Raw genomic sequence first — 72,089 nt, forward strand, 5'->3', positions numbered from 1 at the left:
ACCAAACCCAGCAGACCGAAAGTATTCTTCATTTGTGATCTGGTTCAAAAGTGACAACTTGAAGAAAAAATATGGTAAAAAGGACACCATGTATCTTCTTATCGTTTGGCTACAAGCCTGTGTGGATGCATAGTTGTCTTGTTTGTTCTAAGAGTGCATATTACAAGTGTCTTAAGATTTTACAGCATAATTCAGAGTTGTACAGGACTACATCATAGTTTTTTTTACACCTGGTAAGAGGCCATCCACTACCCTCTGGCCCCCGCTTCTCACTTCCTTTACAACTTCACGCCAGTCTCTGAGCTTCTCTCCCTCACTTCCTTCTTTGGCTCTCTGAATGGACATCCTCCCCACTCATTGTCCTGGCCACTCCCTAGAACAGGATTAGGCAACATTTATCACTTTGGGTGCCAGTCGCTGAACATTGCAAGCCAAAAAAAAATTAGGAGTGCTGCCACAATTAATAATTTGTAGTCTGTAGACTGCAAGCATAACTGTGTTTTTTAGTCTTGGAAACTCTCACAACAATAACTTCAAAGCAGATAGAGAACTCTCACACTGGGGTAATCCAGTCTGGAAAATCACGGGTTGAAAATCAGTGAGAAACCCCAATATGCAGAATAGTACTACACCGCACAAGATGCTGCTGTGTTCTGTTAGGAAGGATGAAGATCAGGAGAGAAGGAGGAAAGGAAGATGGGAGTCGCGTGCCACTCAAAGTGTTGTCGAGTGCCATCTGGTGACACGGGTGTCCACACCTGCCTTAGACCTTGTCTCCTCCAAACTCCAACCATGGCACTTGAAAATAACTTGGTTCCTACAAAAATTTTCTCACAACACCGAACAGCACACTACCAACTTTAAGGGCCTACTGCCTGCTAACCATCAGAGACCTTCTGTCCCTTTAACTGCAAGGACCTAAAAGGCAGCCACCCTGCTACACTTGCGGGAGCCTATCGCTCCCCTCACCCAGAGGCCTGTGCCTCTCTACACTGAAGGGCCTCGTGTCCTGCTACGCTCAAAGGGCCTCGTGCCCTGCTCAACTCTAGGGCCTCGTGCCCTCCTTACAGCTCAGAGCCTGGTGCCCTCCCTACAGCTCAGGGCCTTGTGCCCTCCTAACAGCTCATCAGGGCCTTGTTCCCTCCTAACAGCTCATCAGGGCATTGTGCCCAATAAACCCCTACTGTGGCCGTCCTATCTGCTGCACAGGCCTAGTGCCTGGAACATGCCCCCAGGCCTTGTGCCCAGAAAAAGATGAAGATTTATGCTTAGCTGCTCCGCGCAGGTAACTCCACTTACAACGCCATCTTCGGGTCTTCCAGACCCTATAGCCGCCAGCGCCTCTATTCCCGCTCGGTGCTCCCGCAGTCTTCTTGGCGGGGGCACTCTTAGCCCTTACAAGGGCTCCCCGCCGTTTCCACCGGCATCTCTGGAGCTGAACGTTCCTTGGCATCCTCTTCTTCTGCCTCCGCCGATGGTCTACCAATATGTTGCGGCTTATAAAACCGCGGGCGTGCAGACATCATTGGTCATCGCTGCGAGCCCTGATTGGCTACTGGCGGCGCCAAAAGTTTGAATGGTCCGAGGCAAGCCAGGATTGACTCGCCTATCCGGCCACTGATTGGCCAGCAGCGGGAAGTGAGCCCCGATTGGCTCACTTGCCCGCTGCCGCCGGAACCTGTAGGAAGAGAGGAATACTCACTGCTGGAACGATGAGTAGCTACTTTCTTCACCCTCTTCCCAGGCACCACTCCACATGGATTTGTAAGTTTTAGATTATTATCATTATTATTATTATCTTTTATTTGTTAGGCGCCACAAGGTATCCGTAGCGCCGTACACAGTACAAACAGTGGACTATACAGGGTGAAACAGTACAGAACAATAAACAAAAATACCAATACTTCAGAAGCTCCACACAGGCTAATACAATAAGCATGGAGTAGAAGAACAGGTGAGGAGACAGGAGGGAAGACGGCCCTGCTCATGTGAGCTTACATCCTAAGGGAGGTTGGACAGAACAGGCACAAGGGGAGCCAAAAGAGAGACGGGAGAGCGAGTGGAGGAGGAGAGGTGGTTAAGTGGATGGTTGGTAGGCTTTACGGAAGAGGTGAGTTTTCAGTGCACGTTTGAAGGAGCACAGAGTAGGAGAGAGACGGATGGAACGAGGGAGGTCATTCCAGTGAAGGGGGGCTGCCCGGGAAAAGTCCTGGATTCTGGAGTGGGAAGAGGTGATGAGAGTGGAGGAGAGGCGGCGATCATTGGCTGAGCGCAGGGAGCGGGCAGGAGTGTGAATAGAGAGGAGGTTAGAGATGTAGATGCGACCAAGTCTGCATACAAAGGTATCCTTATGCATTTTTTAGGTGTGCATGCGCAGTTCAGAAATGCTTATTTTAATAGCAAAAAACAGACATACAGACATACATACATACAACTACACATGAGCCCCATAGTGTGCATTAGAATAAAACCCTACTCAGAAATAAAGTGTAATTAAGCAACTAAATACATGAATGGCAGTACTACTACAGTACTTCTTGTTAGTGGGCCAAACGCATGCCTCTGATTTCATAGCATGGGGTAAATGTATGAAGCTCCGGGTTCTTCAACACCCGCGATTTCGGCGTTTTCAGCGCTTAAATTTAAAGCGGCGCTGCCTTATAAAGGGAAGTTTCCCTCTACAAGGCAGCGCCACTTTAAATTTAAGCGCTGAAAACGCCGAAATCGCGGGTGTTGAAGAACCCGGAGCTTCATACATTTACCCTCGTAAGTGCAGTTTAGAAATTGTTCTTATATGTTTTACATACCCTAAAATATTCTAGCAAATGAGTGGTACTTTATCCTGTCTGTGACTCAAATACCCTCATTGCAGGATATATAAAGAAGGCTTGTGTATAGTTCTGGAAATGAAATAATCATTGATGTACTAAGGATTGGACATGTTTCAAGCAGTCTGTTATTCCCAGTTACCTCTGAGCAACACTGGCAGCAAAAGAGAAGTTGTCACTACTAGGGAAACAAAGCTACATTTATGCATCTCTCTTTCAGCTAAGTCAGCCCACTCCCCCTGACCCAGTACGTCTCTCCGGCCCCTTTACTAGTACTGTACCTCATTCTAAGCACATTAGCGCAGGCACTGATCTATCAAGAGGTCTACGGGACGTGCAGGAATTTTGCAGAAGGAACAGGTAATTTCTGCAGTTTTAAATGCTTTATCAAAACATAAGATGTGTACGTATGTATCTCAGTATATTCACATATACTGGTCATAGAGTTATATCAGGATCATTTGTACAATATGAACTCATGATACTTAGAAGTGTCACCACAATATAGCAGTTAAAGGGAAAGTGATAAAGCACTTGGCAGAGGGATCACTGATCCAGTGGGTGGAAATCAAGCACTGGAAAGCATGATGATAGGAGAGTGCTCACCCGTCTTACCTGCAATACTGACATGTTACCAGATTCTTGTACCTGTAGGTTCCTTCGATGTGCAGGAAAGTGATTGATGATACGGTGATAGAAATGCCTTATTAATATCAAATTAACTCAGCTAAATATTTGTTATAAATGATTGATGAGTAATGGTCTCAAATAATATAATCAAAGAGATACAACTAAGAACACTATCACAACTCTAACATTAAAAAAAAAATGTACAACCAACTAGATGCTGAGTAGTTAGATGAAGAGGGTCACATATACATTATGTCATTGTTGCCTACTCTTCTGGAATCTCCAGGACACTTTCATTAAGGGAAATCTCCCACATTCCAAGGAGAACAGGCAATTATACAAGAAGGGCTCTTACTGGCCTGAAAGGTGGACAAGGATGTGCTGTGATGATGCAATTTGTGTCTTCAAGCTTTACCCACTTAATCATGCTCCTGCTCACTTCAGTGAACACTGAAATGCTTTACCCCCCTTACTCCATAGCATGAATGGTGTAATCAAGTGTCGCCCAGCTCTTCTTTTCATATCTTCCCTCCACATCTCCTGGATGCGTTACATGTTATACAACGATATCTATGAACGTTGTCAGGGGAGATGTGGGCCACAATAACAAAGCCCAGGTGGGCTGAAGGCGTGGGCTAGGACAGGGGGTTAGAGGAACATCCTGAGGTGGACTCCCATTGAATGCCTTGGGCTGGCAATTCAGCTTGCTGGGTAATATTGGATGATGCCTGAGTCCGTCTGTGCACAGGACCAATATTGTGACAGAGAATGATGCCGCCGCGACCATTATTACACAACTGGCTGAAGCCGGCCCAAGGCATTCAATGGGAGTCTTTCTGGCATTAGCATGCTACTGTGGGCGGGGATCTTGTGGTTGAACCCTGACCCCCGCACCAGAGGCATCTGGACTAAGAAGAGAGAAGACAGAAAAAAAGAAGACAGGAGAGAGAAAAAAAGAGATTACATCAACTTGTATTTAGGTAAGCGCATGTATTTTATATGTTTTTACAAATATACTATTATATCTATTATTTTACAATAAATAGCCTTTCAGATGTAGAATATTTAAAATATATATAACTTTTAAGAAACAACGTTTTATATCTTTTATAAACATATTTATATTCATAAACTTTATTTTCATTTAGTGCTTGTTATACAGAAGCTCACCAGAGTTACATCGCTTCTGTCACTTAAACTGCTGTTTTCAAGCCTTCCACTTTATGGAGACGTTTTCTGGGGACAAGAGCCAGTCAGTGGGAGATTTAAAAACAGTGGTTCAAGTAGAAAGAGTAGTTTGTAGTAGGTTAGCTACTGTGGTGCCCATATAATTAAGTATTTTTTTTTAAATAAATATAAATAATACAAGAATAAAATATTTTTAAAGGCTTCTTTTCTGGTAATGCCATTTGAGGATGGTTTTACCAGAACTGGGAGTACCGACCTTAATACTTGAAAAACATGTTCAACAGGCTCTACCGATGGGGGTTATCGCCAGTGATGATCCCATTACTGGAGCACTGTCAGCTGGACAGTCCTATCAGTAGGGCCGAAACAAAACAGTTCAAACTTCTTAGAAATTGTAATTGTGTTGATCCAGAGAAAGACAGAAGAAAAGCTCCCAGTGTAACCATTTCTTTCCTGATCAAAAAATGGCAACAGGGCACATTCAGTGGATCAATCACCCCCACAATGTCCATTATGGATTAAAGCTACAAAAAGGCATCCATTACATTAATGAATTTAATGCATGTGCCTCATATGGTGAGGGATTCCACATCTACACCACCCTTACAGTAAAGAACCCTTTCCTATGCTAATGATGTGATGTTACAGAACATAATAATACTTGAAGGTATTATTGAGTTCTAAAATGAATCAAACTCATTTGATAGTCTATATTTTCCAATAAACCTCTCTGGCTACGTGTAATGTTGCTTGTAATACATAGCAGGAGGTACACACCCAAATAGAACATTACAAAATCATTGTTTCTATTATATTTTAAAGCTGCCCTACCACCTAGTAAAATGTGGTAGTGCAAGACTCTCTAACCCTCCCCTTATACAGAGCCCCGTAGGCTGCTAGCTTTTGGCTAGTGCTGTGAGAAAACTGGAAGAGCCCCAGGAGGAAAGGGGGGGGGGGAGGGGGGGAGGCGGGAGGGGAGGCGGGAGGGGAGGCGGGAGGGGAGGCGGGAGGGGAGCCCTACCCTACCAAATTTTAATAGGTGCAGCTTTCAGTGATGTTTATTTTTAATTATGGAAATGTAGAAAGGAATTATTATAATTTAATATCTTTTTATAATCTTATAATGTATTTGTATAAATTGCTAACTGTAGCTAATATTAACTTGAAAACACACATAAAAGTAAACTTTAAAAAATAAGACAATTGGAAATCTCTAAAATGTTTCTCACTGCTCCTCTCTTGGTACACACTGGCTCAATATTTTAAATGACATGTTTTGGAATATAGTAAAGCATATACTGGTATTCAAGGCACTTGATGTATTTTCCATTACAATGTGTCCACTTGGAGCAGTGTACCATTGGAGTTTATGATTGATATTTCCTCCCACTGTGGCCAAGTATTGCACTTCCTACTTATAACAATACGTCCATCTGTAGAGAGAAACTAGGTTCTCTGTTCTGGACTTGGAACACAATAATCAGGGCATAAACATAGGTTAAGTGACGTTCAAAAAAAAAAACCACAATATTTTCTTATCCTATGTAAGTAACTGTGCCTGAAGGAGAGAGCTATCTATGTAATACTTTTTATGTGAATATAGGAACATAAAGTGCATCTTTGAATGCCAATGTGTTGCTGACGTACTTTACATACACATCATTTATTAGCAGTGCCCCAGTGGTACATGTAGTTCAGCACACAATGTACACACATCACTATGCTGGAGTAAGCACAGATCCTCACATCCACAATAAATGTAATGCCCAGCTTCCTGATCATTTTATAATGTTTACATTGGTTTATCTTCCAATATTATTATATGGAAAGTGGGTGGGAGGAATGTAATTGTTTTCCCTTATCATCAACAACATTTATTTATATAGCGCCAGCCGATTCCGTAGCGCTTTACAATTGGGAACAAACAGTAATAAATCAATACTGGGTAATACATACAGAGAGGTAAGAGGGCCCTGCTTGCAAGCTTACAATCTATGGGACAATGGTTTGATACACAAGGGTAAGTGCTACATCATGTTTTCCATCACAGAAATGTCTAGGAAAGCTTCTTGACATCTAATAGTTGAGCCATACATTAGGAATAACGTCCTTTACTACAGCAACATGAAACTGGTTATTAATCTTTTACAATAACAATTTTTAATAATTTAATAATGTTTGCCATCTTATTCCAAAAATGCCAAATAAAAAGACCAGACCATACATGTGTGGTATCCCCCAGAGTATTACACACATGTTGTCTTTGCCAAACCCCACTTTCTTCTGGCCCTGCCAGGGCCTTCTTTTCCATTGGGCACGATGGGCAGCTGCGCGGGGACCCCACGGGCAAGGGGGCCCCATAGGCATGGCTCTTAATGAGAATAAATAATCCTGCAAAAGAAAAAAACCTGCAAAAAAAACCTACAAGGGTCACTGAGCAAGTACATCTATCTATCTCTATATCTATATCTGTATACATCTATATATCTGTATCTATATCTAGCGGCCCTGGTGCACTGCTTTGCCCGGGGGCCCATAATGTTGTTAAGATGGCCCTGGGGCCTGCATATGAAAAGCCTGAGAAAAGCTGGGTCTCAACTTGTTGCTTGGGTTTTGCAAACACCATATTTGTCACATGAAATACCTTGTTGTCACATATCTCCTTGGTAAAAACAGGGGTGGACCTAGATTTTTTTTTTTAGGGGGTGCTATTTTACATAGCCACACCCTCCTTCTTTGATTGGTTGGTCCCAGCTGCCCCTGCCTTATTGTTCCCGATGATCAGACATCACAGCAGCAATTTTAAGGTTTCACGATTGCTGCTGGGGGGGGGGGGGGGGGGTTGATCGCCCCCTCTTGATCCAGCAGTGGGTAACAGGGTGGCATCCCTTAATGGAAAATTCCAGTTTAAGGGACTGTTTTTAGGTTTTAAGTGGCCAATTCAATTGTAAAAATAAAAAATCACCACGTAGTGTCGTAGAACGACTGCGAGACTCTACACGGTTTTGGTGAAACATCTGCTCACTTTTACTTGCGCCTCATAGTAAAAGTGAGCATTACTATTTACCGTATAAACTGTAAAAATGGGCTTTGTCTTTAATAAAGTATCGTATTAAAAAAAGTGCTGGGAATCATCGGTTCTACGGAACCGTTGCATAGTAAATATACCCTGTAGAGTGGAAATTACAGAGCAGGAGATATTGTCATTATCTCAAGAGCTCTACTGCTAGAGGTCTATCTCACTGTGGCATTTACAATGGATTGTAGTTTAACTAGACAGGTGAGGGAAAGGCCAGAAAGGAGAGAAGGTAAGTAGTCAAGAAGGGAGATAATGACAAAATGGATAAGGAGTTTTAGTAATGTCTAAAGTAAGAAAGGTGTTTATCATTCCAATGATTGAAGGAGGATTTTCCTTGCGGGTAAAACTTTTCAGGTACTAATTAAAGGTGAGAAGATATTGATACCAACTATCCAGCCTCAAGAATCTTTGTATATTATATGTGTCCCTTATTAAATGTATTTGCTGCCAATCCTAGGTAGAAAGTTAGTGCACTTAGCACTATGCACTCGCCATCAGCGACTGTAATATAAATTAAACATTGGCCACCAATGAATAAGGTATATATTACACACTGGCCATCCACGACTGGACTATATGTTATACACTCACTATGTATGACTGGTCACTGATGATTGGGCTACATATTATACACTGAGCAACATGTACTGGGCAATATATTATGATATTATTATATTACAAACTGACCAGGAGTGACTGAACTCTGTTATATATTGGCCAAGAGGTGGGGGCTGGGTTTTATATTATGCTTTAGTCATATCATCATCATCAGCTATTTATTTATTTATATATAATTCCGCAGCGCTGTACAGAGAACTCATTCACATGAGTCCCTGCCCCATTGGAGCTTACAGTCTAAATTCCCTAACACACACACCCAGACCGAGAGAGACTAAGGGCAATTTAATAGCAGCCAATTAACCTACCAGTATGGTTTTGGAGTGTGGGAGGAAACCGGAGTTAAATGCAATGATGCTATATTTTATCCACTGACCACCAGAGACTCAGCAATATATTATATTATAAACTAGTCACCAGAACGGTGGTAGAACTACAGGGGATACAGCAGCTAATGGGCCCAGAGGTGAGGGGAGGTCCATAGCCACCGCACACCATGCAACAATGATAGATATTAATGGTGGGTGCAGACATTAACAGTGGGTGCAAGCAGTTCAGCCATTACCTGCACCCAGTGGCGGATCCAGGGGGGGGCGATCGGGGCAATCGACCCCCCTAGCAGACACTTGCTGCCGACGGGCTGCACAGTATGTGCAGGTCCGTCCAGCCGTGACAGGCAGGGACAGTATGCTGCCCGGCTGCTCTGATTGTGTTTAAAACACAATCAGAGCAGCCGGGCAGCACACTGTCCCTGCCTGTCACGGCTGGACGGACCTGCACATAGTGTGCAGCCGTTGGCAGCCTAACATGTTAGAAAGGAGGCGGGGCCTAAATCGCCTTCCCCCCCCCCCAAATCTCCCCGGGTACAACAGTTTTCTAGATCCGCCCCTGCCTGCACCTACTATTATCCAAAAGCATGTGCGGTGAAGCCCAAACAGGTGGACTTAATGTGTAACGCCTGCGGGAAACAATAACACGCATGTGACCATACCTGATTGATCATGATGCAACCATTGAGGGTTCCTCAAAAGAGCTCCAGGTGGGAGTGTATCAATTGTACTTGATGTCTTGTACCAATTGTCCTTGCAGTGATTCCTCAAATTTGGATCTTCCTATCTTGTAACCTCGATCAACAACACCCTGCAAGAAATAAGCATAAAACAGACAAGGACAAAGACAGGGACCACGCACATAAAATCTCTGCTTGATTACTGTGTACGCTCTCCCTTTCAGCGGCTGTGGGGGCAAACTGAACAAACACCTCACTACACCCTACTCACAGAAATACACAATAGAGTGGATAGTGGAGAACAGTAGTACACAGTAAACAATAATAGTGAGACAATGCAAACATTTACACAATACAAGCACACAATAGGGAGCATCCCTGGCCTTCCTTTAATGGGGGCCTGACCACAGGGCGCAGGAACACAGGGAGAATTACAGGTCTAAGTGACCACTACAAAATGGCTGGCATGACTTTTGGTGGCAAATGGGATCCAAGATGGTGACGATAAGCCAGGCTTGGTCTCTCGAACTGGAGCTGATCTCCTACTGCATGTAGTTCTACAATTGTCCCCCAGGCCTAGTGCCTGAATTATAATGTGGCCACAGGCTGTGCCCGAATAAAATGCAGAGCAGTCCTACAGCCTTAAATTACTGTGCCCCAAAATGTATTATTTACTTGACAGGCTATGAACCTATCCTACTGTGGCCACAGGCTTCTAAGTCTGATTAAATGTGTCCCAAAGATAATATAATGGGGCCTACAAGTAACTAATGGGACCCCCGGGCCTTATGCCAGACTACCTGCCCTAAGGATCTAGAGCCTGAAAATGTGCCTATGAGCTTTGTGCCTGACATTGGTAACAGTGACACTGGTACAAAGTATGTGAAACATACTTACCTGCTCCGTGCAGGACCCAGGTCTTTTCTCCGCCGCTTCCTCCTGTTCGGGGCTTCACTCGATTGAAGAGGCTCCATTCTCTTCAATCCTCGCCAGACAAGTCCTCTTGACTGAAGAGGTTCTCTCCTCTTCGCGCTACTGTCTCTCTCTTTTTGTCTTCTCTCTTGAGCCTCCTGCAATGGTCTGACCAGATCAGTGCATGGGGCAGGGTTTAGTGACCTGGCGAGCCATGTGCGGCTTGTCTCGGCACAAAATTCAAATGGCCGACAGATTCGTTGTCACCAATGCCAGGATGCACTGTGATCCGGTAAGGCTGTCTCCACCACTGGGAACCTCTCGACAACCACAGACCCACTTCCCAATAAAAAAACATGTGCTGACCACAGGCTGGGCTTTATATTATCTATTGGTCACCAGGGATTAATCTTTATATTATACACCCCCAGATACTAGGCACAATATTATTATATTAAATACTAAATTATATTTTATAAATTGGCTAAGAGGTCTGGGCTATGTATTGTACTCTGGAGACAATGTACAATGTGCTATATATATTATACACTTTCACCAGGGACTGACTGTAGGGTACTAGATAACATGGTTTGTACTTCATACATTTCAACTAGGGACTTAGCTATTTATTAATATTTTATACACTGACCGCCTAGAGCTATGATAGATATTACACACTAACAGCCAGGAACTGCCCTTCATAATATTATACATATGCCACCATGACTGTGCTATATACTAAACACTGGCTATCGGGACTGAGCTACATGTTAGACACCGAAAATCATGGACTGGGCTATAAATGATAAACTTGTCAGTAGGGACTATAGTATATATTGGCCACCAAAGACTGTGCTACATATTTTAAACAGCCCATTGGGGAATGGGTATATGTTATACAGTACATTGGCAAGGTATATGTTTTGGCCACCTGGCCAAAAGGTTATTTACCATATATTACACAAAGGTAACTTGAGACTGGGCCATATATATAGTATACATTAGCCACCAGGGACTGGACTATATTAGTATTATATTATACACTGACTACCTAGGAATAGGCTATATAATATACAATGCCACCAGGGACTGGGTTATATATAATATATTTGCCAACTAAAACTGTGCTATACATTATACACCATTATACACATTATTGACCACAAGAGACTGAATAATATAAGAATATATTATTATATTACACACTGGCCGCCAAAAATTGTGCTATATAGTATACACTGTCCACCACTCAATGGGCTGTAAATTATACACTGGCCTCCTGGAATTGCCCTACAATGTATTTGCTACTCAACAGAGACAGTGCAAAATGTTTTTATATTAGAATTTGGCCACCTAGGACTATGCTATATTTTATACACTGATCACTGGTGACTGTTATATATTAAATACTGGCAATCTGGGACTGGGTAATATATTATTATATTAAACAGTGACCACCAGGGCTTGGACTATTTTTTGTACATAGGCTATATATTATATACTGTTATATTATTCAGTTCTTGGGCTATATGTTATACACTGGTCACCTTGGACGGTGTTGTATGTTCTACACAGGTCACCAGACATTTGCCAATATATTTATATATTGTACACTGGGGACCATGAACTGGGCTATATATTATACATTGGCCACCATAGACTGTGCTGTGCATTACTGACAATCATTGACTGTATATTATACACTGGTCAGCAGGAAAAAAGCAATACATTATTATCTAACACAGGGGACATCAATAAATGGGCTATACAGTATACATTGGCTACCTGGGATTGTGCTATATATTAAGCACTGGTCACAAAACACTGGTAAATATTTTTATATATAAATACAGGGCATCAGAAACTGGGCGTTATGTTATACATTGGCCATCCTTCACTGTACTATATTACAAACTGTCCATCAGAGAAAGTGCTGTATTATATACACTAGTTTTTAGGCACTGAGCTATATTCTATACACTTGCCACCAGGTAATGAGCTACAGGGGCAGGCTGGGCAGGGGGCAATTTGCCCCCCGGGCCGGTCCTATTGTTGGCTACCTTGGGCACTGGGCCGCCTACATTTTTTTTCCTTTAAAATGTTCCTATATGGCTGCTGAGTTGAATCTTGCCCCTCTCCCCTCCAGGCTAAAATTTGCTAGCCCTCCCCTGATGAGCTATATATTATTCACTGGCAACCGGGGCTGGGCTATATACTGTATTATACACTGACTAGTGTATAACACTATGTATAGTTATGGATTGCACTATATATTATACACAGGCCACAAGGGAACTGGGCAATATATCTTTATATTATAAACTGGCTACCAGGGACTGAACTATATATTATTTATTAGCCACAGATGACCAGACTATCTATTATCACTTCTCATCCATCCCTAGTAGCTCAATTTTTGGGTTCCAAGAATCTAGAATGTCCCACCAAACATGGGATTCTTAAAAGCTAGTTTGTCCATTAAAAAATTTGTATTCAGGTTTTTGCTTGAGACTGTAAGTCTGAAGAATAAAACCTACACAGAACAGTATTTCATATAAGGGAGTCCTATATCACTCCATTTACAAATCTCAGCATGTTCTATTTTATTAAACAGATTTTCCCTGTGCTTGTGTCATCATACGGAGCTCCAACTGCTTTCACTCTCCAGGTTTGCTTATATTGGCCCATTTGCCAGTTTTATTTTTCACTGATCACTCTGTGGTCAAATCATAAAAACGAAAAGAGTTTGTGGCGCCAAGTAGCCTATCCACTATTAGACCACTGGTTTTCTCTGGACTCGGACAGAAAAAGAATCCTGTATTGCAACTTGTAACTAATGCTACATTTTAATGTTATTTTTTGGAGGTTTTAAGCAAATGTGAAATTTAAGCGATCATTCTCACTAGGGTCTTATGTGTCAGTACATTCAGAAGATGAATATGGAGCTTTTTCTGAAGCCCAGCAAGGTACAGCAAAAGGTCTAAAATATCTTTTTGTTAAAGGGAGTGTTTCTCCACGCAGCTTTATACATTCTCCAAAGAGATAAGACAAATATGTTTATGTCACGTGATAATTCCCCTGATTGTTGTGGTATTTATGCCAATGTAATGCTGCCATGCAATATTAATTATAAAGCAGCATTAGAACATCTTGCATGAATGATGAATGTATATTATATTTAACTTCAAAGAGGACCAATTGAGGTTTTATTGTAATTGTCTATGGAGGGTATTTACAAAGCGTACCTGATGCACTAATTAAATGACCTCCTATGGCTTTAATTATTTGCTGTGTTAGTGATGTTCTTCATATGTAGAAAGTATCATATCCATCCCTTCCCTCGTGTATGGCATTATAATTTACAATTGACTGGTATTTATTTATAAAACTGGTGCAAAGAGCAATGTTATACTAATAAAAGTTGTATCTGATTGGCTACGATGGGCAGCAGAATATATGTTCATAACCCCCTGTAAACTGCATAAGTGAAGCAACAACTTCAGTGTATATAAGGAACATTTGTGCATGATTTGGAATATTATAACACTTGCCGTTTACTGCTATTAGTATAACATACACAAGGGTGTATACCATACTACATATCCATTCTCTACAGCCATCACATTGTGGACTTACCTCCTAACGCAGGTCACGCAGTTCCTTCTCTTTGGGCTTGCCCTGTTCTGAAGCGTCAGCATGTTCGTCCAGCTGTTATAGTTTGGCCTAATGATTGTTGGGAGTACCATTACTGAGTCCCAGTAGAATTATTATTATCATTATTATTATTCATTTTTATTTATAGGGCGCCACTAGGTGTCCGTAGCGCCGTACAGGGACAAACAATTACAATACGAGGTAAGACAGCACAGTACAGAAAACAATAAGCACTGTAACTCAGTAAGCTCGAAGCACAGCTAGAGAGGGGGGGGAGAGGGAAGATCCCCATACGCTGGAGCCCAAGAGGGAGGGCGCGGATGACAGGAAGACCCCCAGAGGGGTGAGGAGAGAAGCGAGAGGGGTCGGAAGGCAGAGGGTCCTCGAGGAGGAGGGCTAGGTAGCTGGAGAGCAGAGTTAGAAGTGGTGGAAACAGGACGAGAGATGAATCCATAAAGTTACTTTTCTGCCTACCCTACTGAATGCTACTAAATTTGCAGAAAATATTACCAACAAGGTGCCCTGTGGAGGTAAAATGATACTTAATGTGGAGTCATCTGCTGCTCCGTAAATAAGTGGTACCATAAATCAGATCTGCAACATATTCAAAATGTTTGACGATCTCTCCTTGCCATCAGCCAGAAACATGCAAACATCCATTTGCACTTTGACAGTGTTCATGGCCCTAAAGAGCTTCACAAAGCAATAAATAGACATTGGGAGACAAGATTCAGAGCAGTGGGTTACAGTAAAGTGGTTGGCACACTGAAGATTCAGAGGCAGTAGTCAGGGGCTAGCCTATTTTATAGGGGAGGATATAATCATTTGGGGATTGTCAGACTGAAGAGTCAATACTAAAACAGTTCCGCAGGGCAGATGTCTGAGCACTTAGGAAAGGCAGCAGAGATCTCAAACAAAGCAGTAGGTGTCAGGAACCCCTCCAGCCAGTACAACAAAACCCGGAATCTGTTCTGAAAGTCTGGTGTTCACTGGAGCCCCTAGTGGAAGGGACAGACTTGGCTGCAGACAGACAGAGGGTCGAGAGATGTGTACTGACTGGGGAGAACCCAGGGATATTGTGAAATAGCATACAGCGGTGGTGAAGTCCAGGCAAAAGGTCAGGGCTGGCGGCAAACAACAAATCCAGGAAACAGGCAGAGATTGAGGTCACAGGCAATACAGCAGAGTACAGTACACGGTCCAAGGTCATACACAGCAAGATCAATCCAAAGGCAGAGAAGGGGAACTGAGCAGGTAAGTATGCACAGAGCAGGAACTATAACCAGCAGTGAGGTCCAGTTCTCACTGCCTTAAATACTATAATAGACAAATCAGAAAGGAGGAGGACAGGGCTGACAATGAGCCTCAGGAGGCTGCTAATTAATTACTAGCTGGGAACTAGCATAGGTAATAACATAACCAGGAAGCATGTATAAAAATATAAATGAACCAGTTTAAATAATATGAGAGCTCCCCCTGGAGTTGGAGGATGTCACTACACCCTCCTGCATCTATGCAACAAGGATAATCCCAAAGAATAAAACCAGAGCATAGAAATAGAGCACACGCCCGGCTGCTAGATCACGCCAGGATGTGGCGTACCACCGCGGCTCGTGACAGTAGGTTTATCCTCAGGCCTGAAGGCCAGGACAGAAGGTTTATCCTGAGGACTGTAAGGCAGGGCAAAAAGTTTATATTTAGGCCCCAGAGGCCACACAGAAGGTTTATCCTCAGGCCAATGACAAAGTCAGACATCTCAGTAAACTTAGACAGTGCAGTCGTCTCAGACACCTCAGGACAGGAGGCAGCAACTGGAATAGATGCAAATGGTGGCATCCTCAAGACAGTATCCCTCTACAGCTGGTTGGATTGACAAAACCCTTTCTGAAGCAGAATCCAGGGTAATTTTTTCCAGAGAAAAAGGCCAGCCATGGAGTGCAGTATAAGCAGCTCCTTCTACAATGCATTCCTCTTCTGTAAGGCAGGGATGTGGACCATCTACAGGTCCTAATACTTCAGAATCTGGTACTTCGTCCCTGTGATGGGGAGCAGGGTTCATTAATGGAACTACAGCGCTACTGTACAGTGTTCCATGTGACTCCTAGCAACCATCTATAAGCCAGGCATTGTCAACAGGTGAAGTATTTGCCGGGTAGGAAGCAGCACCTGGACTGGGACTGATAAGTACAGCAGCTGAATTATCTTTTATCAGATCAGGCAACAAAGTAAGCCGGGAGCAAAGCTGGATCATATCAAGCTGCAGGGCCTGCAATAAGGATTAATTTGAATAAGCAGGGACAGATGTGGCTCCAGCAAGGTCCATGTTAGTGGGTTAGATCATTCTCTCACCAAAACATATACCATTTTGTATCTTTAATGTAGGGTAAACAGGAACCAGGTATGCAATGTAAACAGTCACAGGTACATAAATAATGATAAATGAGTCCAAAGAATGGTTGTCATTGGCTGGAGGCCAAGCTGGACAAGATAGCAGGAAAAATACAGTTGTCCAGGCTAAACAATGGCAGGTCTGAAGATCCACTGGTACAGCGGTCACTGGAGTAAAGGATTACATACAGGACTACGCTGGGAATACTTGCAAATATGCCAAACAGGAAACATGGCTGGAAAAGCAGACTTGCACACAATGCATAGACCAAACAACAAGCCCAGGTCAGGCATAATGGAATTCCTTAACATTGGAGTTTGGCCAAAGTTCATGTTTCCAGAATGACAGTCAGAGGGTACAACAGAAGATCTCTGAGACTGCAGTGCAATAACAAACTATGATTTAGCAGAACTGCAATGCAAAAGACCCCTATTTAAATGGCAGCAATCAGGCCTCATCAGGGGTAGCTATAGAGTAGTGAAAACCAGGAATACCTACTGAGCATGCTCATGGACTCACCAATGTTATTAGAAAGTGAATGCCCCAGGAAAGGCAGAATGCAATGTTTTTAAAAAGTATACAAGCACTTTAAATGGCACATTCTACTAAATAGGTGGATACCGTAGTGTGATCACTTTATCTACCTCTGCTGTATGCTTATATTCTGTATCTGTCATTTTTCACTTTATTGATGCTAATATACTGTAATTAAAACGGTGAATGTTGTCTTCACTTTGCAGCAGAGAGGTACTTTGGGTCCTATTAGAAGAGAAATACTACCTACTTAAAATCATAATTATCATTCGTATTATGCTCCTCTATTGTTGCACAGCGGCCTACTCAAGGATTTAAGCAGAGACTCCAGAGAATAAGAAATAATACATCGGTCAGTTGTCTCGCTAGCCGGCATGACTGATGATAATCATATTCTGTTTAAGTCTTTGTTCTTAACACATTCTCTCTCATTACATTTTGACTGCAAGTGTCCTCTGCTTTTGTGCAGAAGAGCTGAATGTAATTACGTTCAGTGGATATAGATGAAGTACTAAAATGCAGTCTGCATATAATGTAAACTACAACACATGAAGTTGCCCATTTACTAATACCTTACTGTGAAAAACTAGGTCAGTTCAATATCCTTCCCTATTCCCTGGTCAAATCTGACGTGTTTAGTGCTATACAAGAGAGAATAAGAGTTTGAGGGTTCGCAGCAGCTACAAGTATCAGAGTTCTAAATGTCTTACAGTGGGACACAATAGTCAGGTCAGAGCACAATTCTTTTGAAGAGTTAGTACCACTATATTGCCGAATTCCTCTGGCTGATTAAATCTAGATTAAATTATAGGGGGAGGCATTACTTGAAAGTTATGCATAAATCAGTAAACCTGTCTGTGATGGGGACAACTCATTCATATAGTTATGAAGAGTTTTAAATACTTCCTTATCCAGAATCAATATCAGCATGTTTTTAGACCTTATCATGCTAAATAAAACAAGGATTCTCCCATATCTAAGAGTAATTTTGTATTATTATTTAAAGCCAAGCACCCAGATTTACTAAAACTTCTAAAAAGGAACAGCGGAGGCATTGCCTAGAACAACCAGATTTAGCCATCATATAAATTGACCCCGCTAGAGGGGATGATTTCTGAATGAGGAAAACACTGGCCCTGCAACACAATGAATGATGCACAAATCCATTTATCTCCCCACGTATTGTGTACATTTCACCAACATTACACATTTAGACACTCCCTGGCTATCACTTGCACCTATATTTGTGGGATTGCAAAGTATGCTGGAAATGCACATGGTGACAAATATCACAGTCCATCATACTCCCACTTTAACACCACCATCATTATATAGCTCAGTACAAGGGCACCTACCACTTACTCAGGGTTCCTCCAGGCTAGCCCAGTCTCTTTACATCCCTGGGCTTGGTGGCTTTGAATGTGCAAAGGGCCCCTACAAGTTTAAAAACAAGTTTAAAAACAAGGCTGTCTGTTGGACGTACTGTACAGCTTACATCACAGTTCTTATAATGAATGGGCTCCAGGCCATCTCTTGATAAAGTTCATTCCTTTACTGAACATCTCCAGCACATACTTAGCAGGTGCAAATAAATAAAGGATAGTGTTCCACAGATGTTGATACACATGCAGAATTGATACATCACTTGAGTGTCCTTGACTGCCCGAAAATGTACTCAATGGGGCAGATTCAATTAGCTGCCAGTAAAAATTAGCATGTATTACTAACAGGAAAATAACGCACAGACGTATCATGCAAGAACCTTGCAGCTAACTGAATCTGCCCCAATAACAGTAGCAGTGCTGCCATGTAAATGTAATTATTTGAATAAATGATTTATGCCCATCCATTTTAAAGTATACTTGTTACCAACTTAAAGTCGTGGAAGCCATTGTTGGGGATGAACCAATATTCAATGCAAGTTCCTTGTATTGTGAAAATGAATGAGCAACATTGTGCCCTACTGCAGCCTCCAGTATTTTGCAAAGAAGACTATATACATTTGCAAACAAACATTATCACTTGGTAATTGGCAAATACTGTCATAAAAGGGGATTAAAACCATTTGCACAATTTTTGTCCAATGGTGTTTCATTCAGATATGTATGGGTTAGAATGATGCCTGACTACTGAGTACATTCTGTACACAGATGTAATATATGATGCACTCTTGCTGCTATCCAGCCCACTTGCCAATACAAACTGTGCCGTTATCATGAACCAAACGTTGGTTTTAAAATTAATTCTTAGATCTATTGTTTTGTATATCATTGTTTCTAAGACTAGAATCATGCTGGTGTGGTTATTTTTATCTTGATCATGCTGCATATAATTCTTTAACATCAGTACTGAATAAACATGTGTTAATACCACTGGCACATAGATGATTCACCCTCTCTTGTTCCTTATTGAAATTAACCACTGGTTACACAGTAGTTTAGGATTCATGTAGCTCTACTAAAATGCAGTATTGCATCTGTAGAAAACAAATACTATTGTTTAGCATGGAACGGAGAAATCTTAAAGAGTTTCTTTAGAACCATAAACCATATGCTGTACTGTGATGCTATGACAGTTTAAATGGTAAGCATGTGGGTTATGCTATTATTATGTATTATTATTGCTTCGAGATGGCAGTGTCTTTGGGCAGTGCATCTTGGATGGGGGGAGTAGGGTGAAGATGGTCTTATCTAGATGTTCTTTGCTGGAGGTGGGCTAGATGTCTTGTATGGCATCCACGTGCACAAACAAGTTGCAGAATGAGATATTTAAATGACCTTCAGGAGGTGGAAAGTGAATATTAAGAAGGGTTTTTACTGGCGTATTGGGAGGTCAAAGAGTCTCTTTCCCCAACAATAGGTTATGCTCTTAACCACATCCTTGACGGCAGAGGAGACCACGTGTCAGTCTGTACTTTCAGGGGGACACATTTTGTAACTTCAAGGGTCAAAAGGTTCAAATACCGAGTTAATCAAATCATTAAAATGTAATTGATAATTATTTACGTGACATATAATGAACACAGATCCAATGTTCTCTCACGGTCATAACTTATTAAATACGTAACTGAGGCTCAAATGAGCAATATTTTAGAAACATAACTGAAAAGTTGAAGGGCATGAAGGGATGGTCTTAAAGTGGTAATAGGAAGAATTGAAAATTTGAATTGTTCTTTGTGCATTTCCACCTTGGCCTGCAATCCAACTGTCACACAAATTGTTTACACAGAGGCACGTTCTAAACTAGGAAGGGTGTGTGTACCTTGGTGGTCATATAAGTGCATATGCCAAAATGAAACGCCCTGTGCATCTGTACATTTTGCAGTTAGTAGATGAGCCTTTAGAGTACACATCTTTCTCCATACCACTTAATTATGCCTCTTTAGGAATAATAGTCTTTCTTTCCATGGCGACACACACATGCACATTTCTGTAAATATTTTACAATCAAAGGCTTCTGACATTAGATCGCACTGATTACACATCCTAATGAGTACATGTACATTGGCATCTCTTACCACTAATCACGTGACCTGCTGTGTCCAATGGCCTGGGCCATTCTGCAATTTATTTTGAGCTCCTCATTGATTAGGCAGCATGTTTCCCAGAAGAAGTGCCAAATGCCACTAATATATACACTTGGGTTCCCACCAAAGGACCAAAGACGTACTAAAATGTTAAATAACTTCTCAGTAAATTTGTCCTGTTATGTGTGTTTTTGTGTGTTTGCAGCTCTAGTGCAAAGACTGATGTGGATCATTACAACTCTCTGATTGTACAGCCCTGGATATAATATAGTTTACAACAGCAACAACAATAATAATAACTGTCCCTATCTTCCAGGGATGGTCCCATGTTTTACAGATTCATCCCTGGAACTTTTTCTCTGTAAGAGTGTCCCTGTTTTCTGTTTAGGTCCAACTAGTCACTGCAGACCCTCTTTTTCTGGATATTAGATGCAGGTCTCATTATCTATTGTTATCCTCATACTATTTATTAAATATCATCATTTAAAAATTTTAAAAAAACATTATAACCACATTTATGTTATACAGCCCATTGGAGTGCAAGTTTAAACACACCTGCTTAGCAGTCCATTGATTTACCTGAACAACAAATCTTTCATGAGTACTGAACAGCTCACACATATTACTACTAATGATTTGGTTACATACTTAATGGTAACGTTTGGATTAAATGAGTTGTATTGTTGGACAATACTTACAGTTCATAGCCAGGTCAGTTATACAAATTATCCTTGACTCCTCTCTCTCCTTTGCTCCTCACATTCTCTCTCTCGCCAAATCCTGCCGCTTCCAGCTGCGGAATATCGCACGCATTCGGCCCTTCCTCTCCCAAGATGCCACTAAGGCTCTTGTCCACGCTCTTATCATCTCCCGCTTGGACTACTGCAACCTCCTCCTTACCGGTCTCCCCCGCACTCATCTCGCTCCCCTTCGCTCTGTACTTAATGCAGCCGCTCGGCTCATTTTCCTTTCTCGCCGCTCCTCTTCTGTCTCCCCCTATACCAATCCCTTCACTGGCTCCCCTTCCCCTAAAGAATAGTGTTCAAGCTCCTCACACTTACTTTCAAGGCCCTCTCCAACTCCACTGCTCCCTACATCTCCAACCTTATTTCCATCCACGCTCCATCCCGCCCTCTGCGTTCGGCTAATGACCGTCGCCTCACCTCCCCCCTGGTTACCTCCTCCCATGCTCGCATCCAAGACTTCTCCCGCGCTGCCCCCCTTCACTGGAACCAGCTCCCCCGCTCCATCAGAACATCCCCCAACTTGTCCAGCTTCAAACGGGCCTTAAAAACCCACCTCTTCCTCAAAGCCTTCCAGTCCCCCACCTAACCGACCTCCTTCCAGCCTCCCACCTACCGCCCTCCCTATCCTGCCCTCCTCCTGCCTCCCTCCTCTTAATTCTCCTCTCCCCCCTCTCCCTCTCTGCGTTCTCCCCCTTTCCTCCTCCCACCCTTGTGTCTCTGTCCGTCCTACCCTTCCCTTAGATTGTACGCTCCTTTGAGCAGGGCCTCCTCTCCTCCTGTTCTCCTCCACCTTAACTCTGCTCTACAGCTCCTTGTCTCCTCCGTGAGGTCCTCCTGCCCTTCTGCCCCTCTAGCTTCTCCGCTAAGGGCTCTCACCCTTCATCTAGCTGTACTTTGAGCTTCTGAGTTACTGTGCTTTTTGTTAACTGTACCGTGCTGTCTCACCCTGTATCGCGTTTCTGTATGTCCCTGTACGGCGCCACGGATACCTAGTGGCGCCTTATAAAAAAAATTAATAATAATAATAATTAATAATCAGTTATTCATCATTGCACATAGCACAGACAATCCTGCATTATCTCTTTTAGCCAGCAGATGGTGCTGCAAAGCCTTTTATGGATAGGGCTGTGTGTTTTGAAGCTGTTTAAATAATTGTTACAATTACAAACAAAACATACACTGACAGGGAATCTAAGTAACTAAGAATTCCTGGATAAAGAATTTCCCTGACAATATCCTGGAGTGTCACAGGCTCTAAGCATAGAAGATGTATAAACCTGAGTTTTCAAAGTGTGATTTTTATATATGCTGTGTACTTTGTATCATTTAATTGATACAATAATAACATATACAGCTTTGATGTGCAAGCAGAGCTACATTTGACACTTTGTTACTGTTATACTGCCATGGCTTATTTTATACTTTGTGGGTCTGATTCTATAAGGCGCGTATCTGCTGATTTTGAGCATACTGTATGCAAAATCACTCTGCACGAGCCCAGAACTGGACCATCCGCCAGTAAACGCAGCCATGTCTGCTCCGCCTCGTACGCAAAGAACACTTACTACGCTTTCAGGGAGGAAACGGGGCGGGGGAAGGGATGTTCGCTAGTAGTCAATATACAGTAAGGGTGTGCCAAAGTAAAGCGCCCGCAGCCACCTCCGCATCAAGCTTTGGGCATCGCAAAGTTACTTGTTTTTCTGCTGTATCTCTTGCTCCAGCTACAGGGCTAGTCTAAAGCTGGGTACACACTACTGAAATTTCGACCAACTTTTTATTCCGAGCGATTTTACATGCGATCGATGTTCCGATCGCTCGGTCCATGGACTGCATACATACTAGCCTTGTTTAGGACGATAAAGGGAAGAGCGGATGTCCCTTTAGCGACTTTTTACAGCCATGTTGTCCTGAGCAATGACTGTATTTTCATACTCACTGTTGTGGATCGGTCGGAAGTTTATACACACTACACAGCGGAAACGAGATTGTAACAAAAATATTAAACGGTACGACCAACCAAATGAGGTGACAATCGTCCATTTGGTTGGTGGACGTTCGACCATCGTGTCACTGCACACACTGACCCGACTTTTGAACGAGCGGTCGTATGTCGGCTGTTTGAGCCGATTATTGGACGAAAACAGTGTAGTATGTACCCAGCTTTAGTCCTGATCAATAGTAATAATCAAGACTTAGGGCTAGATTTACTAAGCTTCGGGTTTGAAAAAGTGGGGATGTTGCCTATAGCTACCAATCATATTCTTGCTGTCATTTTGTAGAAAGTACTAAATAAATGAAAGCTAGAATCTGATTGGTTGCTATAGGCAACATCCCCACTTTTTCAAACCCGCAGCTTAGTAAATCTAGCCTTTAGACTTGATCAGTAGTAATGACACACATTATGCGTGCCATAACGTGTGTGCAAAAAGGAGTAAAAATTAATTTTTTGTCCAGTAGATATTGAGAACAGCCTAATAAATATACTTAATGAGGCAAGATACATTTTTTTTTTTTTACTGAAAAAGTTTTTTTCATTAAGTTTTTGCAAGGATTTCAATGAATACAAAAAAGAAGGGAAATAAACTTATTTAAAAAAAAAAAAAACAACAGTTTAATTTTTTTTTTTTTTACCAATAGTGCCTATAATACAGGTGACATTATTCATTTATTTTTTATGTGTGTTCTTTTGCAAATTTATATTCCAAAGAGCAGAGCGGACCTACACCCAAATTTATGTGCGTTTTAAGATAAACGCAGGGTGCGCTCAGTATACGTGCCTTGATTAAGCAGGCCCTGTGTTTGTATAAATAACTAGAACACGTGTATTCTCAGACCACTTACCATTTATTCATTTTTCAGGTGGAAAACCTCCACAGTTGTATTTGCCTTTGGTAAATATGAAGGTTGTCCAGGTTGCTGTGCTGCTGTTTACTGTGTGGGGAATAGGTGCTACTCCAACTGGCCGCCTCTCCTGTTACAAAAAGATTTTAAAGGACCGGAACTGTCACAACATCCCAGAAGGAGTGGAGAATCTTTGGCCCCTGAATGGAAACCTCCAGGACCACTTCTGGGAAGGGGCAGGGTGTGAGATGGTCTGTTACTGCAACTTTAATGAACTACTCTGCTGCCCGAAGTAAGAATTGTCACATCTTGCATACATGTGCATTGCTTTATGTTTTATATGTTTGTTTTCTTTCTTCACTGTTGTTTAACTTGTGTTTCAGGAACTGTGTGATCACTCATACACTTGTTTCCACAGCTTATTCTAACATGTATAACGAGCCACGCCAGCCCTGGAGCAAGATCTGATTCATTACATTTCAGATGTAATGATCCTGTTCTATGGCGCACTGTTCTATAATATACAAATAAATATCATATGACAATTCAATACATTCTCATTGGAAACTCAATAGCCCATATTCATTTATCTTTATTGCAAATACGAAGGAAAATGTATAAATAAATAATAATTATTAATAATAATTAATAATATATATTAATAATATTATAATAATAATTAAATAATAAGCATAGGCTGTCAATAGAAGGTATGACTTTTTTTCTAAACTTAAAAATAATATATAATATAGCCAACAGTTAACAAAGTAAACATTCGGTGAAAGTAATTTTAGAATACCTGCACTCTCGGATTAAACACTTTTCACAGGCAGTTGACATCAATCATGTATTATTAATCAGTTATTTGTTTTCCTATATTTGTAATCCTATCTATATTTTATAACATCACTGAATATATACATTTTCTAAACAGTGCTAGATCATGTGACACATAGGTGGCAGGCTGACAAAAACTTATACTTGACAACTTTTCCTCGTTGGCTTCAGGGAGATCCCAGGGGAGGTGGGCGCGCGGGGGCGGGGTTTGACGAATTGTATCATTTTGGTCCTGCCCCCTTAATGATTGTCACAATTTTGGCCAATTACAGCGGGGGGAGGGGCTAAGATGACACGATATTTGAGTCATTAAGCCCCGCCCCACCACTTATCTATTGCAGGCTTTTACAGTTAAATAAATAATTTATCCACACAGGTTGGCTCCTCTAGTAAAGGACATCTATCATGATGACTGAAAATGTTTCAATGCCTTTTAATAGTTATATTTTTGTGAAATGTCAAAATCTAGTATAGATATAATAATAAGGGGTGCCTGACTGACTTCTAAAGAAGAAAAACCTATAGAGTCACATTTCTCTTTCATGTCAGATTTCCTTTTCGTATAGGGCAGAGTAAGTTATCAATGTTACACAAACTGTCAGATAAGTTGTCCTGCCTATGATATGTAATGTGTCTGTAAATCATTAGTGTCTGGAACAGAGACTTACAGCAGATAGGTCTCATGGAGTGCGGCCAGGCTAGGCTACAGCGAACACCAATGTGTATTTCAGGAGTAGGAACCAATTGTCTGCAGCATAGTGGAAAGTTTGAATACAAAGAATTTGTCTATTCCCTCCACACTGTTATGTCATTAAATTCAGAAGTCGTGAATCCCGTTCCCTAGTATTTATCCATCACGTATTTTCTAATTGTCCTAATAAACATATAACAGAATTCCTGACTTGAGTGACTAGGGAGGGTACTGATGATAAGCTATATTAGATACTATGTCCAATACAAGAAAGAAAGTCATCCCCTTGCTGACCACTCTGGATAATTATTGATTATCGGCTGACAAACAATTTTTGTTTTAAAAAAAAAAAAACAACAAGTCAAACATTTTGGAACATAGATAAATGGTATAGATCAGTGTTTCCTATCGCCAACCCTCATGCACCTCCAACAGCTCAGGTTATCTGTCTGTGGAAGCAGGTGGGATAATTACTGACCCAGCCGAGCCACATGTGCCGGATTAAGGAAATCCTGAAAACATGAGCTGTTGGGGGTGCGTCAGGACTGGAGGTAAGAAACACTGATATAGAAGGAAATGAAAATAATTGTGAATTAAAATATGGTGGGGTAACACTACACTCGTGTTAATCTTTATTGCTGCACTTCTTCCTTCTGTGTTCTTATTAAAAACAGAGATAACTGTAAGGAGCTGCAATCACCCTTCCATGGAACTTGTGCTGCTGCTCCATCCGTCTCGCTTCCAATCTGTGCTCCTTCAAACGGGCACTCAAAACTCACCTGTTCCTGAAAGCCTACCAACCATCCACTTAACCCCTCATCCACTCTGCTTGTTCTCTCTCCTCTCCTCTGGTCCCTTTTTCTCCATTGCATCACTGCCTCCCTTCGTGCCTGTTTTGTCCACCCTCCCTTTGGATGTAAGCTCCTATGAGCAGGGCCCCTCTCCCCTCCTGTCTTCATACTGACTCTTCTGCTCCGCCCTCACTCCATGTGTCTGCCCGGAGTTTCCGAAGCATTGGTACTTAGTGTTTATTGTTCTGTGATGTTTTACCCTGTGTGGTCTACTGTTCGTATTATGTAAGGCGCTGCGAAAACCCTGTGGCGCCCAACAAATAAATGATAATAATAATAATAGGCTATTATCGTATGTTTCAAACAGCTGTATTGTAGACAGACCTGGACAATACAAATACAAATCAGGATATTGGCCACAAATTGATATCATATGGTACCATATGGGATAAAAAATGCACTGCCATTGTGAAATCCAATCCGTAGATGTTGATAATTAATGATGCACTATTACTTTGGAGATCAATCGAGAAAAAAGGTAGATAGCCTGTATCAATGTTCCGATTCGAATCCACCATTAGGTGCAGTGAGCACCAATATAAATCATGTTAGTATTTAGGGGTTATCGATGTTCCTTTCTTCAAAGGGCTCAATCAAGAAGCCAAATAGGGAGGTAGCCTATAACCATGTCTCAAATGGGAGATACACCATTAGGTGCAATGAGTACCGAAAAGATTACTGCTGATATTTTGATGTTACCGGTATTCACTTTTCCTAAGTGCTAAGTCGGTAAAAACTGTAGGTAATCTGTATCAATGTCCAAATTTGGAATAGATGTAATAGGCACCAATAAAATACATGCATGGATACTTAGCTTCGCTTTGCGAATTCGTGGATTCCAAACTTCCAACGTGAGTCCTGTTCCAAAAGCTCCGGTAAGGTATAGACGGCAGCCAAAATAAAATGTTCTCAGGAATGATCCAAAATCAACCCAAAGTTGTAGGCTGGCCAGCACCTGGTAGATTGTTCAATAGGTATCAATCTTTATTCTAATACCAATTGTATACTTGGATTTGTTAACTCTCTATAACAATTTTATATTGTTTGCGTAATCGGATCTTTTCAATGTGAATTTATGTCTAGACATGCCTGAGGCCCTGGTCTGCCTGTGTAGTGGGAGGAGCCACCAACTTGATATAGACACTACCGCTTCTGCAGCTATGGAAGGGGCCCCAAGACATTGCTGTACAGGGGCTCCAAAAATTCTCTTGGAGGCCCTGTACCCCATGTACCCTCATGATGGCGACCATGGGGAATGTAGCACCCCGAGGTCCACCGAGATAATATCACGCATGACGTACTTAGACACAAAGTGTTCCTGGAAAATATTTTAAAATTATGGCAGCCATGCTATACTTTAATGGCTTTAAGAGTTATTATACTACGTACCGGTTATATGAGTTATTATACACAAGTCACAACAGTTAGTTGTTACAAAAGAAAATTTTCTTTAGAGTGGGTCAATTGGGTACTGAGCCTAACCAAAAATGGCTGCCGCTAATGTATAATAATTGTTATAACAAGATTTTAACTATTGACTTCAAAAGAACAATGTTCAGAAACATATTTAAATCATGAAGCCTTTCATACTTTATTACACGTGTGTTCTCTTTTAAGTATGTTGGTTCTGTAATGTAGTCTTGGGGGCATATTGAATTGTTGGCGGAAACGCCAAAAATCTCGTTCTCCGCTCTCTTACTGTTATTACGGTAGTTTTCTCGCTGGATTTCAGCTCGCAGCTCCCTGAGTCGCGAGCTGAAATCCAGCTTACTATTACCGTAATAACTGTAATAGTTTTAACGCCGCTGGGATTCGGAACAATTGAATACGCCCCTTAATGTTTTAAATTAAGAAAGTAAATGCACAGTCTGCAGAAATGTATCTGTGGGAAGCCTGGTGGAGCTGGCACAGAGGTTTAGTAGAGGCTCCTTCTTTCCCATATCCCAGCAGTCACAGAGAGGCTATTTGGCTGTGAGAGCACAACTGAAGTGCTATTATACTGTCACAATGATGCTTCTGTTCCTTTCCCCTAAAGCATCAGCTTGTGAAGACGCTCAGAGAGCAGCCGGCCTGTATTAACGTGCTATGTTCTGTGTCCTCAAGTGCTAGAATGCTGCATTCATAAGCTTCAACTTCAATAGCTTTCCAATAATAAATCACATCCACAACACATTACAGCAATATCATCAACATCTACAAAACATATACTTAATGTGTGCTGTCTTGTTTTTCTTTTGTAGAGATATTTTCTTTGGTCCGAAGATTTCCTTTGTGATTCCTTGTAATTCCCACTGAAAGACAAAGCTACATTGTACCACATTAAGAAAATGGCTGACACAGAAAATGTGAAGTTTTCTAAGATAAATAACTTTGTTACTTATTGTCACCACCCCCTGTACCTTCTTCCAGTGGAATGATCCATCTGTCTTCTCAATATTTTACCACACCATGAAGAACGACCAAAGTATTTTGTTCCGCTTTTATCTATGCCAATAGCCCGGACGCACCATAAAATGCATAATTAAGGCTAAGATCACAAGGCTGGGTACACACTACGGGTATTTCACCCGATTATCGTGCCAATCACATGATAAGTGACTGTTAGATCCAATATCACATTAGTGTGTACGCTCCTGCGATCATATTTATCATACCAAAGCATATCATATCGTTTCATTTGATCTTATAAACTGACTAAACATCTCTATAAATGATGGAACGATATCAGGCAAATTCTGCAATGTGTATGCACTCATAGCCAGCAGTGTCCATAGATCTCCATGGAGTGTGCAGAGTCACAATCTTTACAGCCGATGGTTATGACAGATGAAGAGCACAGATCTGATGGTAAATCTTGTAAAACATGTATAGTGTGTACACATGAATCGGCTGCTGATCGAGACTTTCAGTCGTTTGTAAAATCATGAAAGATATCGCGAGAATTTTTCTGTAGTGTGTACCCAGCCCTAGAATAGAGCCGCTATAATTCTTAGGAATTCCATCCCCTAGAAAATAAAACACATTGTAAAGTCTTGTTTGTGCTGTAGGTGAAGAGAGTAGGTTATCTGCATTCCATAGGATAAGGGATGTCAAACCCCCCAGTACTATTGTGAGAGGTGAACAGTTAAGACTGCTCATTAACTTGAGATTCTAAAGACAGTGTGAAGCTGCTCTGCATGAACAAGACACACTGTGTAGCAAACTGGCACAAACTAACAAAAGTATATTAAGACATTGCCATAGAATGGTATATATGCTAAATAATTCTTCAACATGTTTCTTAGAAACCAAATATTAAATCATGAAATTATCTTAAAGGACAGCTAAGCTTAAAATAAATGTGGCTCTGTAATAAAGAGCTATAATAAATATATGTTTCAGATACTAATTAGAACACTGGCATATGTCCTGTACATAAGACTTTTCTTGAAGGATGCTGCAACTTTGGCCCACTCACATGATGCCATAATTCCCTCTACCCTCCAGTCCACTACAGTGATTGGACTTTATACAAGGAATGTTGAGATCCTTTAAAGGGTCAGAAAACCTGAAAAAAACGATTTGATTTACAAAAGAAGCCAATAATACATTCACAGATGTGTGTAAGGGGGCAGAACACGGCATCAAACATAGCAAATTATGGGGTGCACCCAGCGATGCCACTCCGTCCTCCAGATGCCCGATTGGGACTAACCTGCATATTTCCCGACCATGGTCTTATCTGTGTGGAGTTTGTATGTTCTCCCCGTGTTTGCGTGGGTTTCCTCCGGGTGCTCCAGTTTCCTCCCACACTCCAAAAACATACTGGTAGGTTAATTGGCTGCTAACTAATTGACCCTAGTCTGTGTGTGTGTGTGTGTGTGTGTGTGTGTGTGTGTGTGTGTGTCTGTGTGTGTATGTTAGGGAATTTAGACTGTAAGCCCCAATGGGGAAGGGACTGATGTGAGTGAGTTCTCTGTACAGCGCTACGGAATTAGTGGTGCTATATAAATAAATGGTAATGATGATGGTGATGATGATATGCACGCATGCTCTCAGAAGATGCCCTGCTCTCTTTCCACTTCAGGAGATTGATCCGGCATTGATCCAGGCAACCGTCACCTTCGGGACCCATCGCTGTTCCACCCTAGTGGTAGTAGGAATGCCGCAACTGGAGATATTTCACATTGTATTCAGATGTGCTGTGTGGCCAAGAACAATCTAGTGTTATACATTATCAGCCATTTCAGTGGCACTGGCTGCATTTCCCTTCAATGGGATTACTGAACAGGAAGTCTACAGCATGTAAAAAAATATCCCCCTAACACAATCTCCAATATCTTCAGTTCTGATTATCTCTTGAAACATTTACATAGATAGCTGAGCACATTCTATAATAAGGCTGGGTACACATTACAGGGTTTTCAGACGATTATCGGGCCAATCAAATGATAAAGGACCAGTCGGCCCGATATCACAACGATTATCCTTCCAAAGCTCATCGTATCATGTCATTTGATTTTTTAAAAACGATAATAAAAATCTGTTGTTCCAATTCTGCAGTGTGCATGCGCTCAGGACCGGCAGTGTCCATAGATCTCTATGGAGTGTGCAGAGTTATGATCTTTTCAGCCGATGGTTATGACAGATGAAGAGCACAGATCTGAAGGTGAATTGTGTAAAACGTGTTTAGTGTGTGCACATGAATCGGCTGCTGATCGGGACTTTATTTTTTTCTGTCATTGGTAAAATCGTTAAAGATGTCGCATCGGGAGAAATTTTCTGTAGTGTGTAACCGGCCTAAGGCAACTTGTATATTATGCTGAATGGTGCTTTAAAATTTACACTACAGACGACTAAACTATAATCTGTAGCTTGTAATCAGCAAGATGCTGCCTGTTAACATCACAATAACCCAGGCAAACTGCATTGTATCACTGTATTGCTGCCACATTGTTTTCTCCACACACTTCATGTTAATGTTTTGGTATTGTGTGTGATATATATTTATGTACAATAAATGTTCATTTAGCAGGAGACATTGTATGGTCCATTCACCAGTAGTCTTAACAGTGAAACGTATTGGTTAAGTCCACATCTGGGGCACCAATGACCTCTGCTGGTAATACATGTAAGTGGTTTTTAGTCTCATGGCTGACAATTGAGATTGGTAATCATATTTAGCATAAACAGAATGTTTACAGAAATGACCAATCACACACATATTTGGATGTGGAATACTTAAAACAATCTCTGATGATCACAGAATACAAACACTGATCTCTCACCAAGGACAACTGGCCAGAATCTGATTAATATTCTCAATTATTACTTTTTCAAATTTGATCATTTTTGCCACCTTAGACTAGAAACAACATTTTAATGACTTGTTCAAAAATATATAGTACTAACAGATGCATATACAGTCAGGTTTACTTAATAACGTTTCATTTTACAATAATACGTGTGTTGGCTAAATATTCAGAAAATAGACTCCAGTCTAGACCTGTTGTGCTTCACCCAAATGATCTTTTGTCTGGATGTTTTCCACAACACTATGATATATTCTAAATTCTCTTTTGATAAGAAACGGAAATATTTATGTGGCTGAAATATTTTCTATGAATTTAAGCTGTTTCTTATTCAGGTATATATAAAGTAAAGCAATCTGCAGGCATTTCACATTCTGAATTCATCAGAAGTATAAGGACCAAAATGATAGCGTTACATATCAGTGTATATAGGCAATTAATCGTTTAAATGTTTTTTTCCATATAATTTTACAAATATAAAAGAAATGAAAGCAGGAACTTGAACAGGGGAGGGCTGGCAAACTGTAGTCCAGGGGTAGTCCAGGGGGGAGGACTTGACTCAGGGGCAGCCTATTTTTAAATACAGGTGGCCCAGTAACCCAGCCCAAGGTAGCCCACTATGGGACCGTCCCAGCCTGATGCCCCCCTGCCCCCAGCCCAACCTGATCTTGAATCACATATATACATTTTATTATCATGCTTCAGTTATAAAGTGTGTATGTGAGATTTATGTATAATTAATTGGATTTTGCTATAAAAACTAAGTAGGTGCAGCAACCCAGTAACCCAGCCCAAGGTAGCCCACTATTGGACTGTCCCAGCCTGATGCACCCCTGCCCCCAGCCTAGCCTGATCTTGAATCACATATATACATTTTATTATCACGCTTCAGTTATAAAGTGTGTATGTGAGATTTATGTATAATTAATTGGATTTTGCTATAAAAACTCAGTAGGTGCAGCATAGCTCTTAAACCGAGGATCAAGCACAGTCGCCAAAATGTAGTGATCCGATTTCAAGATTTTGATAACTCTTGGATCCTGGCAAAGCAAATAAAGTACTTGATCTACAAGTCCGACATACTTAGCGTAATTGCTTTGTTTGCTCTCCTCCTTCAGTTTCTCAAACTGCTTTTTCAAAAGTCTAATTAAGGGAATCACTTGACTCAAGCTATCAGTGTCTGAACTCACTTCACAGGTAACTACATCGAATGGTTTCAGCACCTTGCACAACACAAAGTATTCTCCACTGCGCTTGACTAAAATACATCCCACCTCCTTTCCCAAATATAATGGCTTGTGGAGTAAGCGTAGATGGCTTTTCGCTGTTCCTCCATCTGCAGACACATATAAAGGGTGGAATTCCACCTTGTCACCACCTTATGCTTCAGTTGGTGGCAGGGCAAATTAAAGTGCTTTTGCAGCTGCTGCAATCTCCTACATGCTGTTGCCGCATGCCGGAAATGTCCAGATATTTTACGGGCCACAGACAGCATCTCCTGCATGTCCCTGTCATCTTTTAAAAAGCTCTGCACCACCACGTTTACTGTGTGAGCAAAACAGAGAATGTGATGGCATTTACCCAGCTGTAATGCTCTCACAATATTGGTGGCGTTATCAGAAATGAGTTTTTTCATGTAGCACGGAATTACTTGATAGCTTATTTGTACACTGAAATTTAAAGTTTGATATTTGAGTGCTACATGAAAAAAACAGACAGTATTTAACTTATGTGCAAAATAGAAAACTAATTTGCACCCCTTGCATTGTAACATGGTTTTGTCCAGGAGACTACTTACTTAATTTTTTACTTAACTTTCCTTGATGAATCAGGCCCTTTGTGTGTAACCTATATAACACCGTACAATTTGACTGCAAAGTCAGAAGAAAAGCTTGCCAGGCCTAGTATTTGTATTTTTCAGCAATGACAATTAGATATGGAGCAATGGAGCTCTTCTCTTTGTGTGTAACCTATAACCTATGTAACCTATATAACACCATACAATTTGACTGTACAATTACACCAAGACTGCCAGCACTAGTATTTGTATTTTTCAGCAATGAGAATTAGCAATGGGCTCTCCTCTTTGTGTGTTACCTATATAACACAATAGAATGTGACTGCAGAATCACACCAAGCCTGTCAGCACTAGTATTTGTATTTTTCAGCAATGAGATTTAGCAATGGAGCTCTCCTGAATGCCACTGTAGACTTTGCTGAACACTGCTACCCCCTCCTCTTTCAACTCCATCTATGTTGTGCCCAACTGCTCTACAGACTGTGCTACCCCTTCTGTGCCCCTCTTTCAAATGGTGCTAGATCGCCGTGGAGGGCAGTATTCATAGATTTCAAAACTCGCGAGATCTGACGATGTAACGATTACGTTTTGCCTCGTTTTCGATTCCGAAAAAGTGCAAAAATACCGAGCCGACTAGGCTCGGTACTCGGATATGCTAAGTTCAGGTGTATTCGGTTCTCGGGGAACCGAGCCTGAGCATCTCTAATCTAAATTGGATTATGGGATTGGATTAATTTTATTTTGCATAAAAAAGACTGTGGGGTTGATTTATTAAGGCACGTAATATGAATACAAATTAATTCGGTCATAAAGACATCTGTATTCACCTAGGGGGGGATCTGAAGAAATGTCTCTTGGTAAATACGGGTCTAGGTGCGCTCTGTTCTGACAGACAATACACTGCAGGATACGTCCAATACATATGTGGAATATAAAGTCCCAGGAGAACACACAGAGAAAAAAACCAATTCAATTATTGTCACTTGTTAATAGTATAGTATAGAAAAACATTAAAAAAAGATTTTATTTTCACCCTCCCCCCCATAAAATACACTTAACATGATGTTATTACTGTACATAAAATGCATTTTTACAGTTGCTCCCGATTGCAAACATGTTCTAGCTGTATACACGACTGTTATCACTATCACTCTGCTCTTACACCCGACCTGTAGCTGGTGCAAGTGATACAACAGAAGAACACGTACCTTAGAGATGCTCAGAGCTTGAATCGGACGCTGCTTTGTGCGCTCGAGCTTGGCACATCCTTACTGTACATTGACTATGTGCATACGCCCTTTCACCTCTCTGTTCCGCCCATGAAATCATAGACTGTCATGAATATCCTTTGCACTCAAACATGAAATGGATGTTTTTGCATTCACTGGCATAGTTAGTTTCTGGGCATTGGCAGAGCGATTTTACACAAAATGCGACACGTATCGCCATCTAGGTTCCTTAATGAACCAGGCCCTGCATGTCATCCCTATAGTTATAACACCATGGCCCCTCTACACCCTGGAACCCTACCTGAACAAACTTCATGGAGTTCCCAGAGTGGACTCATTCTGCATAGCACGTACAGTCAGCTCCAGCAGTTCAGTGCAGAAATAAGAGGCCAGGTTCCAGGATGGACTGCAGGTGGGGACAGTGGAGAGGTGCTGGGTGTAAGTTATTGTCTACTACATTGATTTTGTGCTGCAGTCCCACCAAAGCTGTATTAGAAACATAGAATTTGACAGCAGATAAGAACCACTTGGCCCATCAAGTCTGCCCATAACCTCAAACCCTCTATGATCCTTAGTTATTTGTAAGGATATCCTTATGTGTATGCCAAGCATGTTTAAATTGCTCTACTGTATTAGTCTCTACCACCTCTGATGGGAGGCTATTCCACTTATCCACTACCCTTTCTGTGAAATAAGTTTTCCTTAAATTTCCTTTAAACCTACTTCCCTCCAGTGTCAGTGTATGTCCTCGTGTTCTAATACTTCTTGTCTTTTGAAGAATGTTTTCCTCCTGTACCTTGTTAAAATCCTCGATATATTTGAAAGTTTCTATCATGCCCCCCCTTTCCCTTCTCCAAACTATACATATTAAGATCTTTTAGTCTTTCCGTGTAAGTTTTGTGCTATAGGCCATGCACCATTTTAGTTGCCCTTCTTTGTACAGTCTCTAATGTATTTATATCGTTCTGGCTTTATGACCTCCAGAACTGAACCCAGTATTCTAGATGAGGCCGTACCAATGACCTATACAGTGGCATTATTACTTATTTCTTTCTGCTACTGATTCCTCTCCTGATGCAACCAAGTATCTGACTTGCCTTTCTCATAGTGACTCCTAGATCCTTTCCACCTCAGTAGTTTCCATTATAGTTATGCTGTTATATTTAGCCTTTGGATTTTTGAGACCCAAGTGCATGATTTTGCATTTTTTGGCATTAAACTGTAGTTGCCACACTCTTGACCATCCCTCTAGTGTACCTAGATCATCAATCATTTGTTGTTCCCCTCCTGATGGGTCTACCCTGTTGCATATCTTTGTGTCATCTGCAAAAAGGTATACTTTCCCTTCAATACTATTTGCAATGTCATCAATAAAGATAATAAAAAGCACTGGTCCAAGTACAGGTCCCTAGGGAGCTCCACTGGTAACCTTTGCCTCCTGTGAATGAACTCCATTTAGTACCATCTGTTTTCTATCCTGCTAACAAGATATTATCCATTCAATCATCTTAGAATACAGTCCCAAGCTTTGGAGTGTATCTAACTGTCTGCGATGTGGGACAGTATGAAAAGCCCTACTGACTGAAATCCAGATAAGCTATATCTACAGCCTCCCTTCATCCACTACTTTAGTCACACAGTCAAAAAAGTCAATAAGATTTGTTTAACATGATCTCCCCCCAGTAAATCCATACTGTTTGGAATCCTGTAAGTTAGTGGATTTTAGATATTCTACAACTTTCTTTTAAGAGTGTTTCCATCAATTTTCCTACTACTGATGTAAGGCTCACTGGTCGGTAGTTGCTCGTCTCTTCCTTGTTTCCACTTTTCTGCAGTGGGACTACATTCGCTCTATTCCAGTCCTCTGGAAGTTGCCTTCAGCCACATGGTGAATACAGCATACATATGTTTGAGAAAGAAAGAAACACAGTGTTAAACAGTAAGAACTGAACGGACCATGACAGTTCCACACAAATAACACTAACATACCACAGGCAAATGGCGTAAGTGCGCAGTTCTAGAATCCAAAAGGCTACTGCCAGAAACCCAAGTTTACATTGCAAAAACAATCTATTTTAAACCCTTATCTTCAACTCTGAAATGTTTGTCAGTTATTATTTTGTAAATTGTTTAAATAAAGTTATTTTTTGTAATAGCGGTCATTCAACCAACTAGTATGTTTTCTTTGGAGCGTGCGAGGAAACCATACAAACTCCATGACCCCAAGGCCATGGTCGGGAATTGAACTCAGGACCCCAAGTGTTGTTAGGCAGAAGTGCTAACCACTAAGTCACTGTGCTGCCCATTGTGTTTTGCAGGTTTTAAAACCTCCACTGAAGCAGAAACTACTGAACCTTTGGAAATCTTCAGACATCTCTTTGGACTGTTGTATGGAACAGAAAACCTTTAAATATGATAAAGTGGTTTAATGTACTAATATAGTTATATAGACAATAAGGATACATTGAAAAATAGGTATTTTTTTTTTTTTTTTATATGACATCATTTAGTAAGTAGTTAGTTTTATGATAACAATTACCCAAAATTGTGTTTTCTAATGAACATTTGTGGATGTTGTTATTGGTGTAGTAAACTATACTAAGAATTTCCAGTTTGTAAGAATGAAAACACAACACATTTTTTTTTCTTTTTTATTAAAGCCATCACAATATTATACATTCAGGGTGATCCAGAGATTTAAGTCACTAACATTAACCAGTACATGCCAATAATATTTAAAGAGACAAGAATCCCAAGAAAAGGAAAGTGCAACTGCTAAAGGCCATCAGGATCTGAGGGATCTGTGCAATCTATAGCATCAATGCATGCTATGCAAATGTCATTCTAAACCATTGAAAGCATATTCATTTAGTCCAGCTTTACTTGTTGAAATGAGTCATGGTATACTATTAAAAACACAATATGCTCAACATGAGGAAATAAAGCTTCAATAGCAACAACCTAAATTTTATACGTTTTCTCAGTGTCAACAGAAACACTTGATACTGGGTGTGTAATAAAGATATTTCCCCCCACCATATCTTTTAAAAGAAATAAATTATTGTACATGTATACAGAAATCAGGTTTTAATAAACTGATTTTAAGAATCCCTGCACCTGTAGAGTGCAATGTAGGGCAGCCTCATTCAACAAACCATCATAAAACAGTGCACTGTTATTCCCTACCAAGTGCTGTCCATTATATGCCAACACACTGATTATGTGCATTTTACACTGCGGTTATATAATGCACAAAACTACTGTTCTTTTGCAGGAAACTTGCAGCACAATTTGCACTGCTTTGTACACTATACAGCATATATTTGTATATTAGGCCATAATAGCCATACTTTACCAGATATAACTTAATCTTATTTAGTTTTACATATACACGAACACTAAATTATTGCTTGACATGTGTCAAATGCGCACAGTGTTTGTGAGATCATAGTAGTCAACGCCATGCACAAAATAAATATCCCTCGAAGTTAGGTTTAGGAAACAAACTTAAACCTCTTATGTTACATCAAATACAGTTTCCATAGAAGTCACTAAAATAGCCGGTATTGTTATTTAGAAGTGTCCGTTTATTCTAAAGCTTGTGGAAACCTCCAGCATTGGAGACCTCCAATAGGTTTCCTCTAATGAAGAATCCCGTCAGACTTGTGTTCCGCTTTGTTTTTCTCATTCTTCACCGAGCAGATGAAGTAAGTGAGTGTGTCCTTTTCATTCACTGGGAGTGTTCGGAAATGGCCGCCAATTATCTAAAAAAGTCACAATATGTACAGAAATATTTTTTATTGTTAAAGTTACATAAAAATGCTCAGTAGCACAACAAACATCACATTTAAACTATTCAAAAGCAGACTGGTAATAACTAGGAGTTGAGGGAACACGGATATTCCAAAAGGACAATGATACAAAGCACACAGCCAAATTCCATTGCAGTAATATATACAGTATATATACACACAGTGGTTGAAATGGAAATTTAGAAGCAGTGGTATGGAAAAGGTAAGAGAAGGGAATTTCATAGTTTTACAATGAAGGCAGCAGAAGTAGAGGTATGTGTATACCACTGTATACACCCCCCAATTCAACCACTGTAAATTATATATATTATATATATATATATATATATATATATATATATATATATATATATATAGGAAAGAGAGAGAGGGAGCAGTAATTGTAACTACAAGGGTTTATATTAAGTGATAAAACAAAGAGGGAGAGGAAATACTTATTTAATCAATTATTGTTTTTATATTTGTAATTGAGCAAATACTAATTTTATTTTACATTACATGGTAAAGAATTGTGATCAGTCATAAGAAGTCCTTAAAAAAATCAATTTTAATTTAATGACGGTAATAAAATGTGAGAAATGCCAAACAGGTGAATGCGCGCGCATACACACACACACACACACACACACACACACACACTATTCTTGAGAAGATCATAAAATGTCCTTTTTTAACCTTGCTACATCTGAAGGACACACGTATCATCCAACACACAGCATGGGCTCAGTAATGTAAACGTAAAAGTGTTTCCTCTCCTGTGATTAGGGACTGTACATGGCCGACACAAGTGTTCACCAGCTTCCATTTTACCTGTGCTGTCATCAAGGGCAGGCTGGGCTGGAGGGCAGGGGGTGAACCGCCCCCCCGGGACAGTCCCATAGTGGCCTAACTTGGGCTGGGTCACCTGCAGTTTTTTACCTCTAAAATATTCCTAATAGGCTGCTGATTCGAGTTTTGCCCCCAGGCTAAAATTTTCCAGCCGCCCCAGCTTTCATCTCGAATGCACTCTATGCTGCAGTAAGTACAGAACACACACTATGTAGGAGTGCAGATGTGAATACCTGTTGTGGTTTCATACAGTAAATAGTGGTAACCAAAAAAAAGCAGTGTGCATTGCACACTGATCACTGTGCACCAGAATGGGAGTCTGATTACAGACTGCATATTGGTCAGAAGAGGATATGTTGTATTTCATTCTTTAAAACGTATGTTTACCAAGTTTCTTTTGAGAAAACATCATTTCAGTAATATGAACAGTCTTTTTACAAATGCTAGTACTTTACAGGTTACTGAATGACCATTGCAAATATGCAATGGTCATTCAGTAACCTGTAAACATCAATAACACCTACGAGTAACTATATGGTATAGTGAATCTAAATAAAACTTCAAAATATGACAAATCTTTTAAACCATACAAATAAATTGTGTAGTTCAATTTTCTACATTACCGAATCACCGAACTGGTTACTTACTTCAACAAGCTGTGCTTTATTCAGACCAGGCCTTGCTTGAAGTTTGAAATGTCGCTTATATCTTCTTAGGGTGTTTACTTGCAACTGGAAAAGGTCTACCTAGAAAATTAAAAAGGTTTTTCAGTATGTAGCCATTTGCTCATACAAGAGCATTAGTGAAATCACGTTATTACAAGGATTGTGTTTTATCGCTTCTGACTTTTGTTGCTTTTTTTGCAGGCAACGGCCTTCCAAACAGTGCACAGAATTATTGTTCCCTTCACCAGACAGACACTTTTAATCACAACAGAAGATAAGATATAAAGTATGCTTTTCATCATCTATAATTTTATATTTTTGTAAAAGGACATTTGAAAGTACGGGTCTGGAGCTAGACACATCTCCCATCTCAATCTGGTATGGCTGAAAAGAAGTTCTTGTAAGGACTGAAAATATTTCCTGGCTCTAGGAACTAGAGACGTCACTGAGACAGAGATAGTTGTAATCATGTAACATGGCTACAACCTTGTTTACGGCTCATGTCTCAGTGATGTTACCTGTCCTAGTGAACTGTTTGGATGTATTCTTAAGGATGCTGGTTCATCATACAAAATGGCTGCCCCCACTTTGTGTAGGCTGCAGGCACACTTTAAAGAGAACCTACCACCAGGGGTAATTTAGGCTGTATTTATTATGTAGTGCCTTATGCACTATGCATCAAACAAGCCGGCTGTCTACCTCTGTTCCAGGGGAAAGCCAGTGATACCGTGTGCCCTGCATAGAACAGTGACTAGACTTCAAAGTGGAAATTTCACACTGTGCGATGCTAAATAGGTATTACTTTCACTTTAACAGTCTGTAAATGTTATATAAATAATTCAACGTACATCATTTACGGATGGCCATAAGTCCATTTGTGGGAAGACACGCATTTCAGTACTATACATGCATACTAAAAAGTATCCATATTTAGATTTGATTGTATCTTGACTATACCCTTATGCCCGGAGATTCGGAATGGGGGTGGCAAGTGTAAGTTGAGTACACTAAGAGCATATGTATGTAAATGTGACAGACACCCTAATGAGACCTGAACCTGAGGATGATGACAACACCAGCAGCACTATCTAGCCACTTCTGATTGGCTGTTTGAGTATTAACCCACATCAGCTTTTTCATTAGCATCGTGGCTGTAATATCTCAGGTGCTGCCAGTCTGCTTGGATTTGTCATATTTATTTAAACTACTGTGGGAGAGAAGATTCGTACTGAAGTCAAAAAGTGGAAAACGACAGATGTGGGGGTGTTTTCTTTATAAAATGTGACTTAACTGTGTCATGACATTATTCTCTCTAGTGTATATTACACTTCATTATATTATTAGATTATGCAGGAATAACGTGACTAATAATGTCACAGAAACACCGCTGGGTCATTCCATGTCAGTTCAACCAGGGGTGTCCACCAACCATCCCAGATTTCTACGAAAAAATTTTCGTTAAGAGAGGATGTCAAAACAACTATTTCTGCAAAATATCTCGACTGTCTGACAATTAGTTGATTAAATATTGATTTTTTAATTTATTAAATAATTTACCAATCGCTGCTTCTTTATCCAGTTTATTTGAAGTATCACGGGTGTTTATTAAGGAATCCTAAGGTAACTACTGCTCCCAAATCCAAAATTCCAAACCAAAATTACTTTATCTGCCTCATGGTTTGTAGACAAAAGTGATCTGTAACCTGGAACATACATAACAGCAGTGTATGATAACATCTGGTACATTGGGTACCAGATAACGACCGCCACCTCTCCTCCACTCTTATCACCTCTTCCCACTCTAGAATCCAAGACTTTTCCTGTGCAGCCCCCCTTCTCTGGAATGACCTCCCTCGTTCCATCCGTCTCTCTCCTACTCTGTGCTCCTTCAAATGTGCACTCAAAACTCACCTCTTCCTCAAAGCCTACCAACCATCTACTTAACCCCCATCTCCTCCCTTTAGCTCGTCCTCCCTTCTCTCCTCTTGCCTCAACTGGCTCCTCTTGTGCCTGGTCTGTTTACCCTCCCTTAGGATGTAAGCTCGTATGAGCAGGGTCCCCTCCCGTCTCCATACCTGTTCTTCCGCTCCGTCTTTACTGCATATGACTGGCCGGAGTTTCTGAAGTATTGGTACTTTTTGTTCATTGTTCTGTATGGTTTTACCCTGTATAGTCTACTGTTAGTACTGTGTGCGGCGCTGCGTATACCTTGTGGCGCCTAACAAATAAATGATAATAATAATAATAATAATAATAATAATAATAATAATAATTGGGCAGATCATTCAATGTAATGAGGAGGAACACGATGTGCTGGTACACTTCATGAAACGAAACCAGTCAACAAATGTGCTGTACTGGCCTTCAAGAGATGATAAGTGTTTTGTTTAGTTTATTCATGTCCTCTGTGTAACGGAAGTGCCTACACTTTCTGCTGACACTTTAAGGAAAATTACAGACCGTTACAACAAGTTCCAAACAAAGGAAAAATAATGAGATTGTTGACTCAACTTCAGTTATGGACTCAAGTTATGTTAAAGATTTTAAATGTCATGGTTTCTTGTGTTAATTATGTATGCGGTACAACAGCAATCAACTTCATTATTTTTTTTCTCCACTATGAAACAGAGTACCCTGCTGATTTTTTTGTGGTAGTAATGTATACCTTTTTTAAACACCCCCCAAAAAATGGAATCCCTAATGTCAATTGAACCTAGCGTTTTTAATTCTATTTGAAAAACGTGCGTTTTTGTCGTAACGCAAAATATGAGGCAGATAAAGTAATTTGGTTTGGATTTTTGGATTCGGGGGGGGAAGAGTTACCTTAGGGGTCCAACATTTGTGGCGATTCCTTAATAAACACCCACGGTACTACAAATAAACTGGATAAAGAAGCAGCGATTAATAAATTAAAAAAATCAATATTTAATCAACTAATTGTCAGACAGTCAAAATATTTTGCAGAAATAGTTGTTTTGACATCCTCTCTTAACTAAAAAAAATTTGAAAGAATCTGAGATGGGTGGTGGACATTTAATTTTTTTTTGGGTGACCTGATGTGGAATGACCCCGCTGTGTTTAGAGCTGCATGTATCTTGATATACGTGTGACTCAAAATACACAAGGGCGTAATTTGTATGTATAGGTCCAGGACACAATGTGTCAAACTCTAAATGAGGCCTATATTTGCATTTAGAACAAACGTTAGCCATCATACTTCTTTGACAAAGGTAAAATAAATTATCATTCCTTACTATGCAAATTGTCATGGAATATGGCTGAATGCTTCCCTGGTTTATTAGCAGTATTATGGTAAAGCACATATATCTAACATATATTTTATTCAACAAGGAGAGCTCTATAAAGAGATGTAGCCTTATTTAATTACATGATACAAAATGCAGAAATGTACAGACAAATACTGACAGCAAGCAGTCAGATGTTATGATAAATGACTCTTGCTTGTGCTTCACTAATTAAAGTTCATATATAACTGGTTCCTATGGGTTACAGCACAGTATTATTAAAGGCGTTAACATAATGTCCCTTGCATATATACACATTAGTATTGCCTTTTAGAACTGCAACCCTGCTATGTTTCACACATGTCTTTGTTCTGTACATACAGGTAGCCAAGAGGAGGGAGCAACGACACTCAATAGGCAAAAGAAAGTCTGAAGGGTATAGTTATCAAGCGGCGGTTTGCCGTCATTTTTAAAAAACGGCAATTTTATTTAAGGCAAAGCCCATAATAACTACTGCTTGATAAATATACCATTGAAACTTTATACCATCTGTTACAAAATTCACATTTTATTACCAGTCACAATGTTTGGGCTTTGTTTTTTTTCTTTTGAGGGTTTTTAAATAATCCCAGCTATTTTAACGGCGAATCCCTATCCTCTCGACTGGCAGAAATGCAGGGGTTCCATGTTTGGGACCCTCACACTTTCCAAAGCAATTCACCCTTTCTAATTCCATTAGTGGGAACTTCTCAAGAGCCAAGGCCTTGGAAAGTTTTTAAATGAATACAGAGCTCAGTGCAAATGTACCAATAAAGCTTATTAGACAGCTGCCAACGAGCCATGGCAGCATTCTAATCAGCTTTTACAGATCTGCACTAATGGGGAATGTCAAGCCTCTTAGCCCAGTAGACGTAATCATTCCGGAACTGTGGGGGATTCTGAACATTCTAACGCTAGCTTCTGTCAATTGGAGGTAAGGGGATCAATTAAATTTATATATATATATATATTTATTTTTCTTCTAACACCTAAATATATGCAGATATATTCATTCTATAGAATGTCTCTCTGCTTGACTAAATTGCTTTGCAATTGAAGTAAACAAGCTACACCTTAGTTAAATGGATGTCATTTGTCTACATAGCTTTGTGAACTCAGATTAACGTTTACATGAAATTCATACTTCACTTCCTATTGGTTATAACAATCCCCATTACTGCAGTTCAGTTTTCTTCAAAATAATCATATAATTTATGTGGAAAGGGACTATAGAGGCTATCAGTGGTGTGTATGAATAAATTGTCGCAGGTGTAAGAAATAAAAGATGATTAAATTATCTTTTAACAGCTTCTTCCATACATCAGCAACTCTCACCAAAATTTGTAAACTGTGTAATGAAATTTTCAAAGTATATTGCAAATGATTAAAAAGCAATTGTACATGATAGACAGGGGTGTATATGGTTTAGTAAAAACATCAGAAAGTGGTACCTCAGGGGTATCAGCGTCATGGACCGGAGAGTCCCCTTCATCATCATCACTAGCCTTCCTTTTTCGTCTGTTTCTTACACTCTGAATTAAGTTCTTGTGGAAGTCGCAAATATAAAGATGTCTTGCCTAAGACAAAAATGGTAAAAATATAGTGTTATAAAAATAAAATGACAATTACACACAGACAATTAAATATAACTAAACTGTTCTAAATACGGTAGTCCCAAAACATTATGCACCTTTATCATATGTTTCCAGATAAATTATATTGGATGATGCACTCCCTACAGTAAATGATATAGATATTAGAAGTCACAATGGAGTTCTGTGACCATACAAAATCATGAGGATGTAGGCAGATACTCAAGATGACTTCTAATATACAGTATATGTGTGTGTGTGGTATGTATGCTATTTATTAAAATTCAAAGAGGTGACAACACTAGAATCCAGTTCATTCAGATATTTGTGCAAATTCCTGTAAATATTACCATTACGGTGATATTATAGGTTTATCATCTATACTGTCCAATGTGCTTAAATCATCAATCCCACATAGGATTTTTTTTCTTTAAATAGCAAGTTAAATACCTTTTAAGCATGCATTTGAATATTTTTTCTTAGCTATCCCCCACAAACCATAATTTCCTTCTCTAAGGGCTAGATTTACTAAGCTGCGGGTTTAAAAATGTGGGGATGTTGCCTATAGCAACCAATCAGATTCTAGCTTTCATTTATTTAGTACTTTCTACAAAATGACAGCTAGAATCTGATTGGTTGCTATAGGCAACATCCCCACTTTTTCAAACCCGCAGCTTAGTAAATCTAGCCCTAAGTCTCTCTGGAGGACAGACAAGTATGTCTGCTAGTCAAACACACAGATTCAGACTCTCAGCATGTCATGTGATGACAGATTAGGAAGAAGGAGGGGAAGATTTTACAGTGCAGAGAGCAGTTTGAGCTCAGAGGAGCATACAAAAGCCTCTCTGCTCACTACATTATGTGTCAGGTGACTGTGGTTGCCTTGGTAGTCACATATCCTTGTAGAAACTATACCATATTTCCTTTGTTTGCTTCTTCAGGCTGCTATTAATGATGTAGAATTTGGCAATTATTCTTTTTATAGCCTGCCTCAGTGTTTTGCTACTTTAAGAGTAAATTTAAGAAAAATAAAGTGAATTAGAGTAGTATTAGTAACGTGATTGTATGACTTTATCAAGAAAGAAAAATGATTAGAAGAACTCATGAGAACGCCTATGTTTGGCTATTGGATACAGTATTGCCAAATGCTCTTATTTACAGGATGTAGCAGTTTGTTAAAATGCTTTGTAAACGATTCCAAATACAGTTATCACCACCTTAAAACGGATTACTTAGGGGAGAATTCGGCTAATGCTGTATAGAGTGTCAGCTCATTCTCTCCTCAAATCTCTATGGGATGTAAGGGAAAATGAGTGAACATTTGAGTAAAAACTCTGCTACTATGTGTCTCTGTGGACTGTTCCAGAGACATCGCGGAACCTCGGCCTGAACTGAACTCCCACTTGGGGGAGGGGGTTAGAACTTTACACCACATGTGGGGTAATCCAGCACTAACACCTTGTTAGGAGCTGCTACACTTTGTTTTGTAGACAGAACACTTGTGTATCTATAGAGGATGCACCTCTAAGTACTTTAAGTGGGGACTGTAAAGATTTCTGTACGAACAGGTTCAATATAGAACAAAAAGAAATAAATAAGGATCGAAGAACCTTTCAACGTATAGAACTTGCGAGGCAAACACTGCTTTAATGCTTGTCCCCACATAGTAATTGTACATTTATTATAACGTTGTACAGCATATTCCGTGGATTTTTATGAATGGAATACTGCAACCTTGATGAATAATCATGTTGAAAGCGATGTCTGAGCCTGATGAACTCCATGTAAGTATAGTACACATAGATGTGTCATTACGGTTGTGAAGGAACGCTTGCCATATGATCGCCTATACCAACAAGCTTGCACATGACATGTGTCACCTGAAGTGAGGTGGACTGGAACACGCCAGGGACAGTTCTCACATGCATGATGTTAATTTTATGAAAGGTAGAGTTGGTGAAATATAATTCCCTATTACATCCCTGCCAACAGGATCCATCATCTTACATACACTTCACACACAGTCTAGGTTAATTCAATGGAGAATTAAGTAGGAAAATGGGAGCAGGGCACTTTCCTTAATAAAATGGACCATGTTGGCAGATATTCTGTTACATCATACCCACAACTTAGGGGAGGCATCTATATTGTGGGTTGAACCAGCTTACAGCCTATGAGTTTGCTAGGACACCGAGGCATTTTTTGACATATTCATGAGATACTGGTTCCTAGTGAAATAATCGTCTCCATACTCATTCATTTTATCAGAGTCATAACTGAATATATTTCACCTAAAAGTTGTAATTTCCAAGGGCATATTTTTTTAAAGTTACACAAAACTGACTTGTTTTCAGCAACGCCATTAAAAGGACGTCACAACCAGGTTTCTCTAGGTTTATAATGAGCGTCATTAACAATCACTAGTTCTGCACCCCATGAAGCACATTCACAGGACCTTAGGAGTGCACTGTTGTGGCCAGTGTCCCCTCCTGTAAACAATGCGTTACTAGAGAGTAAATGGTGCAAGCTGCATTCCTGTACACCAGGAACAATGACTAGAGCAGGCCTGTCCAACCTGCGGCCCTCCAGATGTTGTGAAACTACAAGTCCCAGCATGCCCTTCCAGCTATCAACTGGTTGTCTACCAGCAAAGCATGCTGGGGCTTGTAGTTTCACAACACCTGGAGGGCCGCAGGTTGGACAGGCCTGGACTAGAGCTTATTAATAATACTGGGCCCTTAGCTGCCTTTTGTGGAACATGGCTGATAGAGAAAAGTGCTTGTACAGCATATAAACACAATGTCCCAAATCCCAAATTCTGTCAGATATGGGAACTCTTACATATACATTTGTGAATGGTGTTAGCATTTTATATACAGAAACCTGTGTTTCACGTTTAGGGTTCCTTAATAAAAAAACAAAACAAAACAACGATAAAAAAAAAAAAGTGTTTCTATAAGTACAACCCTCCACCCCACTGGTGCCAGCGTGCTATACTTCCAGGTTAAAGTGGTATCAGACTTAATTGCCTACAAGTTCTTAGAATGGGTTGCTAGGTTTATTTTTATTTTTTGCAAACTGCATATTACACAATACTTTCAGATTATATATAGGTTTCATATTTCCGGCTTCTAACAGTTAGAAACAATAAAAACAGACACCTAAAGTAAAAATAAATACATAAAACAATGAACTGGGGTTTGCCCACCTGATTCACAGACAACATACAGGTCTTCAGTACGTGCATGCTTGCTATGTGTTTTCCTATCTAGCCTGTTGTTGTATATAGAGAGCTTTTAGACTTAAGCAACAGTGACTTCTGCAGGAATTACAGGTGTACTTCCCAGCATAGTGAAAGAAGGGGAACAAAATCAAAGCAAAACAACAACAATAATTATTCTGATTAAATTGCAGTTTTCATACAGTTAAATCTTATATGTACATAAAGGGCCATTGTCTAAACATTACAAGTTAAATATTAGCAAGGGATATTGGGCCTATTAAACGTACTTCCAGTAGGACAAACCATAAACCTACCATGCTTGTCTTCTTTTTAATGGAAATAGTATGGTCAAAGTGACTAGCTACATCCTGAGGGCAAATACTCCTTTAGAAGTTAGTTACAAGGCAAAAAGAACCCTTTTGAAATAAAGATTAGAAAAAAAACACATTTAGCAATGACTTGACAAGTAAAACTGGTTTGGTATATGTTATTATTTTAATAGCTCCCCTTATAAAATAAGGTTATGTTTTACAATAGCTGAAGAAATTATATTAAACAAAATTAAAAACTTAAAACAAGATTCCCTAAGAAAACAAAAATGGATTTATAATCTTACATATTTTGCTTAAAAAAAACCCAACCAATGGGAACTATTTAACATGCCCCCAATTCCCCGAAATCGGGATATATAACTAGGGGATCGTGCGGTCGGTCCCACTGTTATCGCAAGCAATAGCATAGGTTTCTATGGGCAGGCCCGGCGCTCCCATTAGGCAAGGTTAGGCTCTACAGGGCGCCTCGAAATTAAAAAAAAACGAAAATCCACGGGGAGGAGAGGAGGGAAGGGGCTATGAATCTTACCTGCATGAAGCTGCTTCTCTCTGCTCTTTCTTCTCCCCTCCGCTCACTGACAGGCCGTGATGATGTCATCATCACGGCCCGACAGTGTCTGTGAGTGGAGGGGAGAAGACAGAGCAGAGAGGAGCAGCTTCATGCAGGTAAGTTAAAGAAAGACATGGGGAGAGGTGGGGAGGGAAGCGCAGTGTCAATTTTTAAAGGGAGGGGCGGCGATTTTCACACTGTGCCTAGGGCGCCAAGGACCCTAGCACCGGCGCTGTCTATTGGGACTGCTGATTTTTTGTACTTGTGCCCAACGGCTATGATGTTAGCCACTGAAGCCTATGGAGAAAGCATTGCGGCAGAGAGACCTTCAGATCTCTTACCCGCTCTCCTCTCCGGTGACTATTGCACAGATGGCCACATTGTGATAGTGACCATAGAAGAGGTAGGGGATAGGTGTTCGCCAGGACAGCAGGTTTTTTTTTGTCCCAGCAGAACAACTTTAATAAATGGTCATGATCTTCCATTCCTTATTATTGTGATAAGAAATGAAAATGATGGGTGCCAAAATAAAGTGCTTATTGATAAATATGCCCCAATGTTTATACAATATCACAAACAGATGTGAATGATAAACCGCCAATGAAAGTGCTGTGTAAAACGTTGTAGAGATAGATAGATAGATAGATAGATAGATAGATAGATATATATAATCTATATCGATATCCACATACATACAGGTAGGTTTACTGGCTGCTAACAAATTGACCCTAGTTTGTCTGTCTGTATGTATGTGTGTTAGGGAAGTTAATACTGTAAGCCCCAATGGGTCAGAGACTTATGCGCTGTACAGCACTGCGGAATTAATGGAGCTATATAAATAAATGGCAATAATATATATATTTTCGAATGTTCATAGCAAACTTCCTCAGCACTGCAAAAAAGAAAAGGGGACCATGACTATGACATAGACTATCTGGGGGAGGATTAACAACAGTCTGAGACACAACAAACTACAGAGAAGCTTTGAGTTTTCACCATGTAAAAGCCCACAGCAGTCAGCTTGCAGACATCCCCACGTGTCACAAAACATGGCAGTCAGCGCACATAGACAACCATACAGCACTACAGTAAAGACTGACACTGTGGTGTGTCCCACTGGACAATAGAACGATTGAGAAGCACAGCTCCACGGCTGTGTGCGCCAGGCTACATGTAGTGTAACCTGACACTATCTACATGGGCTGCACAGACTCATGCGCCTGGAAATAACTTATTAACACAACGCAGAGTCTTCATAAACAGGCAGCGAAATCCAGACACCGTCTGCAAGCTGTGGACGGATAGCTGCCGACTGACCTTAGTCTTCACTGCACTAAGTCAATGTTTGTGGAGGCAGCAGAATCACGTATCTTATATTCTGCCACTTGTTCATCGCAGGGAATGTGATCCCTTTATTAAGCCCCACGTCCGCCCTCCCTGCCGCAGACAGAGGAATAATCTGTCTCCTGAGTGATTGCAGCGAGTCCGTCCTCAGCCCGACAACACTGCTTTATATTCTGCACAGGTCCCCTCCCCCCACGAGTGATACATACACATTACACGGACACACTGCCATATAGAAGTCTGCTGATGTGACATTTCAACACGTTTGTCTGCTTAAAAGCCAACCTCAGACGCACACAAAGGAGACAGCCCATACACAGCTTGTTTACACTGATCTCACTACCATACTACATAGACTCCCAATGTGTGCAGACTGGGGGGGTATTGTAAGCACAGAGCAACAATCACACCAAGTTGGACTGGGAGGTAACAGCTGTGTGATCGTGGGATAAGGTAACTAATACGTGTGATTGTGATTGCATACATTCTGAGAGCCGGTGTGTTATGTGTGTACTGATCCTATCACATCACTCATGCAATGCGGATGACTGGACTAGTTTGTTGTTGTTCCCCGACTACTGGCCTCTTGTCTCCACTGCAGCCAGGAAAATGAAAGCAGCACTAATCCAAAACTACACAATAACACTGAGCTGGCTCAGTCACACACTGTGCACAGCACTGTATAACCACAACTACACAATAACACTGAGCTGGCTCAGTCACACACTGTGCACAGCACTGTATAACCACAACTACACAATAACACTGAGCTGGCTCAGTCAGACACTGTGCACAGCACTGTATAACCACAACTACACAATAACACTGAGCTGGCTCAGTCACACACTGTGCACAGAACTGTATAACCACAACTACACAATAACACTGAGCTGGCTCAGTCACACTGTGCACAGAACTGTATAACCACAACTACACAATAACACTGAGCTGGCTCAGTCACACACTGTGCACAGCACTGTATAACCACAACTACACAATAACACTGAGCTGGCTCAGTCACACACTGTGCACAGTACTGTATAAAGTGGCAGCAATGCATCACTGAGCTGGGTGAGCTGTCACACCAGTAATCTAGTATATAGGCACTTTGTGCAATCTATTGTGACTGACATCACAGTTATGGAGTGAGCTAGAAGACAATACAAAGTACTTACTGTCTTGTCCAGGTCTATCTTGACTTTCTTCTGGGAAATGCTTTTCTGGATCCTCTTGCTGAAGCTGGCATTGCCCGCAGGCCGGGTGCACCTCTCCCCTTCGTCCCGCAGGCAGCACAGCTGCCCGTTCAGGGGACCCAGACCCACCGCGGGGACCGGGGTGGCTGCTGCTGCTGCAGCTGTAGGGGAGGTGACCTCTCCACCACTATCCCGGTGTAACTCCTCGGAAGGGAATCCGTTCATCATGTTGTGTCTTTGTGTGTCTGCTGATAACTGCGGCTCTACAGCAGGAGACTGGGAGATGCCAAAGATGTACGTGTGATACAACAACACCAAATATCAACACAAGTCTGCAGCAGCAGATGGAGAGCCAACTACCTGGCATGTGTTTAATGTGTCTGTGCTTCAATGCATTAGATTCATTGCAAGGTTAGCTAGGCTCCGCCCACTTTATTGCAAACACCTCCCACTTTCACTCTCCATGTAAACTCTGCAACATAGCACAATCCGAATAATAAACTTGTCCAGGGCTCAGTAGAATCGTCACATAATGCAACATACAGTATTCCCTTTCTACAGTTCCTTCACGAACTGGCACCAATCCATACTGGTCATTTATGTTCCTCTTCAACACCAGCTAGTAAACCAATTATATCTTTAAGTCAGTAGAGACAATTGAGTAACTTATGGCTCAAGTTTGATGGGTTTTGGGATAAACTAAAAAGAATGGCAATTAAATATAAGGATAGGAAAGTAATTGTTTTATGTCTATTCCAAAAAATCACAATGCTATGAGTTATATCTTCTGTACTGTGACTAAGATGCTTTGTCATGTTTTACATGCAGAATGACATAGTATGACAGTTGTTGTTTATTATGGAATCATCATCATTTATTTATATATCGCCAGCAAATTCCACAGCGCTTTACAATTGGGAACAAACATAGTAATTAAACAATACTGGGTAATATAGACAGAGAGGTAAGAAGGCCCTGCTAACAAGCTTACAAACTATGGGATTACAGATATTTTATAGGGATTTTTCAATAAGAAGCTGCTTGTGTATTTCATAAAAAGACTATTGTTTTTTCCAGTCTCCTAAACTCATGAGCTAAATTCTTTGCATACATGATCGCCCATACCTGTAATCCCACTACACAAGTGTGATATGGAATGACTCCTCTATGCAATGACATGACAGCTGTTTATAGGGAATGGCCATATGTTTCAGGAAATATTTTACTTTGCACCTATATAATATAATAGTAAAGGATATTTGTTTATTGCGGTTTATTGGTTAAGATTCCAGTGTGCTTGTGAGCTGTGTGCCGGTATATCTGTCTCCAGTATCTTTAGGTCCTTAAATTCATTTTTTGTTACACAAAATGAGGCAAAGTAGCATTCATTTTGATGCAATGAAAAATGTGATTTGTATTGGGGTTCCTCTTACCATCACTAACGTTATAGACCACTTCTACTGGTGTTACTCAGCCAACAGACACTCACCGGCTTAAAGTCTCAACCGTCCACCCCATAGTGCCTCCAGTTGTAGGAGAGGAGTCACTGCCACCACCTGGCTTTTTCACCGATACTTGGAACCGCTTACTTCTGGGTGGAGCGTAGCTGCTGCAGCGCTTCTTCTATGGAGACAGAGGCTGGTTTCTGAAGCATGAAGAGGATAGGAAGAATTGTGTATTGGAAGGCACTCAGCGATCTTTTTGTTAACAATAAAAAACTTTTACTTTATTAATATACTTAAAATATACCTCCTAATTGAATAGCGAAATATTTAAGTGACTAAAGTGAATTAAAATAGCAAATTGAATTGCTGTGCCCTGCTACTTATTATCAATATATATAAAGATAATCTGTATATAATAGTCACTCCTATTCTAATTATATTTGACTACCTAAGATACCATTGCAACTGAAAATGTATGCTGTGTGTACTATAGTTATCTTGATTGGAACCAATGGTCATATGATTATAATTGACACAATTTATAAGGTAATGAGCTTATATGTTGACTCAGACCTCTGATGATTATTTGACTGTAAGGAGCATTTTATTATATAAGTATATCCCATATACAGTCATATCAATAAATACTCATATTTATATAAGCTCACACCAAGTTGAGTATTAATATATATTATTATTAAGTAGTATTTCTGGGGCTAAAAGGAACTCTGACTAGTATTGATTAGGTTGTATAATCTAGTAATCCTTTGTCCCTGTAATTTACTACTAAACTGCTGACAAACAGGCGCTTGATATGTCTGCAGTTCTCCTACTAATATTGATAGTGCCGTTTGTGCAGTCCTGCATACACACACTTAGTATACTGCTACCAATCAGGCACCTGATATGTCTGTTAGTTCACCTACTAAGTAGCGGTAGTGCCGTTTGGCAATCATACACACACACACACACACACACACACACACACATTTAGATTATTAAATGCCCCATACAGGGGTGGGTAATAGTTAGGTTAATGCAGGTAGCAAGGAGTGAATGTTTGCAGCAGCAGGGTAAACGCCAACGCGCGTTTCGCTACATGCTTTTTCAAGGCAACCTGGTTTCTATTGACAGCTTACAGTGTGGCTGGCAGAGCGTTGACTCAGGATGCTGGGAATAACAAAAGACAGCCAGGGATTGATGGAATTGGTGAACATTTTGCAACAATTTATAATGAAGAGAGAAACATTTTATAAGTAGTGAAACAAACATCTGCATGAGATAAGTATGCTTTTCTCTATCTGACTTTTACCAACAAAAAAACAGGCGTAGCTCCAGGTCATATGACATTTTCAGGGTTTTGCAGTTATAAGAGCTGTTAAAAAGGGTTTGAGCGCAAAGACCAATAGGTCGCCACACACAGGACCTTTTGTTAGTTTACAGGTATGGGGGATCATATGTAGAAAGGATTTTGTTTATGGGTTTAGGGGATCTGGAAGAAATATGGGTCTTTTCATGAAGCGCCTGCAGCTTTTATTGAGACTTTTGCTTTGCCATACCCTATAAAACAGCTGTTCACATGTAAGAAATGACAAAGTATCCTTGCAATAGGTGTGTGGAAGATATAGTCCATAGGGTTGGGCTTATTGGGAATATACATGTAACCCCCTGTCACTGTGTGTATTGTGGGGTGCAAAGGGTACACAGTGCACCTCTTTCTCAAGCCCTGGCTAGCTTATGGGCATGGGTGTAAATGATCAGGGGGTCCCTGCACATGCAGGTGTTTCTTTGTAGTTAGTGGGACACAGGTGATGTCACTTTGGTGCAGTGTAATAGTCACAATAATTTGGGCGCCAGACCATCTCTATTATAAACTGAACTCTTTATTTACACTCCTCTTCCTCCAGCATGATAATCATAATGGTTGCAGCAATAAAGAAATATATTTACAGCTCCTTACTCTCTCCAGCACAGTTCTTAATGTTATCCAGATTTTAAATAACATTATTTACATGTCTCTTGCACTCCATACTCACTGCAGATCACCCTCCTCTGCAAGGGCACTCACATGGATGCTAATAGGCAGGCAGCCTCTCCTCCATGCAGCTCTGATACACTCTGTGTACCTCTCAACTGCAGCTCATCCCTCCTCTGCGGGGATGATGTCTCCTGTGCTCTGACACGTCACTCTGTGTACTCTCAGCCTCAGGATCTGACAATACAGCTACCTTGCCTCTTGTAGCAGCCCTCACTGCAGGGCCTCTTCCATGCGAAGTGTCCCCTCTCTCTTGGGTTATCTATAGTGGCATGGAGTTCTCCCCCTCATCCAGGGCACACATTCCTTGCCCTGGCTCAGTCACCATGCTCAGACAGCCAGGTAATGCTGGGGGAGCCTGTGAGCTTCCACCCCACTCTCTCCCAGGTCCCCAGCTACCATCTCTCCTCCTGTCTCCTCTCTCTTCTCTCTCTTTCCTTTCCCCCTTGCTGACAGCCCCTCCTTCTTCTCCCCTAGTCTCACAGACTGGGCTGGGTTATCACCTTGGTAACCAGTTTATTTAACTTTTCATAAACTTCTAGCTTACCCTCTAGGTGACCCCTCCTGTATTCACTGAAGTGCAGGGTTTTACTAGAACACCACTAGGGGGGTGTTACATTCACAAATGTCTTATTTCCTATCATAATAAATTAGCACTCATTTTAGCAGACTGGAGCGTTATTCCTTAGTATTGCCCTTGGTTTTATAGATTTCCATGTGTTGTTTTTTTTATGGAAAGCGGGATAGGACACAGATATTACTCCAACTTATACTCCTGCTGATGAAGAAACAGAAATAGGAGACACGGAGTAGTGGAGCCCAAAAACACTGCCAGACCGACAGCAATTAGGATGTTTTACATCAAATTGGGATTCCTTCTACTATTAGAGTAACGTTAGTACTCCAGCAGGTCTTAGTTTGTGTGGTCATAGTGGATTGTGCCTACCCTCTGTGCTGGTTATACACTTGCCTTTTTCTGCCAGTATATCTGTTTTGGAAGGCGCTATGTGACATCTGATGCAGGGCTGTAATTAGAGCTGTGTGCTCAGGGTGCAGAGCTGGAGGCGGGAGCAGGGACATCAATATTTTAGGTTATATGGGTTATAGTTGTGGGTTAGGGGGTGTCAATTTTCCTTTGCGCCCAGGGCCGGATTAACCATAGGGCTAACTGGGCTACAGCCCAGGGGCCTATGGAATCCAGGGGGCCCTTGAAAGTGCTCAGCAGCAGTATTGATTGGTCGAAGGCCGGGGCGCCCCCGGCGCGATCAGTGCTGCTGAGCACTTTCACTGTAGTCCTTCTCCGGCGCGCTGTAGTCTCCTTACTGAGGAGATCTCGTGAGTCTCACTCTCACGAGATCTCCTCAGTAAAGAGCGTACAGCGCGCCGGAGAAGGAGGTAAGTGCCGGCGGGGGGGGGCAGCGCTGGCAGCTTGGATCGTGGGGGTTGGGGGCGCGGGCTGCTCGGATCACAGGGGCCTCCATTCCCTTAATCCGGCCCTGTTTTGCGCCCCATGCGTTAACATTTCTATTCTCAGTCTGATGGTCTTTTAGGGTCACTCTGTGTAATATCTGTTTAGAGCGCCATGGCAACTTTCAGATACAATTCACTTTTAATTTCAAAATATGTATGTAACTCAGTATTGTCACCCTCTTTGATTATCATCAATGCAAAAACCATTCATACTACATTTCTTTTTGTTATTTTCTCAAATGGGTGACCTTCCTCAGTACTGAGGATAGGCAAAATTATGTGCAAAGCAAAATAATTTTATGGGTTGACATACTGTATTTAAATGTGCTGACACGGCTGACATACAGCATATGTCAAGGCTGTTGTGTGTCTTTGAAGGACTTTTAATCTGTGTGACGACCATAGTGCATGTATTTCCACAGGAATCCCAAATGTAGGCACATGTAAACCATGCATCCCATCATTCTGGACATTCATCATCATCATCAACATTTATTTATATAGCGCCAGCAGATTCCGTAATGCTTTACAAATGGGAACAAACAGTAATAAAACAATACTGGGTAATATATACATACAGAGAGGTAAGAGGGCCCTGGTCGCAAGCTTACAATCTATGGGACAATGGCTTGATAAACAAGGGTAAGTGCTACATCATATGGAATATTTGTCCAGCTAGAATGCAAAGGTTACAAAGTATTTAGTGGGCTGTGTGATCAGTCACACAACTATGTTGGTCAGAGGGTTGTTGCCTTGTGGGTAATGGGGTAACCTAGGGAGATTAAGAAGGTGGTAAAGGAATATTATAAACTTGTCTGAAGAGGTGGGTTTTCAGAGAACGCTTGAAGTTTTGAAGACTAGAGGAAAGTCTTGTGGTTTGAGGGAGTGAATTCCATAAAGTGGATGCAGCCTGGAAAAAGTCCTGTAACCGAGAATGGGAGGAAGTGATGAGAGAGAGACGCAGATCTTGTGCAGAATGGAGGTGTCGAGATATTTTAAGACAAGTGAGGAGATGTATGCTGGTGCAATTTTGTTAATGGCTGTCAGGCGCCGTCCCCGCACTGTGTATAGGTGCCGGGGGACGGACGCTTGCGGTCTCCTCCGATTCACGTCCCGTTTCTAGGCAACGGGACATACTTCAGGGTCTCGCCACCCGAGCATGCTGCAGTGTGGCTGCTTCCCGTTGCTAGGCAATGGGACACTTCTTTTCCTTGCATATCGGCAAGCAGGTGCATCTGACCGCTGAATCCACCTGCCACCTATCAGGGCCCACCATGGAGCATATATTGCACCTCCTCACTTCAGCCTGTGCCAGAGTATTGGTTTCACCAGCTCCAGCGTTCTGTATACTGTTTCTGCTGCTCTTGGTTTCTGATTTTTGGCTTTGTTTCCTGACTTCTCTGCCCTGCATTTTGGCTCTGCTTGATTCCTGGATTCTGACCTTTGGCTTCCTCCTGACCACTCTCTCGGATCACCTCTGTGTACTGCACCATTGTTTGGCTACCGAACTGGACCGTATGACTATTCTTGCTCTCTTCCGCTGCACTGATAGCTAACTGGGAGAACCGCGACCTGCGCACCCCACGCAGCTAAGCCCATACCTCCTTGCGGGGGTCCCTGGTGAATACCAGGGGTACGTTAGATTCTGCGCCTCCAAGATTAGTCATGTCAATATCAATCAGTGGCATCCTCTACTCATTATTGTGACAATGACCTTGTATGTTAGTAGAAGAATTTTATGTTGGGTTCGTTGAAAAACAGGCAACCAATGTAGAGACTGACAGAGTGACTCAGCAGATGTAAAATGATTTGCAAGGAAAATCAATCTAGCCACTGCGTGCAAAATAGATTGTAGGGGCTCCAGTTTGATTTTGGGAAGATCAATAAGGAGGGAAGATACAATAGTCGATGCAAGATGATGAGTGCATGAATTAAAGGTTTTGCAGTGTCTTGTGTGAGATATGTACGTATTCTGGAAATGGTTTTTTTAGATGTATACAGCATTATATAAATATAGAGTTTATGTGGGAAACAAAGGATAGTTGTGAGTCAATGATCACACCTAGGCAACGAGCTTGCGGGGTGGGATTTATGGTCATGTTATCAACAGAAATAGAAATGTCAGGCAGGAAGCTTCTATTGAATGGGAATATTATTAATTCTGTTTTTGAAAGATTGAGTTTGAGTTGGCGAGAGGACATCAAGATGAAATGGCAGAATGACAGTCAGTAACGCGAGACAACACAGATGGTGAGAAATCAGGAGAGGATAGATAAATTTGTGTATCATTCACATAGAGATAATACTGAAATCAAAAGGAGCTTAATAGTTTTTCTAGAGAAGTGGTGTAGATAGAGAATAGCAGAGGACCTAGGACTGAGCCTTCTGGAACTCCTTCTGATAAAGGAAGCGGAGTGGAGGTTGTTCCAGAGAAGTTAACACTGAAAGAGTGATTAGATAGGTAGGATGAGAACCAGGATAGGACAGTGTCTTGAAGACCTAGGGATTGTAGTGTCTGTATGAGGAGAGAGTGGTCAACAGTGTCGAATGCAGCAGAGAGATCCAGGAGAATTAGAAGAGAGTAATCACATTTAGCTTTAGCTGTGATCAGATCATTGAGAACCTTGGTCAGTGCAGTCTCTGTGAAGTGTTGAGAGCGAAAGCCTGATTGAAGAGGATCCTATAGGTTGTTTGCAGAAAGGAAACGTGTGAGGCGAGTGTAGACAATTCACTCGAGAAGTTGGAGGGGCATGGAAGCTGAGAGATGGGGCGGTAAATTGAGAGAGAGTTTGGGTAAGAATTTTGTTTTTATAGAATAGGAGTAATCACTGCGTGCTTGAATAGTGATGGAAAGATATCAGTAGAGAGAGATAGATTACAGATTTTAGTTAGAGGTGGAATGAGCACAGAAGACAGGGATCTACCAATTTGTTAGGGTATGGGACCAAGAGGCCAGGAGGTAGAGTAGCAAGATGAGAAAAGAGTAGAAACTTCCTCTTCATTTGTGGGATCAAACGAAGAGATAGTGTCAGAGGGTGCTGGGAAGGAATTGAGCCGATTGCTAGTCAGGAGGAGATGACACCATTTCTAGTCTAATCCTTTTAATCTTGTCTTTAAAATAGGAGACAAGATCCTGGGCACTGATGTTAGTCGGTGGGAGGATTGAGAAGATATTTAAATATGTTAAAAAGGCGTTTGGGGTTAGAAGCCTAAGGAATAGATGGGAGATTGGAGGTATGCTTGTTTAGCAGTGTCCAGAGCACTTCGATAGGAGTGGTAGATAGCAGTATGTTCGCTGAAATCATTACAGGTACAAGATTTACAAGAAAGATTTTGTAAATTTTGTGTTACTTTAGTGTGCCATGGTTGACAACGAAGTTTACGTGGAGTATGAAGTGTCGCTGGAGCCACTTGATAAAGGGCAGTTGCTAGGGTTTGGTGAAAATGAAGAACTGCCATATTAGGGGAGGAGAATGTAGAAATTGGGGAGAGAAGGTGTTGGAAAGAGGTGGAAAACTGTTACAAATCAATAGAGTTAATATTCCTGCGGGTATGAGGAGGCTTGGAAGAGTTTGACAGCAGGGAGGTTAAAGAACTGGGAGGGAGCGAGTAACTAATAAGGTGATGTGGCGTTATATAAATAAATGAGGATGATGATGATGATCTGAGAGGGGGAAAGGAGTGTTAAGAAAATTAGAAACTGAGCATAGTCTAGAGAAAACAAGATCGAGACAGTGGCCATCCTGATGAGTAGCTGATTCAATCCACTGGGAGAGGTCAAGTGAGGAGATTAGAGAGAGCAGTTTTGAAGCAGCATTGCAATGTGGATTAGCAATAGGGATGTTGAAATTACCCATGATGATGGGGGGGATGTCAAAAGATAAGAAGTGAGGGAGCCATGCAGAGAAGTGTTCAAGAAATTGTTGTTGGGTTTCCAGAAGGGCGATAGATCACAGCAACATGCATAGAGAATGGGTTAAAAATCCTAACAGTATCATCATCGTCACCATTTATTTATATAGCGCCAGTAATTCCGCAGCGCTGTACAGAGAACTCACTCACATCAGTCCCTGCCCCCATTGGGGCTTACAGTCTAAATTTCCTAACACACAAACACAGACAGACAGGGAGAGACCAGGGTCAATTTGTTAGCAGCCAATTAACCTACCAGTATGTTTTTGGAATGTGGGAGGAAACCGGAGCACCTGGAGTGTATCAGGCGAAACACAAATTGAGGATGCCACTTTGAAATTGCAACATGATGGGGATATTTATGTAGCTGACGAGGGCGCTAATGAGGATGTTGATGAGGATGATGTTGTTTGTGTAAGTCCTGCACCAGTAGAAGCAGTTCTTGCATGTGATAAGAAGGCCATTGTCATGCCTGGCCATAACACCGAAAAATCCACCTCTAATGTCAGGAATTATTTTTACCCAAATCCTGACAATAGTTGTCTAGTTATTTGTAGCGTTTGTAAAGCCACAGTCAGTAGAGGTAGGGACCTTAACCATCTAGGGACCTCATCCATGTTATGCCATTTGAAGCGAGTTCATGGCAAGCTGTTGGGAAAATCAGAAACTTATGCTAAAAAATAACAACAAGCAGTCCATCATCAGCTAAGTCCTGTCACTCACCGGACTGTGAGTGCCATTTCTCCTGTGTTCAGGAACCGTGGCCGTCCGCCATCCTGAGGGTCTGCGCATGTGCAGCCCTTATGAAACCTTCAGTACCTGTTGCTTTTAATTAATTGGATGATCAGGCAACCCTCCCTATTTAAACCACCTGTGATCATTACCTAGTTGCCTGATCTTGGAGTCTCATTCCCTATGAGCCTCTGAAGGTGTTCCTGTGTTTCCTCGTGTATTCAGCTCCAGCTGATTCCTGTCTACTACGATTGTGGTTTCCTGACCACTTCAACTCTCCTGTGTTCATCGTGTCTGCACTCAGCTGATTCCTATCTGCTACTGCTGCCGGATTCCAGACCGCCTCAACTCTCCTGTGTTCAGCGTGTCTGGTGTCCGCTGCCTCCGTTACTACTGCCGGGTTCCAGACCGTCTCAACTCTCCTGTGTTCATCGTGTCAGCTCTCCACAGATTCCTATCTGCTACTGCTGCCGGATTCCAGACCGTCTCTACTCTCCTGTGTTCAGCATGTCTCCCCTTCGCTGTCTTCGCTACTTCTGCCGGATTCCAGACCGCCTCTACTCTCCTGTGTTCAGCGTGTCTCCCCTCAGCTGCCTCCGCTACTACTGCCGGATACCAGACAGCCTCAACTCTCCCGTGTTCATCATGTTTCCAGTTTTACTTACTACTGCTTCTTGAGTATTGCTCCGTTGATTACCGGTTACCTTTCGTGCGCTGCACCAACCTGATTACCGCTTCCATCCTCCAGTGGTCTCTCCTCCTGCCGGCGTTCAGCCGTTCAGGTATCCCTGCACTGCTCCTTGACAGCCTGCTCTCCTGAACCGCGGTATGCATACTTTCCATTGACTTTGCTATTGTGTTGCATATCCGTCTGGACTGTGTTTTTGTTCATCTCCGAGTCTTCCATCTACTGAAGCTATTGTTACTATTGACTTTGTTTCCTATTACCTGGATCTCTATAGTAAATTTGCATACTTCAAGCAGCGCTTGTCAGTTATTATTGTATTGTGGTTATCATCGTGGGATCAAGTTCCGTGTGCTCCCGTGTATCCTCTGTATTCCATTCATCTCTTCGTGTCCCTCCTCACATATATATAGCAGTGGTACAACTTGCTGAATGCAGACCACTGACTCCTGTTTCCCATTGGCACCAGTTTCAAGTATCCTCTAACATAAGCAGTGGTACAACTTGCTGTACGCAGACCACTGACTTCCCCGTTACCTACTTGCACCTGGAACCCATTCCTTCACTATAGACAGTGGTACAACTTGCTATACGCAGACCACTGACTTTCACCACCTCCTCTCTACTCCTGGACATTCCTCCTCACCATAGCAGTGGTACAACTTGCTGTACGCAGACCACTGACTCTCCTCAAGTTTACTTGTCCATCTGGTTCCTCGTGTTCATACATCTAAGTCATTACCAGTTGCTGCTAGTCATAGACTTTCATTGAGCATTCTCTCACCATCTGCTGATTCTCCTGTTCCGTTGTCACCCTGCTACCAGAGGACCATAGTACCAGCTATATTACTCTGGTAAGAACATCATCTGGTGATATCCTGGGTAAAGACTCCTAGTGCCCGTGACAGTAAGATCAGGCCATGACAGACCCAGGATCGGAACCTACAGCTAAAGAGATGCTGCAGTATCTGGTTACCCGTATTGAACAACAGGATGTTCGCTAACAACAATTGCTGCAATGTTGCCAGGCGTTAGCCTCCCAAGGAACTTCTGCGCAAAATATCACAGCTACTGTTGATGCTCCTGTGCCTTCATCCGTTTCCCCAGTGCCATCCCAGGTGTCTACTGCTTCCACGCTACACCTGCCTACTCCTTCAAAATATGATGGAGACCCCAAAACATGCAGGGGTTTTCTAAATCAATGCTCAGTTCATTTTGAGCTTCAACCTCACAATTTCTCTACTCATCGTTCCAGAGTGGCCTATCTCATTTCTTTGTTTTCCGGACAAGCTCTCGCATGGGCTTCCCCTCTGTGGGAAAGAAATGATCCATTATTACAAGATAGTGCCAAATTTATTTCCACGTTTTGAAGTGTATTTGATGAACCTGGTCGTGTTATTTCCACTGCATCCAGCATCCTCCGTCTACGTCAGGGTTCTCGTACTGTAGCCCAGTACATCATTCAATTTCGGATATTAGCCTCTAAACTTCAGTGGAACACTGAAGCTTTAATTGCCGCCTTCTGGCAGGGGCTTTCTGATAAAATTAAAGATGCACTGACTACTCAAGAATTACCTACTTCTCTAGAAGATTTGATTTCTCTTTCTCATCGTGTAGACATGAGATTTCGTGAAAGAGAGTCTGAAAAAACAACTTCATCTCAAGCACCTCTTCGCTCAAGTCCTCAGGTTCGCCAAGTTTCATCTCCGGTAGTACCTATGGAGATAGGTCGCTCCAAATTAACTTCAGAGGAGAGGGACCGAAGAGTAAAAAATAGACTTTGTATCTATTGTGTTGATGCTACTCATATGCTCAATTCATGCCCTAAAAAAATCGGGAAATGCCAGGCCCTAACCAGTTCTGGAGAGGTGAAGTTAGGGTCCCTGGAGTCCTCTCCATGTTCTACTAAATTAAAAGTTTGTGCTTTTGATGTTACTGTTTCCTTTGCTACCAAATCTTTCATGTCCCAAGCACTTATTGACTCTGGAGCTGCAGGGAATTTTATTTCTAAATCCCTCGTGAATCAATGGTCCCTACCAGTGATTACTTTGAAAATACCAATTACTGTGACTGCTATCGATGGATCACGCATTATTAATGGTCTCATCACCCAGAGTACGTCTCCAGTAACCCTTCAAATTGGTGTATTACACCAGGAGGAAATTTCATTTTTAATTCTTCCTGTTACTACCAGTCCGATTGTATTATGCCTTCCATGGCTTCAACGTCATTCTCCCCAGATTGACTGGCACACTCCTCAAGTTACGTCTTGGGGGTCTGAGTGTCATCATCGTTGCCTCTCTCAAGTCGTTCCTCTCAAGATACAGCAATCCTCCATTTCACCTTGTTCACCGGGACTTCCTCCTCAGTATGCTTCTTTTGCCAATGTATTTGATAAACTTCAGTCTGAACGCCTTCCTCCTCATCGTTCGTGGGACTGTTCGATTGATCTTCAACCTGGCAAGACTCCTCCCAGGGGTCGTGTGTATCCACTTTCGTTACCTGAAACTCAAGCCACATCTGAGTACATCAAAGAGAATCTCCAGCGAGGATTTATTCGACCTTCTACCTCTCCTGCTGGAGCAGGTTTTTTCTTCGTAAAAAAGAAGGATGGGTCATTACATCCTTGCATAGATTTCCGTGGACTTAACGCCATAACTATCAAAAATCGGTATCCCATTCCATTAATTACTGAGTTATTTGATCGTATCAAGGGAGCCCGGATCTTTACCAAGTTGGATCTTCGTGGTGCCTATAATTTAATTCGAATCCGGTCCGGTGACGAATGGAAGACAGCTTTCAACACCAGAGACGGGCATTATGAATATTTAGTAATGCCCTTCGGGTTATGTAACGCCCCCGCTGTTTTCCAGGGTTTCATTAATGAGATCTTCCGGGACTTGTTATATGTTTGTGTCGTCGTCTATCTGGACGACATATTAATCTTTTCTCAGGACCTGCCTTCTCATCATCAACATGTGGTAGAGGTCCTTTCCAGACTCCGAAAAAATTCATTATTCTGCAAGTTAGAAAAATGTTCATTCGAGTTGTCCCAGATTCCATTTCTGGGATATATTGTCTCCGGAGTTGGTCTTCAGATGGATCCAGAAAAGGTGAATGCTGTATTACATTGGCCTCAGCCAACTACTCTTCGTGCAATTCAGCGTTTTTTAGGTTTTGCCAATTACTATAGACGCTTCAATACTAAACAATGGTCCTCTGAGGCCCTCCAAGCTTTCCAGTTTCTCAAAGAGTCCTTCTCCTCCGCTCCTGTTCTTCGACAGCCTGATGTGACACTTCCCTTTTTCCTAGAGGTAGATGCCTCTAATGTTGGCTTAGGAGCCATTCTCTCCCAAAGATCGGAGCAACAAAAATTCCATCCTTGTGCCTTTTACTCTCGGGGTCTTCTGCCTGCAGAGAAGAATTATACCATCGGGGACAAGGAGTTGATGGCTATAAAAGTAGCATTAGAGGAATGGAGATATTTGTTGGAAGGAGCTCGTCATCCTGTGACAATTTTTACTGATCATAAAAATTTGTCATATTTACAGTCTGCTCAATGTTTGAATCCTCGTCAAGCAAGATGGTCTCTTTTCTTTTCTCGTTTTGAACTAATCATAACCTTCAAACCAGCTGTAAAGAATAAAAAAGCAGACGCCCTATCTCGAGCCTTTGTGACGTCCTCAGACGTTGAAGATGGTCCTAACCACTCTATATTAGACCCCAAATGTGTTTCTCTGGCTGCTTCTTCCACTAAGGTGCTACCATTTGGGAGAACCCTCGTGCCTCCTGCTCTTAGGAAGAAAATCCTTTCATGGTTTCACTCTTCTCGTTTTTCTGGACATTCTGGTGAACGCAAGACTTTTGAAATTCTTTCTCGAAGTTACTGGTGGCCTTCTATAAGGAGAGATGTCAAAGATTTTGTGGCTGCTTGTGAATTGTGTTCCCAGTTTAAGACTCCCCGCAGAACTCCAGCGGGTTTGCTTCAACCACTACCCATTCCTTCCAAGCCGTGGACCCATATTAGTATGGACTTTGTTGCTGATCTTCCTCCTAGTAAAAAGTGCAATACTATTTGGGTAGTGGTGGATAGATTTTCGAAGATGGCACATTTCGTTCCTTTGAACGGTTTACCTTCTACATCTACTCTGGCTGATTATTTCATCAAAGAAATCTTCCGTATTCATGGATGTTCTTCCGAGATTGTTTCAGATAGAGGAGTGCAGTTCGTTTCCAGATTCTGGCGGGCCCTCTGTAAGACCTTGGGTATCCGATTATCACTTTCATCCTCCTACCATCCTCAATCAAACGGACAAACCGAAAGGGTCAATCAAGATCTTGAGACTTTTATAAGGATGTTCTCTTCAGCCAAACAAGACAACTGGGTAGATTTGCTTCCATGGGCTGAATTCGCTCACAACAACATGTATCATGAATCATCTTCTAAAACTCCATTCTTTGTGGTTTACGGCCACCATCCGTCTTTTCCGGAATTTCCTGCCCTCCCTCCCACCCAAGTTCCTGCTGTAGAGACTGTTTGTCAGACCTTCAAAAATATTTCGTCTCAGGTCAAAACCTGTTTAAAGAAGACATCTGCCAGATATAAGTCTTTTGCAGATAAAAAGAGACGGGCTATTCCACCACTTAAAATCGGAGATCGTGTATGGTTATCATCCAAAAATATTCGTTTGAAGGTCCCATCTATGAAGTTCGCTCCTCGTTTTATTGGTCCATATAGGATCATTCAAGTGATAAATCCAGTTTGTTTCAAACTTCTACTACCTAAGAACCTTCGTATTTCCAATGCCTTCCATGTGTCTTTGCTCAAACCTCTTATCATCAACCGTTTCTCGGTCCCTCCTTCAGCACCTCGGCCAGTTCAAGCTCATCAAGAGGAGGACTTTGAGATTACTCACATATTAGATGCAAAAATTTTGCGAGGAGTTCTTCGTTTCCTCGTTCATTGGAAGGGCTTTGGTCCTGAAGAGCGTTCATGGATTAAAGCAGAAGATCTCAATGCTCCAGCTCTTCTTAAGAAGTTTTATTCCAAGTTTCCGGACAAACCCGGTTCCATGTGTTCTGTGCCCACCTTTAAAAGGGGGGGTACTGTCACTCACCGGACTGTGAGTGCCATTTCTCCTGTGTTCAGGAACCGTGGCCGTCCGCCATCCTGAGGGTCTGCGCATGTGCAGCCCTTATGAAACCTTCAGTACCTGTTGCTTTTAATTAATTGGATGATCAAGCAACCCTCCCTATTTAAACCACCTGTGATCATTACCTAGTTGCCTGATCTTGGAGTCTCATTCCCCATGAGCCTCTGAAGGTGTTCCCGTTTCCTCGTTTATTCAGCTCCAGCTGATTCCTGTCTACTACGATTGTGGTTTCCTGACCACTTCAACTCTCCTGTGTTCATCGTGTCTGCACTCAGCTGATTCCTATCTGCTACTGCTGCCGGATTCCAGACCGCCTCAACTCTCCTGTGTTCAGCGTGTCTGGTGTCCGCTGCCTCCGTTACTACTGCCGGGTTCCAGACGGTCTCCACTCTCCTGTGTTCATCGTGTCAGCTCTCCACAGATTCCTATCTGCTACTGCTGCCGGATTCCAGACCGTCTCTACTCTCCTGTGTTCAGCATGTCTCCCCTTCGCTGTCTTCGCTACTTCTGCCGGATTCCAGACCGCCTCTACTCTCCTGTGTTCAGTGTGTCTCCCCTCCGCTGCCTCCGCTACTACTGCCGGATACTAGACAGCCTCAACTCTCCCGTGTTCATCATGTTTCCAGTTTTACTTACTACTGCTTCCTGAGTATTGCTCCATTGATTACCGGTTACCTTTCGTGCACTGCACCAACCTGATTACCGCTTCCATCCTCCAGTGGTCTCTCCTCCTGCCGGCGTTCAGCCGCTCAGGTATCCCTGCACTGCTCCTTGACAGCCTGCTCTCCTGAACCGCGGTATGCATACTTTCCATTGACTTTGCTATTGTGTTGCATATCCGTCTGGACTGTGTTGTGTTCATCTCCGGAGTCTTCCATCTACTGAAGCTATTGTTACTATTGACTTTGTTTCCTATTACCTGGATCTCTATAGTGACTTTGCATACTTCAAGCAGCGCTTTTCAGTTATTATTGTATTGTGGTTATCATCGTGGGATCAAGTTCCGTGTGCTCCCCGTGTATCCTCTGTATTCCATTCATCTCCTCGTGTCCCTCCTCACATATATATAGCAGTGGTACAACTTGCTGAACGCAGACCACTGACTCCTGTTTCCCATTGGCACCAGTTTCAAGTATCCTCTCACATAAGCAGTGGTACAACTTGCTGTACGCAGACCACTGACTTCCCCGTTACCTACTTGCACCTGGAACCCTTTCCTTCACTATAGACAGTGGTACAACTTGCTATACGCAGACCACTGACTTTCACCACCTCCTCTCTACTCCTGGACATTCCTCCTCACCATAGCAGTGGTACAACTTGCTGTACGCAGACCACTGACTCTCCTCAAGTTTACTTGTCCATCTGGTTCCTCGTGTTCATACATCTAAGTCATTACCAGTTGCTGCTAGTCATAGACTTTCATTGAGCATTCTCTCACCATCTGCTGATTCTCCTGTTCTGTTGTCACCTTGCTACCAGAGGACCATAGTACCAGCTATATTACTCTGGTAAGAACATCATCTGGTGATATCCTGGGTAAAGACTCCTAGTGCCCGTGACAGGTCCCTTCTCTCACATACATCCCGATGCCTGCAATCTACCCCCACAACACCGTCCTCATCAATATCCTCAGTAGCGATCGGAGTTCAGACACTGCTAGCTTGGGTCAAGTGATCCCCTTAATTAGACTTTTGGAAAAGCAGCTTGAGAAACGAAAGGAGAAGATGAAACAAAGCAATTACGCCAAGTATTTCAGACTTGTAGATCAAGTACTTTATTCACTTTGCATGGATCCAAGAGTTATCAAACTCTTGAAATCGGATCACTACAATTTGGCGACTGTGCTTGATCCTCGGTTTAAGAGCTATGTCTTCTCTTTGTTTCCAACTGACCCAGATCTGAAGAGATACAAGAAGCTCCTGGTGAGCAAGATGACAGCTCAAGTGTTACATGACAGAACAATGTCTCCTCCTTCAGTTTCTCACTCAACTGTTGCTAGGAAAAAACTTAGCTTTCCCAAGAGTCCCAGGGATGATGCAGATGATTCGGCACAAAATTTTGACATCTGGTCTGGTCTGAAAGAATTGACAAAAAATGTGACACCTCTGGCGTAACTCCACCTGATCCTACTATCAACATCCAAAGGATGGTGGAGGATTATTTTCATGACAGCATAGAAATAGACACATCAGACAGTCCCTTTACATACTGGGAGGAAAAAAAGAGAATTTGGAGACCTATGTACCAACTCGCTTTGCACTGCCTAAGCTGCCCACCCTCCAATGTGTACTCGGAAAGAGTTTTCAGCACAGCCAGGAACCTTGTCAGCGATCAGCATAGGAGGCTACTGCCTTAATATGTGGAAAAGATGATGTTCATAAAAATGAACTTTAAGTTCCACAAGGAAGGCCGTTCCCGCCAATTACATCAAAATACTGAGACTTCTGTAATGGTGGATTCCAGCGGTAATGAATTAATAATGTGTGAGGATAATGTACAAACTGATGAGGGTGAGGATGAGGCTGAGGATGATGACAACAACATCTTGCCACAGTAGAGTTCATTAACAGCACTGTTACCTTAGGTGTCTTATGCTCATTGTTACCTTGTTTTGCGGAGACCCAAACAAACCAAACAGTACAGCTACAAGGAGTGGCACTTTTATGGTTGCAGTGCTTGGTTTGTTAAAGTGTGCATGTTCTTTTAAAGATCCAACATAACGGTGGGTGGGAGGGCCCAAGGACAATTCCATCTTGCACCACTTTAAATTTCAGCTACTGCTGTGTGCCAATGTTACCTACATGTGCTATATACTGTTGTGTGCTTAGCAAAAATCTTAGACACCCATTGATGATGCAGATGACTCAGCACAACATTTTCACATCTGGGGGTAAATGTATCAAGCGGAGAGTTTTTCAGCGAGTTTGAAAAGTGGAGATGTTGCCTAGCAACCAATCAGATTCTAGCTATCATTTTGTAGAATGTACTAAATAAATGATAGCTACAATCTGATTGGTTTTTCAAACCCGCCGAAAAACTCTCAGCTTGATACATTTACCCCCTGGTCTTGTCTACTGTAAAAGAATTCACCAGAATTAGGGACACCTCTGCTGTAACTCTACCTAGACCTATTATCAACTATCAACATCCAAAGAATGGTGGAGGATTATTTTAATTTTTTTTGAACAGTATAAAGACAACAGTTTTATTAACAAAAAACAACGTCTGTTTGTGTTAAACACAATCAGAGCAGCCGGGCAGCACACTCTCCCTGCCTGTCTCTGCCGAACGGACCTGCACATAGTGTGCAGCCTTCGGCAGCAAGAGTTTTCAAAAAGGGGGCGGGGACTAAATCGCCGCCCCTAAATCGCCCTGGGTAAAAAAAAAATCTAGATCCGCCCCTGAATGTACCTAACTATATTATAAATTTGTGGAAATTGGGGCGGATTCGTAGTTCAGTGATGAACTTGCTTTTTGCTGGGAATTACAATGGCTCATTTTAGTGCATTGTCTGGCACCCTGGGTTGGTCTGGGTCTGATAAAAGCACGCATCATGGGGGGGGGGGGAGAGGGGTTCAGCACTTGTCGCCTTGTATTAGCTGTAAAATTACCACAGTTATCCAAGGAATGGGTGCAGCGATTAAATGAACCATAACTGGTTTCATGACCCAAGGACAATTCCATCTTGCACCACTTTTATTTTCTGCCACTGCTGCATGCCAATGTTTCCTAGATGTGCTAGGAACTGCTGTGTGTTTAAGTAATTGATTGATCGCTTAGCATCCAGCCAGGTCACTGTAGTATTTGTCCGAAAGTGTATGAAAATAATATTGTGACCTGTGAGGTGGTCAAAATTTACTGGAAATTACTTGAAATTAGTGTTATTGAGGTTAATAATAATGTAGGAACAAAAAAGAGCAAAACTATGTGATTTGAGCATATTTTAGCAATTTTACAAAAAAAAAAAACAAATCCAAAACACAAGGGCGGATTTGCCAAAACCAAAACACGAAGTTAATCCAGATCCAAAACCAGAACACGGGGGTCAGTGAACATCTCTACTTTATAGATATATGTACCTTGTGAATGCAACCAGTCATGTGCATCCCTGCTGACATTATCACCTTTCACTGTGTAATCTTGCATTATTCATCAGTTCCTGAACAACAGGCTTTCTTGTACCAGTAAAAACTCTGATTTTGTGAGAGAGCTGAGACCAGAGGAAATAGAAGAGTTAAGAGAAGCATTTAGAGAGTTTGATCGAGACAAGGATGGCTTCATCGGATACAAGGAACTGGGCGAGTGCATGAGGACCATGGGTTATATGCCTACGGAGATGGAGCTCATTGAACTCTCCCAGAAAATCAGAGGTAAAGTTGACTTTGAGGACTTTGTTGAATTGATGGGACCTAAACTTCTGGCAGAAACAGCTGATATGATTGGAGTAAAGGAGCTAAGAGATGCCTTCAAAGAGTTTGATTCAAATAGTGATGGACGGATCAGTACACGAGAACTGCAGGAGGCGATGAGAAAACTCCTTGGTCAACAGCTTGGTCCCCGTGAAGTTGATGAAATACTTAGAGACGTTGATGTGAATGGGGACGGACTTGTAGATTTTGAGGAGTTTGTACGTATGATGTCTCGCTGAAGACCTGGCGTGACAAAATGGTGTAGTCCTGTAGAAGAGACCTGTGTCTTTCATTAATATTTTACTAAATCAATACATCATACAGAATAAATTTACATTATTCAAAAAAAAAAAAAAAACCTCTGATTTTGCATTCCAACCTACTTTATTTCTTACACATTGATCCCTGAATATGTCTCAGAGCTGCTCTCTTAGTTATATGCTGCCTTGTTTTGGTCAGCTTTGGGGCCCTGAAATGCAGTTACTTTGTGATGTAGCCAAACTCCAAGGAGATGACCTAGGAACCTATATATGAACCTATGAAGAGGTTTAAATATCCACATTTTAATTTGCATGGGTTTTGTCGCATTGTCCAAAAACACACCAAAGGTTGATTGGCTCTGAGTGTGTGTGATGCAGGAAATTTCAACTGTAAGCTCCAACGGGGCAGGGGCTGATGTGAGTGAGTTCTCGGTACAGTGCTGTGCATAATATCATCAGCACTATATAAACAATGATAATATTAATACTAAAAATTATTATTGCTCTCTTG

At 41.5% G+C, this 72,089-nt stretch overlaps 2 protein-coding genes and 1 pseudogene across 3 annotated transcripts; 2 read left to right on the forward strand and 1 right to left on the reverse strand.

Annotated features, from left to right (window-relative positions):
- The first annotated feature begins 3,087 nt into the window (after positions 1-3,087).
- Positions 3,088-31,341, forward strand: SCRG1 (stimulator of chondrogenesis 1). Of its 2 annotated transcripts, none has more exons than XM_075189496.1 (3): positions 3,088-3,188; positions 23,973-24,246; positions 28,574-31,341. In XM_075189496.1, the coding sequence occupies exons 2-3, from the start codon at positions 24,011-24,013 to the stop codon at positions 28,626-28,628; spliced, it is 291 nt and encodes a 96-aa protein (XP_075045597.1). In that variant the 5' UTR covers positions 3,088-3,188; positions 23,973-24,010; the 3' UTR covers positions 28,629-31,341. The 2 variants fall into 2 exon arrangements, with proteins under 2 accessions (XP_075045597.1, XP_075045598.1); XM_075189497.1 differs by lacking the exon at positions 3,088-3,188 and adding an exon at positions 4,391-4,438.
- Positions 31,342-37,288: 5,947 nt separating this feature from the next.
- SAP30 (Sin3A associated protein 30) lies at positions 37,289-51,869 on the reverse strand. Its single transcript, XM_075197671.1, has 4 exons — positions 51,457-51,869; positions 44,692-44,817; positions 39,939-40,037; positions 37,289-38,415 (listed from the first exon to the last, which is right to left on the reverse strand). The coding sequence occupies exons 1-4, from the start codon at positions 51,700-51,702 to the stop codon at positions 38,293-38,295; spliced, it is 594 nt and encodes a 197-aa protein (XP_075053772.1). The 5' UTR covers positions 51,703-51,869; the 3' UTR covers positions 37,289-38,292.
- A 7,917-nt stretch (positions 51,870-59,786) lies between these two features.
- Positions 59,787-71,557, forward strand: LOC142111587 (calcium-binding protein 2 pseudogene; annotated as a pseudogene).
- Positions 71,558-72,089: the final 532 nt, after the last annotated feature.

The sequence above is a fragment of the Mixophyes fleayi genome, chromosome 1, assembly GCF_038048845.1.
Source record: "Mixophyes fleayi isolate aMixFle1 chromosome 1, aMixFle1.hap1, whole genome shotgun sequence".
Lineage (NCBI taxonomy): Eukaryota > Metazoa > Chordata > Amphibia > Anura > Limnodynastidae > Mixophyes > Mixophyes fleayi.

Coding starts and splice junctions, on each gene's coding strand:
- SCRG1 (XM_075189496.1), top strand. CDS start 24,011: ATGAAGGTTGTCCAGGTTGCTGTGCTGCTGTTTACTGTGTGGGGAATA. Junction 24,247..28,573: donor GAACTACTCTGCTGCCCGAA/GTAAGAATTGTC, acceptor TTTCTTTTGTAG/AGATATTTTCTTTGGTCCGA.
- SAP30 (XM_075197671.1), bottom strand. CDS start 51,702: ATGATGAACGGATTCCCTTCCGAGGAGTTACACCGGGATAGTGGTGGA. Junction 44,818..51,456: donor AGATAGACCTGGACAAGACA/GTAAGTACTTTG, acceptor TTTTTGTCTTAG/GCAAGACATCTTTATATTTG. Junction 40,038..44,691: donor ATGACGCTGATACCCCTGAG/GTACCACTTTCT, acceptor TTAATTTTCTAG/GTAGACCTTTTCCAGTTGCA.